Source organism: Aegilops tauschii, chromosome 5 (genome assembly GCF_002575655.3).
Source record: "Aegilops tauschii subsp. strangulata cultivar AL8/78 chromosome 5, Aet v6.0, whole genome shotgun sequence".
Taxonomy (NCBI): Eukaryota; Viridiplantae; Streptophyta; class Magnoliopsida; order Poales; family Poaceae; genus Aegilops; species Aegilops tauschii.
Genome location: NC_053039.3, coordinates 510,606,086 through 510,674,964, shown reverse-complemented (window position 1 = coordinate 510,674,964; position 68,879 = coordinate 510,606,086). Strand labels below are relative to the sequence as shown.

General features: G+C 46.8%; 4 protein-coding genes and 15 non-coding genes across 20 annotated transcripts; 18 read left to right on the top strand and 1 right to left on the bottom strand.

Moving 5' to 3' along the window:
* The first annotated feature begins 38,032 nt into the window (after nt 1–38,032).
* On the top strand, nt 38,033–40,621 carry LOC141022169 (G-type lectin S-receptor-like serine/threonine-protein kinase At2g19130). The gene is made up of 2 exons (XM_073498311.1): nt 38,033–39,401; nt 39,492–40,621. Exons 1-2 carry the CDS (start codon nt 39,057–39,059, stop codon nt 39,939–39,941), a joined length of 795 nt encoding a protein of 264 aa, XP_073354412.1. The 5' UTR covers nt 38,033–39,056; the 3' UTR covers nt 39,942–40,621.
* A 589-nt stretch (nt 40,622–41,210) lies between these two features.
* On the top strand, nt 41,211–42,882 carry LOC109768723 (small ribosomal subunit protein uS13z/uS13y/uS13x). Its single transcript, XM_020327459.4, has 4 exons — nt 41,211–41,347; nt 41,443–41,603; nt 41,696–41,884; nt 42,588–42,882. Exons 1-4 carry the CDS (start codon nt 41,345–41,347, stop codon nt 42,691–42,693), a joined length of 459 nt encoding a protein of 152 aa, XP_020183048.1. The 5' UTR covers nt 41,211–41,344; the 3' UTR covers nt 42,694–42,882.
* A 391-nt stretch (nt 42,883–43,273) lies between these two features.
* Nucleotides 43,274–43,366, top strand: LOC120965613 (small nucleolar RNA SNORD96 family). The gene has a single exon (XR_005758657.1). It is a non-coding gene; the product is annotated as a small nucleolar RNA SNORD96 family (small nucleolar RNA).
* Nucleotides 43,367–43,584: 218 nt separating this feature from the next.
* LOC120965661 (small nucleolar RNA R66) lies at nt 43,585–43,656 on the top strand. The gene has a single exon (XR_005758697.1). It is a non-coding gene; the product is annotated as a small nucleolar RNA R66 (small nucleolar RNA).
* A 448-nt stretch (nt 43,657–44,104) lies between these two features.
* LOC120965646 (small nucleolar RNA Z159/U59) lies at nt 44,105–44,200 on the top strand. The gene has a single exon (XR_005758688.1). It is a non-coding gene; the product is annotated as a small nucleolar RNA Z159/U59 (small nucleolar RNA).
* Nucleotides 44,201–44,251: 51 nt separating this feature from the next.
* Nucleotides 44,252–44,385, top strand: LOC120965747 (small nucleolar RNA snoR80). The gene has a single exon (XR_005758771.1). It is a non-coding gene; the product is annotated as a small nucleolar RNA snoR80 (small nucleolar RNA).
* Nucleotides 44,386–44,618: 233 nt separating this feature from the next.
* Nucleotides 44,619–44,700, top strand: LOC120965664 (small nucleolar RNA R12). Its single transcript, XR_005758700.1, has one exon. It is a non-coding gene; the product is annotated as a small nucleolar RNA R12 (small nucleolar RNA).
* A 78-nt stretch (nt 44,701–44,778) lies between these two features.
* Nucleotides 44,779–44,864, top strand: LOC120965617 (small nucleolar RNA SNORD24). Its single transcript, XR_005758661.1, has one exon. It is a non-coding gene; the product is annotated as a small nucleolar RNA SNORD24 (small nucleolar RNA).
* A 982-nt stretch (nt 44,865–45,846) lies between these two features.
* LOC120965675 (small nucleolar RNA R38) lies at nt 45,847–45,940 on the top strand. The gene has a single exon (XR_005758703.1). It is a non-coding gene; the product is annotated as a small nucleolar RNA R38 (small nucleolar RNA).
* Nucleotides 45,941–46,228: 288 nt separating this feature from the next.
* On the top strand, nt 46,229–46,311 carry LOC120965742 (small nucleolar RNA snoR77Y). Its single transcript, XR_005758766.1, has one exon. It is a non-coding gene; the product is annotated as a small nucleolar RNA snoR77Y (small nucleolar RNA).
* Nucleotides 46,312–46,549: 238 nt separating this feature from the next.
* LOC120965660 (small nucleolar RNA R66) lies at nt 46,550–46,621 on the top strand. The gene has a single exon (XR_005758696.1). It is a non-coding gene; the product is annotated as a small nucleolar RNA R66 (small nucleolar RNA).
* Nucleotides 46,622–47,234: 613 nt separating this feature from the next.
* On the top strand, nt 47,235–47,330 carry LOC120965644 (small nucleolar RNA Z159/U59). Its single transcript, XR_005758686.1, has one exon. It is a non-coding gene; the product is annotated as a small nucleolar RNA Z159/U59 (small nucleolar RNA).
* Nucleotides 47,331–47,404: 74 nt separating this feature from the next.
* On the top strand, nt 47,405–47,497 carry LOC120965649 (small nucleolar RNA Z159/U59). Its single transcript, XR_005758691.1, has one exon. It is a non-coding gene; the product is annotated as a small nucleolar RNA Z159/U59 (small nucleolar RNA).
* A 72-nt stretch (nt 47,498–47,569) lies between these two features.
* On the top strand, nt 47,570–47,665 carry LOC120965648 (small nucleolar RNA Z159/U59). The gene has a single exon (XR_005758690.1). It is a non-coding gene; the product is annotated as a small nucleolar RNA Z159/U59 (small nucleolar RNA).
* A 60-nt stretch (nt 47,666–47,725) lies between these two features.
* LOC120965768 (small nucleolar RNA snoR137) lies at nt 47,726–47,869 on the top strand. The gene has a single exon (XR_005758791.1). It is a non-coding gene; the product is annotated as a small nucleolar RNA snoR137 (small nucleolar RNA).
* Nucleotides 47,870–48,565: 696 nt separating this feature from the next.
* On the top strand, nt 48,566–48,660 carry LOC120965714 (small nucleolar RNA Z157/R69/R10). The gene has a single exon (XR_005758739.1). It is a non-coding gene; the product is annotated as a small nucleolar RNA Z157/R69/R10 (small nucleolar RNA).
* Nucleotides 48,661–49,251: 591 nt separating this feature from the next.
* On the top strand, nt 49,252–49,344 carry LOC120965673 (small nucleolar RNA R38). Its single transcript, XR_005758701.1, has one exon. It is a non-coding gene; the product is annotated as a small nucleolar RNA R38 (small nucleolar RNA).
* A 3,945-nt stretch (nt 49,345–53,289) lies between these two features.
* Nucleotides 53,290–58,888, top strand: LOC109768721 (glutamate dehydrogenase 1, mitochondrial). Of its 2 annotated transcripts, none has more exons than XM_020327457.4 (9): nt 53,290–53,526; nt 55,638–55,782; nt 56,283–56,396; nt 56,783–57,004; nt 57,113–57,187; nt 57,340–57,456; nt 57,769–58,019; nt 58,192–58,267; nt 58,373–58,888. In XM_020327457.4, exons 2-9 carry the CDS (start codon nt 55,675–55,677, stop codon nt 58,643–58,645), a joined length of 1,236 nt encoding a protein of 411 aa, XP_020183046.1. In that variant the 5' UTR covers nt 53,290–53,526; nt 55,638–55,674; the 3' UTR covers nt 58,646–58,888. The 2 variants fall into 2 exon arrangements, with proteins under 2 accessions (XP_020183046.1, XP_020183045.1); XM_020327456.4 differs by lacking the exon at nt 53,290–53,526 and adding an exon at nt 55,255–55,521.
* On the bottom strand, nt 58,889–60,407 carry LOC109768722 (uncharacterized). Its single transcript, XM_020327458.4, has 2 exons — nt 59,579–60,407; nt 58,889–59,513 (listed from the first exon to the last, which is right to left on the bottom strand). Exons 1-2 carry the CDS (start codon nt 60,110–60,112, stop codon nt 58,944–58,946), a joined length of 1,104 nt encoding a protein of 367 aa, XP_020183047.1. The 5' UTR covers nt 60,113–60,407; the 3' UTR covers nt 58,889–58,943.
* Between the last annotated feature and the right edge of the window lie 8,472 nt (nt 60,408–68,879).

The window sequence follows — 68,879 nt, the reverse complement described above, 5'->3', positions numbered from 1 at the left end:
CTCCAACACACTTGAATGTGTCCTAGTAGTAGGGCCTCTCCTAACTACCAGCTTCTTCCTCTTTTTTGCAGGTTTTTGCATTGGTGCTTCTTCTGTTGCAACAACATTGACCTCATCCACCTTCTCCTGCTCCTCCTCCTCCTCCTCCATCTCAAACAAGTCCTCAACCTCAGTGTCACCCTCATAATGTAATTGTTCCTCTTCTGAATCCTCTTCTGAATCTTCATCTTCAACTTCTTGCTCTGCTAGTTTATTCCCCTCAATTATCTCTGTGTCTTCAATTATCCTGTACTTCTCCATGCAGAAAGGATTGTTATCACTGTCATATGCAGCAGCCTTAGAGTCATCACTGTTATTATGTCCCTCCTCTAGCAGTGCCTCTTCCTCCATTACAGCTTTGAGCTTCCCCTTACTAAAATTTCTGCTCTCTTGTGTGCACTGACTATGAAAAACAACACCTTTTTATCTACAGCAAGAACTGCGGGCTCACTGAGATCATACACTAAAGGTGGTTCATACAATATAGTTGCTAAATTTTCTTCTCTCCTCTGACAGACATTGTTGTAGTTTGATCTCACTAAATCTTCTTCTATCTTACATACAAAAGGTGTTGTTGCCCTCACTAGCAAATTCAGAACTAAACTATGCTCATATTCCTTCTTAAGTTGCTGCAGTTTGATGTTTGTGTCAATTAACTCTAACACATGCTCTCTTTCCTCTCCTCTGCCTAAATTATTCATGTGGTACAGTTCATCAGAGAAGGAATAACCTTGTGTGTGCATCGGTGCATATAAGTTCGGAAATCTCACATCTAAGCTGCATATCTTACTATCCAGATTGTGTTGTGCATCAAAATGAATCCGAACATCCCAAACAGCATCATCCAAACTACAATTGACAGCACAAATTTAGACATGTCATGAGCAACACTAACCCTAGCCCCCTGTTTTGGAATATAGAAAGAAGCAGAGAAGAGAACGACTTACAGCACGCCGCTAGCAGCTCCACTGGTCCACTGATGGCTACTGCTAGGGTTGGCCACCCATATCTCTGCCAGCTTCACCCTGTCCTCCATGGACATCGCGGCCTCCTCCTCCAAATCCTCGTTGTCTGCGCTGGAGTAGTACGAACTGGAGCCGTCGACGTCGTCCAGACCTAAGTGGTCATCGGGGTCGAGGCCAGCACTACAAAAAAAGACACAGCCGTGACATTTTGGGCCGAACGAACTTTTTTCTGTCATACTTATGACACTTCTATGACGATAATTGTGACAAAACCCGGTATCATCATAGATGTGGTGGGGTCCTACTTCTATGACAAAAAATCATGACAGAAAATGGGCTTTTCGTCCTGGGCGGGCCGGAGACGCAGCTGCATGACATTCTTTGGGTCGTCCATGACGGGAAAAATCATGGTAGAAGCGAGGGCGAGGAAAATATCGGGGTGTTCCCGGTTACGGTGGGTGGTCGGGGCCGAGCGATGCGTGTTTCTCTCGTACATGCACGCGCGTGGGTGCGAGGCGTTGGGCTCTAACTGAAGCTGAGCAAGGCGTTGGGCTCTAACTGAACCCGAGCGATTCACTGCATGCTACGCGTTACTGAACCCGAGCGATCGATCGATGGCTGTTAACTGAACCCGATCGAGCGATTCCTTCGCTACTGCTGCTAATGAAGCCGATCGATGCTGCCTCTGGATGAACAGTGAGCGTTGCTGGGGGGTTTGGATGAACAGTTCCCGGTGGGGGTGGATGAACAGGACCCCGTGGCGTTGCCTCTGGATGAACAGGACCCCGATCGTTCGAGCCAGTTGGGGCTGGATGAACAGGACCCCGTGGAGGGCAGGATGAATAGGACCACCCCGTGGAGGGCAGGATAAACAGTAGACGGTGGAGGGCTGGATGAACAGTAGCCCGTGGAGGGGTGGTTGAATAGTAGCCCGTGGAGAGGGCTGGTTGAACAGTAGCCGGTGGAGTAGCGCGCGGTGGAGGCTGGATGAACAGGAGCCCGTGGATGAACGGTCGCAGGTGGAGGCTAGAGGAGGTCGACGGTGGATGAACAGTAGCCCGTGGAGGCTGGAGGGGGTCAATGGTGGAGATGAACAGTATCCCGTGGAGTCCCGTTTTGCGGTACGCCACACCCCTCCCGATGAACAGGGCCCCCGTTTCGACCGTAGCGCTCCAACACAAGTTCGTTTCCTCCGTTTTGCGGTACGCCACACCCCTCCCGATCAACAGGACCCCCGTTTCGACCGTAGGAGGTCCGTTTCCTCCGTTGTGCGGTACGCCAGACCCCTCTCGATGAATAGGATCTCGTTTCAAACGTGGCCGGTCAAACACAAGGCTGTTTCCTCCGTTCTGCGGTACGCCAGGCCTCGTTTCCATCGGCTGTTCCGTCCAAGGCGGTTGGCTCCCACGCGTTCCGTTGCCTCCCGATGAACACGACGCATTCCATTGCCTCCCCATGAACACGACGACGACGCTGTTTCTCCGTTCCGACCCAGCCATGTACACAAGCCCTAGTCGTACGTACGCGCGAGTAGGCGTTCGAGACCCCGCCCATATGTACGTACGTGGCCGTATTTACTTTCTTGCACCCTGGCCGCTGTACGTACGTGTACATGCTACATGTGCGCCTCTACTACTACACCTGCGCGCCTCTACATCGACCAGTATGTACGTGCACGTTCGCGACCAGAATGACAATGCTACGTACGCTTCGACCAGGTGGGTCCCGACTGTCGGGCACTTCCTTGCGTGCAAAGATGTAGCCGGTGGGTCACAGCAGTCAGGGGGGCGAATCAATTTTTTTTTGCCCGGACGCACTTCCTTGCGTGCGAAGATGTAGCTGGTGGGTCCCAGCAGTCAGGGGGAAACTTCTTTTCCGCGAAATACGGTGGCCCGTCCGGCGGGTCCCCGCTGTCAGGTGGAGGAATAATTATTTTGCGCGTAATAAGGAGGCACTTCCTTGCTGCGGCCATGGACCCAGCTGTCAGCCTCTCCACGTACAGTCCACGTCCGATGGAAGCTGTTCCTTGACCACGTTGACCACGCCGCGCCGAGAGCACCAGGGCGGTGGACGACGGCGAGGCCTAGGAAGGGGACGACGCAGAGCCGGGGAAGACGCGGCAGTGGATGCCCACGCGTAGAGGAGTATGAGGGTTCATTGGTTCGCTGCAGTGTGAGGTTGCCATCGCCGTAGAATAACAGGGGCTGTGGGTGAGTAGAGGGATGGCCTTGCCAGCGGTGGGAGTAGTAGGGGGCGGTGAGGCCTCCGCCGCATCGCAGCCGGCCACGGGAGGCAGGAGCACGAGGCATGACCGGCGCTGGTTTGGGCGGCTGGAGCAAGAAGACCAGAGGTTGAAGAAGCACTACGGCCATTGGATGGACATCGTATGGTCACTGGAGCTAGAATCGTGCATATTGACTAAGTTGACAAAGCCCTCCGTCCCCGTCAACTTAGTTGGCCCACAAGTCAGCCTCCCACTATTATGGGTCCCAGCTAGCAGGGGGTATTCATTTTTTTGTGCGTAATAAGGAGGCACTTCCTTGCGTGCGAAGATATAGCTGGTGGGTTCGACCTGTCAGCGGTGGGAACATTTTTCGCGAAATACAGAGGCCCTTCCGGTGGGTCCCAGCTGTCAGGTGGAGGAATCATTATTTTGCGCGTAATAAGGAGGCATTTCCTTGCGTGCGGCCGTGGACCCAGCTGTCAGCCTCTCCACGCACAGTCTACTTCCGATGGTGTCATTCGTTGACCACGTTGACCAGGCCGCGCCGAGCGCATCCAAGGTGGTGGACGACGGCGAGGTCCCGGACAGCAACGAGCCGGAGATGGGGAGACGCGGGAGTAGAGTCGCAGACGGAGAGGTGTACGAGGGTTAACTGGTTCTGGTGCGGTGTGGTTCGGCAGTCAGTGGAGAAGAACAGGAGGTGTGGAGGGGTGGAGGGATGGCCTGGCCAACGGTGGAGTAGCGCTTCACAGCAAAGCGTGCTAAGCAGAGCTGCTAGCAGCAGGAGGCGGGAGCAGGTGGTCCCGGTGGCGCTGGAGGAAGAAGACGAGAGATTGAAGATGGATGCCGGTCGTTGGATGTAAATCCAACGGCTAACGATGTCAGAATCATTTGTTGACTAAGTTGACAACGACATGCATTAGCTTCGACCTATTGGCCCACATTTCAGCCTCCAAAAATGTGGCACGTATTCAACCCATTTTTTCAGAATTTACAGTCTTTTTTTGCTGGGTAGAATTTACAGTCCATTTGATCTCTTTTTTTTTAACTACAGTCCATTAGCTGGGCTGGGTGAACAAATAATGTAGCATCCATGCGGCCCATTTATGTTTTTCCTAAAAAAAATTACAGGCCATTTGCACTTTCTCGAAATACACAATTTTGCTGGGCTTATTCTAGTTATAATGTTGGGGTGGGCGCAGCAATGTTACCAAAAAATAAACAGGGGCTATGCATTTTGTTATATATATATATATATATATATATATATATATATATATATAATAAGTGATTTATTATTACATTGGTCCTTAAATCTTACCAAGCTTTTGTACACAATCACCAGGATTTTCGTTGCCAAAAAAATCCAGGATTTTATTGTTAAGAAATTATTTTTATAAGTTAATAAGATGTGGGATATTGTTTTCTTACATATGTAAGTATCTGTTAAATATATGGTGACAATAACAATAATATATAATAACATATAAAATAATTTAAATATATATAATATAGTTAGTAGGGAAACATAAGTTGGACCAGGCGTTCCTATTCTTATATAGAAATATAGAACAGACCTCTGCGTTTTCTTCAAAAAATACATAAATTGGGCTGCCGATGTTTCAGGAAAAATAAAACCTTGGGTGGGAGGTCCATAAGCCGGTCGATACATGACGACCCTCAAGAAAATACAAACAGGCCTATGGACCTCCCATCCGAGGTCGTGGGTTGCGCATGTTAAAAAAGAAAGCCTATACGGGGCAGCCCAAAACCCAGCTGATACATGCTGCCCCAGTGATAATAAATGATACCTGCCAGCTCCCCGGCTTCGTTGTGAATTTATCTCCTATAGTAACTACGTTGAAGCACCTAAAAAATGTAACTATGTTGACAAACCCATGGGCCCCAACGTCAGTATAGCATTAGGAGGAAGTATTTTTTTCGATGAGGCACTTGCTAACGTACGGCCATAGACCTGGTGGGTCCCGACTGTCCGCCTCTCCACGTACAGTCCTCTCCAGATTCCTCTCGTTTGTTCAGCATGTTCACAACAGCAGACAGCGGCGTCCCTCGTTTTCTCTGTTTTTCGCACACTCGACATTGTGTGGGCATCTTGAAAATAGCATATCTTTTTGACTGTGCATCATATGAAGATGTGCTATGCATGAATGTTGATCAGCATGATGTTAACTGGCTGGTAGTTCCAGTTTCGACCATGAATAAAACTTCCAGCATGATGTTAACACTGTTTGAAAAGGCCGTGTTAATATAAATGCTCTGCCTCTGAAAGTTGCAGTTTCTTATCTGAAACTGAACTTGGAGTTTCTTATCTGAAACTGAAACTTGCAGTTTCTTCTCTGAGAATCACATTGTCTGCACTTTTATACTCCTATGAAACTACATTTTTTAAGTGCTAAAAATAGATCTCTAGAATTCATAAAATACTTCATATGCTCAATACTGCAAATCTGAAATTCAAAAGACATTCATATCTGAAAGTACTCTCAAAATACACAACACAAAACACAATTCACAACCTGCAAATACTAACAACCCTAAGCTCCTCCTGACAATTCACAACCTGCCCGGCTATTGGTCTGGGGGGCAATCCCTCCTATTCCTAGGCGGCAGACAGTCGCCCCGTGAGACGATGTGAACGGCGAGGGAGAGGATGGCGGGGAAGCGTCGTTGGGCAAACTATTTTTCTCCTCTTGCAGTTGGGTTCGGTCGACGAAGACTCCACCGGCTCGCTCTGGCACGACACCCTCACAAACGGCACCCTGCAGATGCTTGATCCTTCAATCTCTGGTGGATACTCCATCTGGGATCGATACTCCCACCACCGCTCCCTGACGATCGGATTCGGTGAATCTGTTTGCTCCATGGCCCAGAGGAGCAGCTCTATGTACACCCGCGCGACTCCCTCCGGGAGTATCACCGCCTTTTCGCTCTGTTGCAGATATTTGGCCATGGATGTCGCCGTCGCCGCTAGTTGGTCCTTGTTGTCAAACCAAGACTGTATCTCCAACATCCTAGCTAGCTTCACAGGGTCGCCGTATGTGATCCTCACGTATCGGTTGTACTCCTCCGTCGATCTACTTCTCCACAGCACCTTCACTCGCCGGCGGTGGATTTTTAATGGAAGAGGAGAGGAGCAGCGCTGGTTTTGGTTTAGAACGGGAGAGGAGCGACGCTGGTTTTGGATTGGAACAGGAGAGGAGGGGCGGTGGTTTTGAAATGGAAGAGGAGAGGAGCGGCGCTGGATTTAGATTGGAACAGGAGAGGAGCGGCGGTGGTTTAAGAGGAGAAGAGCGGAAGAGCGGCGCTGGTCTTGGAAGTACTTTTTTTGTTTTGCGTATTTTGGGTCAAAGTTTGACCACGTACTGTATTTGACAAGCAAAATGTGAATGCATGTCACCAAAAATTGTATCGTTTGGTTCGTATCTAAATGTACTTTCAAATTATATTATTTTTGCAACGTATAACATATATTTTATTTGCGAAAATCATGGTCAATTATGACCCAGAATAAAAGGGAGACTATGTAATGTGGGGTCGCTTTCTTAATTGAAGGGTAAATTGATTTTGATTTTTATCCAGTCACAGCGCGCCGGCCCTCTCGTCCAATCCTAAATCGCTGTCGCACGCTCCTCTCCCTCTTCTCCATTGCAAAACCACCTTCTCTCCTCTCCATCATCTCCATTCCAAAACCACTGTCTCGCCTCTCCCTCTTCTCCATTGCAAAACCACCTCCTCTCTCCTCAGACGAGGATCCCCTGACGTATCCCATCCTGCCATTGAGACACTAACACATGGGTCCCACCAAGCGCGGGGCCCACCTGTCAGCGACCGAAAGGCAGGGGAACCTCTCCTCTCCATCATCTCCATTCCAAAACCACCGTCTCGCCTCTCCCTCTTCTCCATTTCAAAACCACCCCCTCTCCTCTCCATCATCTCCATTCCAAAACCACCGTCTCGCCTCTCCCTCTTCTCTATTGCAAGACCACCGTCTCTCCTCCCATCTTCCAAAGCTAGCACCAGACCACTCAGAAGGACATCTATGGAGGGGATGCAGCAGCGAATCAGGCAGATCGCCGGCGGCGACCAGGCAAAGTTAGCCAGGTTGAAGGAGATCCTTACTTGGTTTGACAATGAGTGGGAGATTTCGAGGACGGTGAGGGCCATGTGGCAATGTATGCGAAAGAGCGAGACGACGGTGATGAGGGCGGTGATGTACTCCTCGGCGGCAGTCACGCCGCAGTCCTTCGAGTTCATCGAGTATCTCCTCTGGGCGATGGAGCAGACAGATTCGCCCGAGGCGAAAGTCAGGCGGAGGTGGTGGGTGTACAGGTCGAAGGTCGAGCACCCAGAGGATAACGAATCGATCGAGTACGGTGTGCCGTTCGTGAGGGTGCAGAGCCAGCCGGAGCCATAGGAGTATTCGTTCTCCCACCGCAAGAGGAGGCCAGATGGCGCGACGTCGCTTCCCCGCCGTTCTCCATGGTTCCCTAGACGCTCACCTTGTTTCAACGGCGTCGGTAGGGTTTAAGGTAAGCTTCGCACTAACCTAATCTTCCATCTGCTCATGCTTACAATCAGTGTGACAACTAATAAAAATCATGCTTACAATCAGTCTCCGAGTACTACGCCAATCACCCTAAAATAGCTCTGGACCTTTGGGTCAAAGTTGCGACACTGTGTACAAATAAAGAAAAATAGATTGGTGCTTCTTTCAGAAAAGAGTACACCCCTAGAAAACTGCCAATATAAGCTACTAGTATTTTTTTTAAGTCTAAGCTACTAGTATTTGGTTAGAGGATTTGCTGCCGAGAAAGATCCGTCCACAGTGAGCGCCACACATCCCACTGATGGTGGTGGACGCCAATGCTTAGATGGAGCAGGGTTGGTGTCGGTAATTTTTACTTGGCACCTCGCACTCTGCATATATGTCGGTTCCATCCGTACATTTGTGCAGTTCCACCAAAATGCAGCTGAATAAACCTGTTTGCACAGATAATGAAAAGGCGTGATTACATTATAGTGGCACTAGTTGATGAAACATACACTAATAAACAGAAGAAAATATTACATCATACTGGAAATCGACCCAAGTCTCCCCGATACACCTTCTGCCAGTGATGAACATTAGTGTACAACGGTAGTACAAGGAGGGGCCTTGAGACATTCAAATCTCTATTTTTGTGCAGATCAACTAAAATTAAGCACCCCAGTTTGCATAAACGCTTAAACATTAACAATGGGACTAGTTGATGAAACATACATTAACAAAGAGAAGCACTTTCTTTATCTACATTGGAAATGAAATGATAGAGAGGACACTCGCTCTATTTTAAATGTATTATTACTTCATTTTATCAGTGACACTAGGGTCGAGCAGGTGGCAAACAAGGTGTACCGTGCGTTGCAAGGATGAAGGCCGGGGGTGCTTAGACTGGGATGCTGAAGCTGGCTCTTTCAGTCCCTATCTTCCCCCTGATGTTTCTGTGGTAGCATTTGGGTTGTAATCCAAACTTGGTCGAGCTGGTGCTGCGTCCCCCTACCTGCCTAGCTTATGTGGCGAACTTGTCTCCTGCTAGTACTCAGTCCGTTCTAGTAGTAGTTGCATAACTGCCCGTTTACACTGAGATGTTGTCGGATAATGGTTCTCTACGGTTGGGTTTCTTTAATGAAATCGGAAGGAACCCCCTCTTTCGATATATATAAAAAACAGTGGCACTAGCGGTGCTCAAATTAATAGTGCCACTAGATTAAGGTGCAAAATAATAACATTATTGCTTTATCATGGCAGTGCCAAAACAGTAGCACAAGAGCAGGATCAACATGCAGGATCTTTGGCAAACGGTCAGACCAAAAAGGAACATACCTCGTGATGGGAACCATATCTGCAGTCAACGTCATCGTAGAAGGGATGACACCAGTCACCAACATGGATGATTCAATTCATGGGACCTTTTGGTGCAGTTCACCTAAAATGAAGCAATGTCCCATGAGCTAGCAGCTTCTTCTTCTTCTTTTTTTAAGAAAAGGGCTCCAGTCCCGGTTCCATTTCCATCAGAAAATGAAACCCACAGAGCTTCTTCTTCATTAGTTGCAATAAAATTGAGCAACATCAAGGTTGGTCGTGAAGCTCCTAGAGAGTAGGCGGACCAGGACAGTTGCATCTCTAAGGAAAAGAAGCAACTTATCTTAATGGGAAATTTAGCAGGACATGAAACAAAGTGCCATTGATTCATATTACTGGAGGCATTACATTGAAAACAACATTGGTTTAATGTGTCCTTACTTTTAACAGTGCGACTGCTACATTTTACCAGTGGCATTACAAAAGAGTGGCTCGGGGCAACAAACATCAGAAGAGGATATCTGGGTTGGTCCCATTTTTGTTCGGTATATAGCCACCTTATACTGTGTGAGGCTAGCAAATCTAGTGCTGGACTTACTCTATTGACTTGTCCCCCAGTCCCCACTTTCTTTCCTTTTTCAACCAATAGACCGGGTTTATATTGAGTTTGTACTGCGTTCCCTTTATTTCCCTATTAGACCTAGAGACCAGTTGGATAGCCAGTCTCTACTACTTTTTGCCCCCATTATTTCCTCTTTCGACCAAGTCCTAGATTCAGGTAACAAATCTTCCCCCACCCCCACCCCCTTTCTTACTTGTTTGAACCAAGTACTACTAGATTCGAGTGCATGAACTAGTTTTACCTCTTAACAGTAAAAAAATTAGGTGGTTTTTGAACAGCCGATCGATCCTATCTACACGAGGGGGCCTGAGAAATAGTAAAAGATACAAATGCAGCGACGTCAGGAGCTCGGGAAGTAGAGCAAGGCCGGTTTTGAAGGAAGTTATACCTGAGGGTCGCCGGGATGTCGCTAGGTGGGCGGCGGGAGGCCGGATCTGCCCACACTACGGCATCGAGGAAGAAGGGGTGGGAGGCTCTCCCTCGCCAGCGATGCTTGGGAGAGAACAGCAAGGCACGCTGATCGGGACGCGCCGGCAGTGGGTAAAAGCCGTCGCCGAGGACGACCGCGTGAACGTTGCACCTTCTCACCTTCCCCGGCGGAGAGGATCCGGCTAGATTTGTGACCAGCGGTGAGTAGAGAGAGAGAGTGTGGCCACCGCTGTCGTGTTTAGATCTGGAGAGGACGAGACAGTGTGAAGAGAGCAACACTAGCAAGCAAGCGCAGAGGCTCCTGCCTATATAGTGGAGTACTAGTTTTCTTTTGTCTACCGGCCGGAGCCGGCTTGACCTCGGCAATGACTGTCGAGAAGTCTTCATGCACGTGCCCCGGAGGCACAGTTGTCATCATTTTGATCTGAAGCACCGGATTATAACATATAACACGAAAAAATGCCACATGACAAGAAATCATAACCTCACTGCCCAAAGGAGACAAGATGAATCCCGACGGACAAACTATACGAGGATCAAAGCTCAAATTAAAGATAAACTCGTAGAAAAGGGGTCCGTCGATAGATGTCGTAATTAACATAGCCGGCTTGACCTAGATGGCAGCCGAGTAGTCTTCGTGCATGTGCCCCCAATGACTAGCCCAACTCAGTTGTCGTTGTTTAACCCTCGCAGTGATCCGAAGCACATGACACCTAATTTTGCGAGATGACAAGAAACCTTTTTTTAGATTTCTCACCAGAACTACAGCCCTGTACAACACAACCTGCACGATATGTAGACGATAGCCAATCCAAGCGTGTCTGCTGGAGTCTGGTCACATGCATGGATGAACTGATCTTCCGTGTCTTGCAGGGATCGTCCAGGTACCAACGTATGTACTCCTACAACACTTCTCTAGTAATACTATCGCTCGTCTCTCTCTTCTATTAACTCACCCAACTTGTGGGGCCGGGGAGTGTGCCTATGGTCGGTTCTCAATTGCGGTCCCACATGTGTGTGCAAACGCAATATGACGCGCGTTCCATTCGGAGAGCGGCGTGCCAGACCGACCGACCGTCTGGGGTGCGACGCGAACGCGACGGGCGTGTTGTATACTCCGTACATGTGTGCCGTCATTTTATTGAGGCTTTGCTCCATGGTGCAATCCATGGATACAAAATTAGTATAATGTACTATTTAAAAGTCGAGGGCGGGGCTTTTCCCGCGCGGTAGGTGGGGCAGTTCCGCCTAGTCGGTTCGACAGAGACGCGAGAAGATGAGGGAGTAGGCTGCTGCAAACGTAGGGTTGTGTGATTTGACAGCGAGTTACTTCTGGACAGGTGGGGCCCGGTGATTTGACTTGCCATTATCATTTTAACTGCGGCGCTACGACCGGCGTGAGTCTCCCGATTCCTGACCACCTCCATACAAGTGCCTCTCCCGATGCTCCACCATGTAGAGGTTGGCTCTTGCTTGAGAGCCCACTCCTCCACTTTTTCCTTGCCTCTTTCCCCCACATATGCAAAAATGCCATGCAAAGCGGGCTTATAGCCCACTATTGTACTTGATCCTACATGTGCCAATCCTGCCACATAGGCATAAAGTCTGATGTGGCAAGTTAATTAAGAAGAGATAGACTAGTTTGGTGACCCCGGGAAGAAACGGTGATAAGCGCGTGTACCTAGATGAAGCAAACTTAGCAACAAAAAACTAAGCACCTATGCATTGGGGACTTGAGTTGCTAAGCCATTTAATGCCCATAGCACCTCATCTAAGCACTATTTCATTGGAAGAGGTCACTCCTTGGCAAATATAATAAATACTACGAAGAAAGAGATAGAGAGAAGTAAACAAAAATTACTCTTATAGCCAACCTTATAGCTAACCTTGTTGTATGAGTGACTAAGTGATGACTATGTATGATATGCCAACATCAGATAGCCTAACACACCGTGTTAAATCTCCAAGGGCGCGACCGTGCGAGCGAGGCGACGGTCGTGGTAGGCGCGACCATGATACGGGCTGCTGGCAGCCCTTGGATCTGAGGTCGAACGGTCGCATGCTAAGTTGCTGAAAATTTGCAGAATAAGCCTCCAGGATAGGATATTCACCCATAGGTCTAGAATCACGCCATGCAACCGTTCGATCTCAGATCCAAGGGCTCTCGGAAGCCCGTATCATGGGAGAATGGAAAGCTTCGTATCACCTGTAATTTTCCCGACGCTTGACATGAAATCGAAAGCCATTTAATTGGGCATCGAGTAAACATGACATCTAATTGGGCCCCCATAGTACTGTGCATGAATCCATTTATCCACCAGGCAAGCCACTACACTGCCATTCGCACCCCCCCCCCACTCGACATTTTTACAATCGATAAACTGCTCCTAGTCGTCCCGTCCTTTCACATTACGGCAGTTTCCCTAATCCTGACCCTCCTCCCAAATCCATGGCGTCCCAAATCTCCATGATCGGTGGTGAGTACAAGGTTAGAACCATCACTGGTGATGAGTTCGACGTCATCTACACCCGTTCTTCCGCAACGGTGAAAGAATGCCTTGCTTGCTTCAAACGCATGTTCGAAAACTCAAATGATGAGTGGGTCGCTGGGCTAGATGTTGAGTACACCACAGTCCTGGGAAGCGAGAAGAAACTAAAGGAGGCAGAGAAGAAGAAGCCCGCCGTGATCCAGGTTTGCGTGCATGACTTATGCTTGGTCTACCACATATGCCATGCCGACGTTGAGTGCGAGGAATTTAAGAAGTTCCTCAAGGGCGGCCGAGTCAAAGTCGTTACTGTAGACTTTAGGAACGATAAGGAAATCCTGGGTCGGATAGGCCTCGTTGTAGGCGACCCCTTCGACCTCCAGAAGGAAGGGCTGGTGCCCTCCCTTGATCAGCCTTCAATGCTGACCCTGGTAGGAGCCATGGTTCATCCTTCGTACGGTAAACTAGAGAAACCTCCGTACACGTTTCATCGTCATGCATGGCATTGGAATGTACTAGATATGGACCACATCCACTACGCTGCAATGGATGGCTACCTTTGTTTCCATATCTACAAGGGTTGGATGAAGAGCAAGAGCCAAGTGTGTGGTTCAAGCAAAGAAGTATCGCCCAAGAGGAAGAGGGACAAGGACGAAGTCGAGGACTCTGAGTAAGGTGGCAGTGTCATTGCTCATGGTGGTTCTAATGCGGTGTCTACCGGATTAGTTGCTTAGTTTAATTTCTGGTGTGCTTAGTTTTATTTGAGGGGTGTGTTGTGCTGAGCCCCCAGTAGAACTATGTTATGTTTCTTCTCGTTATATTTCGTACATTTCATCTTTTAGTTGGTATAGTAATACCACTCGTTTCTTAACATTATATACGTACAATACATATGGCCAACATCATATAGCCGGCAGTTTAGTTGTCAAAGAATTTTAGGGTGCTTAGTTTTGTTAAAGAATTCCAGGGTGCTTAGTTTTATTTGAGGGGTGTGTTGTGCTGGACACCATTAACTTATCATTGTGAGAATCGGCTTTTTTTTCATGTAACATGGTCAACGGGTTTGACGTGAAAATAACAATGTCTAATGGCATTTCTGAGCAAACATCTAACTTAACGATGGCATTTTTTAGATATCTAATTGCATTTTTGAGCAGGCATCTCACGGATCGATGGCATTTTTTGAGTAGTTGTAACTTCTAATGGCAAAACTAAGTAGTGATACACAACTAGTGGCATAAATAATAAGAACCAAAGAATTAAATAGGTATGCTAATTTCTTTATTTCTTTATTTCTTTATACCTTTGTGTGCGAAACAATATACGCGGCCTCCCCCCAGATTTTCTTTAAAGAGGCAACATGGAACTATATGAGTGCCCTGTTAAATTTTGGAATTATTCCGGATTCGTTTGGCCTTTTTTATACATTAATTGAGTTTCTGGTCATTTAATGTGCATAATTCAAATTTGAACTACAAGCACATGCTCCCGTGCACCAAAGTTGACTGAAAAATCACATGTGTGTCCTCGGGTGAATTTCTAGGTCCCATGCAAGAAATGGGAATGAAATTCAAACATCTGGGCATCGTGGTTCAGCCGAGAACATTGAGAAGCTTGGTTTTAAAATTCTTGTAAATCCAAACCACGCCTGAAAATCATGAAACTTGGCATGCTGTCATGTCATGGTACTACCATGTTGTGGTAAAAAAATTGCAGAATAGGAACAAGTTTTGGTATAAGCTTTTTGCAAACCAGAGCTTCTCTCAAGAAGGCTCGTGGTTCTGAGAGGGACGTGTCACCTTTGTGTGCATAATTCAAATTTTAAATACAGGCACATGCTCCAGTGCACCAAAGCTGGTTGAAAAATCACATGTGTGTTCTCGGGTAAATTTCTAGGTCCCATGCCAGAAATGGGAATGAAATTCAAACATTTGGGCGTCATGGCTCGGCTGGAACTTGGTTTTTTAATTCCTGTAAATCCGAAACACGCATGAAAATCATGAAACTTGGCTTGGTGTCATGACATGGCACCAACATGCTGTGGTAATTTTGCTGTCCGATTTGCGAAGGCGCACACATTAACAATCAACAAAGTCATTTTGGAACAAGTGTTGTCACGTTACAATCGAAAACAGAAGTATTATTGAAACCGTGGGCGTTCTATTTACCATTTACGTGCCGCCACGCGTCCCCTTTTTTTATTAGCTAGGAGGCGCCGTGCAGGGTAGCTATTTGAGTACGGGAGGCGTGCGATCAGACCCCTGCGCGTGCTTATCGGGAGGAGAGCCCTTTGGCTTCCATCTGCCGTCCACCTCTCTCCCAAGGTCTCCATTAATGGCGCCCGAGCCTCTGTTTAATGGCGTGGCAATGTCTCACTCGACTAAGATTTAAGAGAGAAAAAAGAAAATCTTAAAAGAAAATTTTGCACGGATCTTGATGTAAGATCCGACGGACCTATATAGCATCTACTGCGAATTATAGCAAGACTGATGAATATATATAAGGACGACGAGAGTGGATAATAATTGTCTTACATAATTAGGAAGATAATTAAAAAAGCCACATGCGGCTACGCCCGAAATACACAAGGGCAAAAGAAGAAGGAAGACGCATACAACGATCTGGCTCGCTGATCTCTACTTTCTTTATGCGCTGCAGGTCGCGGAGACTAGTTCCCGCGGCGGGCGATGATCTCTTTCATGAGTTTCATGTCCTTAATACGCTGCTTGGCAGCATCCACGGATTCCTCCACCAGCCTGTTGCGCTCGATGCGGAGCATGGCATTCTCGTCCATAAGTTTCTTGATGATGACGCCCGTCCTCCGCAACAAGGCAGCGGTCTCCTCCATCTGCTTCGCCCTTCCGGCGATCTTCGCCCTCAGCAGGTCACGCTCGCCCCGGAGCTTCGCATTGCCCTCCCCTAGTTGCCGGATGACGCCGGTAGCCTCGTCCTGCAACCTCGCCCAGCGGAGATCTGATCCATCTGGCTATGGACCATCGCGCGCATGCGCCTGTAAGAGTCCTCGCCTGCCCGCGAGAAATTTTCCCAGGCCGCCGCGGCGCGGCGAGACCTCCGTGCTGCTTCGGCGGCACGGCGGGACATCTCTGCTGCTTCCGCGGCATGGCCGGACCAGTCTGCTACATCGACGGTGCGGCGGGACCTCCGTGCTGCTTCGGCGGCGCGGCGGGACCTCTGTGTTGCTACTGCTGCGCAGCTGGACATGTCAGCTGCTTTCGCGGCGAGGCGGGACATCTCTCGTGCTTCCTCTTCCATGCTCACCTCTCCCTGGTGGAAATCTCTCGACCCAGAACTCACGCTGGCCATGGCTTGATTGACTTGATTGTTTTTTGTGGATGAGGAGTTGAGGAGGAATGTGCAGTCATCTTAGCATAGTAGTATTTATAACCGAGTACTACTAGTACGCTCCTAAGTGGGAAACCGTTTAGGTTGTGATCGGTGTGAACAGGTTTGCAATTAAATATAGCGTGGTAGTAGTAGTAATTTGGAATGTGACGAGACGCGCTCAAAATTTATTGATGGTTCCAGTTTCGAAGTGCGGCACTATTCCCGGATGGTGTAACGTCGGCACGTTTTCTCGGCCGTGGTGTAGCATATGCCATGGTACTAGTTCTTTTTATACTGCTGTGTACGTGCAAAAACTGGCACCGTCGGATACATATCTTACGCTTGGCGTTCGACAGGAATAGCCTCGTGGCGAGCTATAGACTAGTCTTTTTTCAGACGCATTACACCTATCTCTTGGGACTTCTCGCATGCACCATGACTGCTCCCTAGGTCGATGCCACCCACATACACTTGTACTCTGAGAAGAGGTGCACGCACGCACTCATCCTCTCTCTCTCACACGCATCTGTAGCTACGAATTGTAGTGTTCTCAACCATCCGATTGGCTCTATCATAGGTTTCACGTTGCTCCTTGGCCTTGAGATTGAGAAGTTTAAAACGCGGAGGCTAAGATGGAGGCGCGAGGTTTTGGTTAATGTGCGGGCCGCACACGGCACCAACACGATACGAGCTTCATCTGCCTGGTGCGCATGCAATCGGGTGAGTTGTCCAAGTATAGACACAACCAGGCCCTCGTTGGTATCCGCGCCTCGACTTTGGCTGGTCATAGTGGAGAGTAGCATAGACTAGTTACTAGTCGGAGTATGTTACTAGTACCTTCATAGTGGGTAGTGTCATATAGTATATGCATAATTTGGCGACGAGCACTCTCTATATGTACCACCTTTTTTCTTTTATTACATCTTGTTAGTTGTGCTCCATGGCGTAATCCATCGATACTACTACTGTACAAATGTATACATTTTTAAAGGCTAGAGGGCGGGGTAGACTAGCTTGGTCCTTTTCACGAGAGGCGAGGGCCTTTGTGATTTGACGGCTCATTACTGCTGGAAGGCGGGGCCTTGTGATTTGACTGCTCGTATAAATGTGCCGACGACCTGAGGAGGAGCAAAGAACCGTGCGGTATACTCAAGTTTTCCACTGGAGTACGACGGAGGAGCACGAAACACGGCAGCCCAGTGCCATATCCTCTACTCTCTACTCTTATTATATATTACAAGCAAGAGGCATTGTTCTATTGGCGATAAAGAATGATCTAATTTGCTAGTCATCTCATTTTTAGCATTGTTCTATTCATGCCTCGCAGAGAAGGTGACACATGCGGCGAAACACCCGAAGCAAAATAAGAAACACAGGAGCAAAAGAAGAAGGAGGATTATCACCCCAAAAAAAGAAGGAAGACGCACACACAAGTCTGGGGCGATGCTCTCACTACATGAAGGGTTGCTGGCCGCAGAGTCGTAACTGCTTCTTCATCGCCTCCACGACCTCCATCTCCTTGCGCGTCTCCTCTGCCATCTTCATCATTGTGTCCATGACGCGGGATTTCTTGATGCGAGCCTTCATCATCTGTTCCACGGCCGCATTACGTACCTTCACAGCAGTCGGGTGCTCGATGCGGAGCTTCGCCAACTCCTCCTTCTGTTCCATGACGAGGGCCTGCAACATCTTCATCGAGGAACTACTATTCTCATGCAGCTTCTTCCAGCCGGCGTTCTCCTCCTTCAGCAGGTCGAGCTCGTGGCAGAGCTTCGCCTTGTCCTCCTGAAGTTGCAGGATTTCGCCGGTCGCCTTCTTCTCCGAGGCAATGCTCTTCTTCAGCAGCATCACCAAGCCGGCGGTCAACTCCCCCTGCTCATTGAGCTCAGCGGGCATGTCGTCGAGGCTCTCCTTCAGCAGCTCCACCAAGCCATGGATGAACTCCTTCTGCTTATTGAGGTGCTTATTGAGCTGATCGGGCATGCTGTCGAGGGATAACGACTCCAGCGCCGCCAGCTCGGCATGTTCGCCTCCGCGTCTAGGGCGCTCCTGGGATCCATCGCCTGCCCGTGAGAGATCTTTCGAGGTCTCTGCGTGGCGGCGAACCCTCTCTTTTTTTCCGCAGCCTTGGTTGCCCCTCCCTTGTTACGAGTAGTTCTCGACCTAGAGCTCTGCACACCGGCCATGGCAAGGACGGACGAAGAAGGAGGACTTATGAGGAGGAAGGTAGAGTAATTTTCGGTTAGGTAGTTCCCCTTTTTATAACCTAAGTACTAGCACTAGTACTAAAACCTGCATAGTGGGAACACGTTCAGGTTTGGTACGTACTGGTAGGTGTGAGCAGGCTTGCACTTAATTGTAGCACTAGTACTTTCGAATGTGATGGGAACAAGGTAAAGATTAATTGATAGTTTTGTTGGGGATCGTAGCAGAATTTAAAAATTTTCTACGCATCACCAAGATCCATCTATGGAGTATACTAGCAACGAGGGGAAAGGAGTGCATCTACATACCCTTGTAGATCGCGAGCGGAAGCGTTCCAATGAACGGGGTTGATGGAGTCGTACTCGCCGTGATCCAAATCACCGATGACCGAGTGCCGAACGGACGGCACCTCCGCGTTCAACACACGTACGGAGCAGCGACGTCTCCTCCTTCTTGATCCAGCAAGGGGGAAGGAGAGGTTGATGGAGATCCAGCAGCACGACGGCGTGGTGGTGGATGTAGCGGGATCTCGGCAGGGCTTCGCCAAGCTTCTGCGAGAGGGAGAGGTGTTGCAGGGGAGGAGGAAGGCGCCAAGCGCTGTGGTCCTGCTGCCCTCCCTCCCCCCCACTATTTATAGGACCCCTGGAGGGGGGGCGCCGGCCCTGGAACCCATCTGCATGGGGGGCGGCGGCCAGGGGGGAGACTTGCCCCCCAAGGCAAGTGGGGCGCCCCCCCACCCTAGGGTTTCCAACCCTAGGCGCAGGGGGAGGCCCATGGGGTTGCCCCAGCCCACTAAGGGCTGGTTCCCTTCCCACTTCAGCCCATGGGGCCCTCCGGGATAGGTGGCCCCACCCGGTGGACCCCCGGGACCCTTTCGGTGGTCCCGGTACAATACCGGTGACCCCCGAAACTTTCCCGGTGGCCGAAACTTGACTTCCTATATATAATTCTTCACCTCCGGACCATTCCGGAACTCCTCGTGATGTCCGGGATCTCATCTGGGACTCCGAACAACTATCGGGTTTCCGCATACTCATATCTCTACAACCCTAGCGTCACCGAACCTTAAGTGTGTAGACCCTACGGGTTCGGGAGACATGCAGACATGACCGAGACGCCTCTCCAGTCAATAACCAACAGCGGGATCTGGATACCCATGTTGGCTCCCACATGTTCCATGATGATCTCATCGGATGAACCACGATGTCGAGGATTCAATCAATCCCGTATACAATTCCCTTTGTCAATCGGTACGTTCATTGTTCTGATACATGGATTCTATCTCGGATTTCATGGTTTCTAACCATTTGTCGGAATATGGTCCCACCATCGCTTCTCCATAGCTTGTAGGTTCATTGTTGTCTAACAACATGATATCTAAGACAGGATTACCGTACCACTCAGGAGTAGTACATATCCTTGTCGACCTACGAGGTGTGGTAGTGACTTGATCCGAAGTTTCATGATCACTATCATAAGCTTCCACTTCAATTGGTGTAGGTGCCACAGGAACAACTTCCTGTGCCCTGCTACACACTAGTTGAAGTTATGGTTCAATAACCTCATCAAGTCTCCACCATCCTCCCACTCAATTCTTTCAAGAGAAACTTTTCCTCGAGAAAGGACTCGTTTCTAGAAGCAATTACTTTTGCTCCCAGATCTGAAATAGGAGGTATACCCAACTGTTTTGGGTTTTCTATGAAGATGCATTTATCCGCTTTGGGTTCGAGCTTATCAGCTTGAAACTCTTTCACATAAGCATCGCAGCCCCAATCTTTCAAGAAACGACAACTTAGGTTTCTCTAAACGGTGTCGTCTCAACGGAATTGCGTGGTGCCCCTTTTAAAGTGAATGCGGTTATCTCTAATGCCTAACCCATAAACGATAGTTGTAATTTGATAAGAGACATCATGGTATGCACCATATCCAATAGGGTGCAGTTATGATGTTCGGACACACCATCACACTGTGGTGTTCCAGGCGGTATTAATCGTGAAACACTTTCCACAATGTCTTAATTGTGTGCCAAACTCGTAACTCAGATATCTCTATGATCATATCATGGACATTTTATCCTCTTGTCACGACGATCTTCAACTTCACTCTGAAATTACTTGAACCCTTCAATAATTCAGACTTGTGTTTCATCAAGTAAATACACTCAGCATCTACTCAAATCATCTGTGAAGTAAGAACATAACGATATCCACTGCATGCCTCAGCACTCATTGGACTGCATACATCAAAATGTATTACTTCCAATAAGTTGCTCTCTTGTTCCATCTTACTGAAAACGAGGCCTTTCAGTCATCTTGCCCATGTGGTATGATTTGCATGTCTCAAGTGATTCAAAATCAAGTGAGTACAAACGATCCATTTGCATGGAGTTTCTTCATGCATATATACCAATAGACATGGTTCGCATGTCTCAATCTTTTCAAAAACGAGTGAGTCCAAAGATCCATCTACATGGAGCTTCTTCATGCGTTCTATACCAATATGACTCAAATGGCAGTGCCACAAGTATGTGGAACTATCATTACTATTTTATATCTTTTGGCACGAACATGTGTATCACTACGATCGAGATTCATTTTAGGTGCAAGACCATTGAAGGTATTATTCAAATAAACAGAGTAACCATTATTCTCCTTAAATGAATAACCGTATTGCGATAAACATAATCCAATCATGCTCAACGCAAACACCAAATCTCGATGGTAGAGGGAGCATGCGATGCTTGATCACATCAACCTTGGAAACACTTCCAACACATATCGTCATCTCACCTTTAGCTAGTCTTCGTTTATTCCGCAGCTTTTATTTCGAGTTACTAACACTTAGCAACCGAACTGGTATCTAATACCCTGGTGCTGCTAGGAGTACTAGTAAAGTACACGTTCATTTAATGTATATCCAATATACTTCTGTCGACCTTGCCTGCCTTCTCATCTACCAAGTATCTAGGGTAGTTCTGCTTCAGTGACCGTTCCCCTCATTACAGGAGCACTTAGTCTCGGGTTTGGGTTTAACTTTGGGATTCTTCGCTAGAGCAGCAAATGATTTGCTGTTTCATGAAGTATCCCTTCTTGCCCTTGCCCTTCTAGAAACTAGTGGTTTTACTAACCATCAACAATTGATGCTCCTTCTTGATTTCTACTTTTGCGGTGTCAAACATCGTGAGTTGCTCAAGGATCATCATATCTATCCCTGATATGTTATAGTTCATCACGAAGCTCTAATAGCTTGGTGGCAGTGACTATGGAGAACCATCACTATCTCATCTGGAAGATTAACTCCCACTCGATTCAAGCGATTGTGGTACTCAGACAATCTGAGCACATGCTCAATGATTGAGCTTTTCTCCCTCAGTTTGCAGGCTTAAGAAACTTGTCAGAGGTCTCATACCTCTTGACGTGGGCACTAGTCCGAAATCCCAATTTCAGTCTTCGGAACATCTCATATGTTCTGCGACGTTTCAAAAACCGTCTTTGGTGCCACAATTCTAAACCGTTAGCATTACGCACTGAACTATCACGTAGTCATCAAAACGTGTATGTCAGATGTTTCGCAACATCTACAGACGACGTTGAGGTTTAGCACACCGAGCGGTGCATTAAGGACATAAGCCTTCTGTGCAGCAATGAGGACAATCCTCAGTTTACGGACCCAGTCCGCATAATTGCTACTACCAACTTTCAACTAAATTTTCTCTAGGAACATATCTTAAACAGTAGAGCTTAAGCGTAAGCTATGACATAATTTGCAAAGACTTTTTGACTATGTTCATGATAATGAAGTTCATCTGATTATTTAATGAACTCCCACTCAGATAGACATCCCTCTAGTCATCTAAGTGATACATGATCCGAGTCAAACTAGGCCGTGTCCGATCATCACGTGAGACGGACTAGTCATCATCGGTGAACATCTCCATGTTGATCGTATCTTCTATACGACTCATGCTCGACCTTTCGGTCCTCCGTGTTCCAAGGCCATGTCTGTACATGCTAGGCTCGTCAAGTCAACCTAAGTGTATTGCGTGTGTTCCGAGGCCATGTCTGTACATGCTAGGCTCGTCAACACCCATTGTATGCGAACGTTAGAATCTATCACACCCGATCATCACGTGGTGCTTCGAAACAACGAACCTTCGCAACGCTGCACAGTTAGGGGGAAGACGTCTCTTGAAATTTTAGTGAGGGATCATCTTATTTATGCTACCGTCGTTCTAAGCAAATAAGATGTAAACATGATAAACATCACATGCAAATCATAAAGTGACGTGATATGGCCAATATCATCTTGCGCCTTTGATCTCCATCTTTGAGGCGCGGCATGATCACCTTCGTTACCGGCATGACACCATGATCTCCATCATTGTGTCTTCATGAAGTTGTCTCGCCAACTATTACTTCTACTACTATGGCTAACGGTTAGCAATAAAGTAAAGTAATTACATGGCGTTTTCATTGACACGCAGGTCATACAATAAATTAAGACAACTCCTATGGCTCCTGCCGGTTGTCATTCTCATCGACATGCAAGTCGTGATTCCTATTACAAGAACATGATCAATCTCATACATCACATATATCATTCATCACATCCTTTTTTGGCCATATCACATCACATAGCATACCCTGCAAAAACAAGTTAGACGTCCTCTAATTGTTGTTGCATGTTTTACGTGGCTGCTATGGGTTTCTAGCAAGAACGTTTCTTACCTACGCAAAAGCCACAACGTGATATGCCAATTTCTATTTACCCTTCATAAGGACCCTTTTCATCGAATCCGATCCGACGAAAGTGGGAGAGACAGACACCCGCTAGCCACCTTATGCAACTAGTGCATGTCAGTCGGTGGAACCTGTCTCACGTAAGATTACGTGTAAGGTCGGTCCGGGCCGCTTCATCCCATGATGCCGCCGAATCAAGATAAGACTAGTAATGGCAAGAAGAATTGGCAACATCAACGCCCACAACTGCTTTGTGTTCTACTCGTGCATAGTAACTACGCATAGGCCTGGCTCATGATGCCACTGTTGGGGATCGTGGCAGAATTTAAAATTTTTCTACGCATCACCAAGATCCATCTATGGAGTATACTAGCAATGAGGGGAAAGGAGTGCATCTACATACCCTTGTAGATCGCGATCGGAAGCGTTCCAATGAACGGGGTTGATGGAGTCGTACTCGTCGTGATCCAAATCACCGATGACCGAGTGCCGAACGGACGGCACCTCCGCGTTCAACACACGTACGGAGCAGCGACGTCTCCTCCTTCTTGATCCAGCAAGGGGGAAGGAGAGGTTGATGGAGATCCAGCAGCACGACGGCGTGGTGGTGGATGTAGCGGGATCTCGGCAGGGCTTCGCCAAGCTTCTGAGAGAGGGAGAGGTGTTGCAGGGGAGGAGGGAGGCGCCAAGGGCTGTGGTCCTGCTGCCCTCCCTCCCCCCCCCACTATTTATAGGACCCCTGGAGGGGGGGGCGCCGGCCCTGGAATCCATCTGCATGGGGGGGCGGCGGCCAGGGGGGAGACTTGCCCCCCAAGGCAAGTGGGGCGCCCCCCCCCCACCCTAGGGTTTCCAACCCTAGGCGCAGGGGGAGGCCCATGGGGTTGCCCCAGCCCACTAAGGGCTGGTTCCCTTCCCACTTCAGCCCATGGGGCCCTTCGGGATAGGTGGCCCCACCCGGTGGACCCCCGGGACCCTTCCGGTGGTCCCGGTACAATACCGGTGACCCCCAAAACTTTCCCGGTGGCCGAAACTTGACTTCCTATATATAATTCTTCACCTCCGGACCATTCCGGAACTCCTCGTGACATCCGGGATCTCATCCGGGACTCCAAACAACTTTCGGGTTTCCGCATACTCATATCTCTACAACCCTAGCGTCACCGAACCTTAAGTGTGTAGACCCTACGGGTTCGGGAGACATGCAGACATGACCGAGACGCCTCTCCGGTCAATAACCAACAGCGGGATCTGGATACCCATGTTGGCTCCCACATGTTCCACGATGATCTCATCGGATGAACCACGATGTCGAGGATTCAATCAATCCCGTATACAATTCCCTTTGTCAATCGGTACGTTACTTGCCCGAGATTCGATCGTCGGTATCCCAATACCTTGTTCAATCTCGTTACCGGCAAGTCACTTTACTCGTACCGTAATGCATGATCCCGTGGCTAACTCCTTAGTCACATTGAGCTCATTATGATGATGCATTACCGAGTGGGCCCAGAGATACCTCTCCGTCATACGGAGTGACAAATCCTAGTCTCGATCCGTGCCAACCCAACAGACACTTTCGGAGATACCCGTAGTGCACCTTTATAGTCACCCAGTTACGTTGTGACGTTTGGCACACCCAAAGCACTCCTACGGTATCCGGGAGTTGCACGATCTCATGGTCTAAGGAAATGATACTTGACATTGGAAAAGCTCTAGCAAACGAACTACACGATCTTTTATGCTATGCTTAGGATTGGGTCTTGTCCATCACATCATTCTCCTAATGATGTGATCCCGTTATCAACGACATCCAATGTCCATGGTCAGGAAACCGTAACCATCTATTGATCAACGAGCTAGTCAACTAGAGGCTTACTAGGGACATGGTGTTGTTTATGTATCCACACATGTATCTGAGTTTCCTATCAATACAATTCTAGCATGGATAATAAACGATTATCATGAACAAGGAAATATAATAATAACCAATTTATTATTGCCTCTAGGGCATATTTCCAACAAGTTTTTGGTTTCGAGGCCCAAAACGGCCCCCGATGAGTTTAGTGGAACATAAATTTCAAGTAGACTACACTGCTCAGATGCGTAAATATTATGTTACTATCAAAAATTGGCACAAAATACGAAGGAGACCAATGGAAGTACTACTAGCAACCCATGATTTAACTACTCGCATGTGCGCAGTGGAGTAGTAATGTCTTTCTTCCGCCCTCACGTCCACTCAATTTGCATGCTCCATATTAATTGACCATCAATGAAGTGAAGGACTTTACACGCGTCAAATTATCACATGGGGTGGATCTTGGTACAAAATTGTGTCCGCCTGTGTACCCGCGTGTGCGTGCGAGGGAATGAGTGCGTGCATGGCGTGCGTGCACATCTTCGCTTCGTGCATGTATCGCCAGTGCGGCTCAGGGAGGATGAGTACATTCTTCTGGAACCAGCAGCATGTCACTGTGATCAATCCACACAAGGATTAGCGACAACGCCTCCGCATGTGCCACGTGGCTTCATGAACTGTAAGAGAGACACTGTGTAGCGTGCCATTGTGTTTTGCACATACTCGAAGTACTAGTAAGGTACACGTGCATTGCACGCGTCAGATTTTGCAACCAAATTATGAATAAATACCACACTGTAGCATGTAAGCTCTGAGTCATATATGCCTGATGTAGACCTTCGCTTAATTCTTATAGTTCATCTCATTCAAAATCAATTAGTTTTTATAAAAAACCTAGGGCCTCTTTGATTCGTAGGATTTCCAAAACGCGGGAATAGGAAGAACATGGGATTAGAGTGGAATGTCGTCTTGAATCCTACAGGATGGTACAAGTGTTTGATTGTGCATAGAAAAAACGCAGAATTCTTTCAAAGAGGTTTGAGTGGATGGGATGTTTCCTATGAAATCTAGTGCAAATGAATCATATGGAAAAATTCCTATGGTTTACAATCCTACGAATCAAACAACCAAGTAGGAAAAATTCCTAAGGATTAGAATCCTCCAAAATTCCTTCGAGAATCCTTTGAATCAAAGAAGCCCTTAATCTATTTTATGATTCATCTAATTGTGCGTTGTAAAGCATAAAGTAAAAACAAATAATGGCAATTCAACTAGAAAAAAAGTTTGGGCGGTTATGATACGGAAGATTCTAGAACAAAGGAGAACCACTGTTGTTTTGAGATTTGTGAATTATGCTTAAGTTCAACCATGGAGTCTGCTAACATGTGGCAAAATCCGGTGGGGGGCTAGAAGATGGTGCGAGGGGCCGAGTGGAGGGAGACTATGAAGGAGTGCACAACTGCGAGATCGATATTTAGAGAGGGGGGGCGAGAACGTGCGCTGTTGCGCGCAGTGGCTGAGCCATGAAAAATGTCCCATGAGCTAGGGGGCCAAGCATTGCTAATCCTTTACGAGGAGGGCCAATTCATCAACTTAAACCATTTTTACCAGCAATTGTCTAATGATCACATTCATATTAGCCTCGATATATAGTGATGTTAGGGGGGGCAAGGCCCTTGCTGCCCCCTGTCTTCGCCATTGTGCGCGCGTCTGAGAGATGAAGCGGAAGGCATGGATGATGAGAGGGGGCGTTGGATATATAATTAATGTGGGTGTATTAGCTATATATGTAATCCTATATAGAGGTATAGATTGATCGATGTGGACGTGGGAAAGAGGGTGAGACCTCACTAGATATATAGATTGATCGGTTTATGTGGAAAACTATGAAAGACCTAGCTATATACACACACACACATAGAACATCGATCGTTGCGCATGCACGTGAGAGATAAAGAATGCCCGATATGATGGAGAGGGGGATGTGTGTGTGTACCTTCATGGGAGACCGACCTGAAGAAAAAGATTGCATGTGTGCGATGGATAATGCCGACTGGTAGTGTGTGTGCATGCGTGCACGAGAGAAAGTTAGTGGTACAATTATAAAGAGAAGACCAATGTGTGGGTGTAAAAGACTAGGTGAGGTCATAATCAATGTAAAGTTGAATTCAAATATTTGAATAAGAGATCATGATGTTTGAAACCCATGCATGCATGAATATAACGGAGATCTGCGGGTGTGGTTTGGAAATGAGCATGTTGTAATGTATACACATTGAACAAGGTCAGACTGGTTTGAATTTGAGATACCGATGGCAGACATCGTTTGGCCACATTGCATCCGTGCATGGACACACTACTCTAATTGGAGATGATGGGTGGCTTTCACATCACATATCTATATCTATACCCATATATATATATATATATTATATTTTTTATATAGTGTGCGGATAACTTTAACTTTGAAAGATGGTCGTTGGATGAGGCCAATCCGATGGTGCAGAGCTGGCAAATTTGAGCACTACTGGCCGTTGGATATCATCTAGATTCCACCAGATTTTGCCACATGTACAATCTAGAAGACTCTATGGTTGAACTTAAGCATAATGCACAAACCTCAAAACACAAGCACTTCTTCTTTGTTCTAGAATCTTCCGTATGAGAATTGCCCAAATGTTTTTCTACATGATTTGTTTTTACTTTATGCCTTACAACACACAATTCCATGAATCTTAAAATAGATTAGCTTTCTTATAAAAACTAGATGATTTTGAATGAAATGAACTATAAGAATTAAACGAACATCTACATCATGCATATATGACTCAAAGCTTACATACTATAATGTGGTATTTATTCATAATTTGGTTGCCAAATCTCATGCGTGTAATGCACGTGTACCTTACTAAGTCTAAATGGTGTCTGTGTGTGTGTTGTGCGTGTTAAACACATTGTACATAGTATATCATACTAGTCTAAATTGTCTTTTTTTCTTTTGGGTACACGTTAAGCTTGTTCTCCCGAAATTTCAAGCCGCGCCTTGTTATGCTGAAATTTCAAGCTAGCGTCTCTGTCTATCGTGCCGCGAAACTCCCGCCTCTTCAACCCGCGCCTTGTTAGCCCGAAATATTTAAGATATATCTTTGTCTCGTTGTGCTCCGACAACTCCCTCCATCTCAAGTTCTCAACCCGCGCCTTGCTATTCCAAAATTACAACGCGCGCGAAAACTCCCACCTCCTGTGAAATCCCGACAAGCGAAATGCCCGTGATACCCCTGAACCGAAAGAACCGCCTCAAATCAGTAGGGGTACTTTCGTAACTTACCCCACATTTCGGACAAGCGCGTCCCTAAGCCATGGTTCCCCACTCCCATCCCATCCGCCCACCCATTCGTACACCGAGGCCGGGAAAACTCGTGAAGCCCCACACCCTCCTCCGTCCGCCACCCAGCCGGAGCCTCTTCCCTGACGACGTCGTCCACAGCAACACCTCGACGTCCCTCATCCACCGTACCGGATGAGGATCCGTCGTCGATCTGGTCGTCCCGTCGGTTCAGCCACCCCATCCTCCACCTCCAAGGAGTTGCCTCAACGTTCACCTCGTCTTTCACGCCACCTCCATTCCCACACCGCCGTCTTCACCTGCACCACCGAAAGAGCATCAGCATCACCGTTTCCTCGGATGAAGTTGTGGCCTAATTGGCGCCACCAAAGAGGTTTTACACTAATCGCCGCATTTTCTTCTTGATTCGATCTCACGGTGCTGCCAGCGCTCGGTCCCGAGCCGACACGACGCGGCTCCATCCACCGCGGCGTCGCCGGCCACTTCCTCCACGGCGTCGCTCCCTCGGCGGCGACGTCCACATCAGTAGGAGCTGCTGCTGCTTTAGCTCTCGCTCGCGCTGCTGCTCTGCTCTTGCTCTCGGTCCCCTGCCTGGTCTGCTCTTGCTCTTGCTCGCGCTGCTGCTCTCACTCTTGCTCTTGCTTGCGATGCTGCTCCGATTTACCTACACTTCAGTCGACTGAATCGACTTTTGGGTCAGTCGATTTTCAGGGGGTGGGGGGCTCGCCGGAGTGAAGGAAGAACCAGCCGCAGCGGGGAGGGAAGCTCGCCGGAGAAGTACCCCACTATCTATCTTAGGGTTCAGGGTGGGGGCGGTGGTCGCCGGCGGTGGTGGGGCGGTGGCGTGGGGATCGCCGGAGAAAAAGCTCGGCGGGGGGGGGGGGGGGGGGGGGGCTAGAGGGATGGCCGGGGCGGCGGCGGACCGGCGGTGGGAAGTGTTTTCGGGGCGGGCGGGGCGGCGCACCGCCGGCCGCGGGCGGTGGGGGCGACTATTTGGCCGGTGGTGGCTGGCGGCTCAGGGGGGTGGAGGTTGAAGATGAACTGCAGGCCCTTGATTTCGTATCCAACGGCTGCAAAATCGACTGACCAGAGATGAAAAAGTCAGTCGACTGACGTGTAGCCTCACCTCTAGTGCGTTCAGTTTCGACAGTAAAATTCAGTTTCGACAGCAAAATTCAGTTTTGACAGCAAAATTCAGTTTTGACAGTTAAGTTCAGTTTCGACAGTTAAATTCAGTTTCGACAGTTAAGTTCCGAGATGAGCGGCTGATGTACACATCTAGCACTTTGTGGTTATGTATTATGTATTTTACGTCATCTATTGGAGATGCTATTAGAATTCCACTCAGGTTAACGTTGTCTCTCTTGTCCTGCTTCAGCCTCGGCTTCGTACAACTCACCGGAGCTGCTCCAATGACGAAACCCTCCATCACAGCGGAGCAGTACCTCGGGCTCCATCTCCAGACGCCTAAGATCTTCTTCCCCTCCTCCGACAGCCAAGTCAGCCGGAGCATCCTCACCGGCCAACCCAATCACGTTGAGATTGACATGGCTTCGCCAAATAGGTTGTACACTTCTTGTGGTTTGACTTAATCTCACCATGCTTCTTTGCATCCTGTGATCTTCCAATTCTTGTGAACCAAACACCCAGATTGGCAGAAATCCTGTGTTTTTAAATTCTCTGTTTTGCACGTGCATTCCTATCATATTCCTGTCTATTTCCTATCCCTGCATTGTTAGAATCCTCAAATTCAAACAAGCCCTTACACAATTACTTCTGTTACAGATATGTGTCAAAGAAAACCTTGTGTGGTTTGTCCTGCTCCTGCGGTGCTGTGTTCCACCCCAGCTCAGCTGCTCCAACGATGGAAGGGTTCACCACAGCAGGGATCCGCTCTCCAGACTGTCTTTCGCCGCCTTAGATCTTCTTGCCCGCCGCCGGCAGCCACGAAAACTGCATTACCATCATCAACTGAGCAGATGACCTTGAGGACTACACGAGTCCGCAAGAGAGGTCGTACTCTTCCGTGTCTGCTTACGTTATGCATCGCTTAATATGATGACATGCTACTTTATCGTCGTGTTCACCTATTAGACTCCGAGTCAGGTCCAAACTTATGCTGAAACTTGAGTTTTTAAATGGTTGTGGGGTACATATTGGGGCAGCAATCAGTACTATCTGTCTACTATCTGGTTAATCTCGGGTGTCTACTATGAGTTTCATGTTGGGTGCAAACAAACATTAAAGGAGCCATTATCTGTATTTTTTAACTAAAGCTATTATCTGCCTGCTATCATTGGTTTTGGGTCTATCCACAGTTTGCTACCATCACTCTGGATTTGTGCATGCACTCCTTACATAATCTCACTATGTTTTATTCCTATGCATGTCAGTTATTGTACACAATGGAACTGAACATGTAGAGCAAAAGAGACGAGCCTTGCGTGGCAATAAAATTTCATGCAGACGTCGCTCCATGGTGGGCGCAAAGGCAACCCCCCCTCCACCCATTTCGGATCGTAATCAAGAGGAAGATAACTGTTCTGAGGGGGATTCAGAAGCAGAAGACCACTCCTATTTACCCCATGAGGTCTTCGCTCTAACTTGGCATGCTGATGTTGGTTATATCATGCATATGGTGCCTTGCATTGCTTACTTTATACATCAAATATGTCAACTGCTTAGTTTAGACATGCTTTGTGTGAATGCCATCTATTTAGTTTATTCATCGTTTATGTGAATTATGCAATGCCATCTTGTTTAGCCAGGCATCATATATGTGAATTTTGCAATGCCATCCCGCTTAGCCAGTCATCTTATATGTGAATTATATCAGGCCATCCTTTTTTTCGTTACGTATTACATTTGTCAACAATGTTAGTACATTCAACTACTCTTCGTGTGCATCAGCCATTTGACACGGTGATGGAAAATTCTGGAGTGAAAACAAGGTCTTCAGAGCATACTATGCTATCTGACGAAGCGAGCGCATATCTCGCTGGTTACGGATAGCTCCTTAGAGGAGGATTCAGAGACAGATGACCAGTCCTATTTCCCCCCGAGGTGTATGCTCTAATTAACTTGGCAGGGTTATGTTGCTCATATCGTGCGTATGGTGTCTTGCATTGCGATGTCATTTGATTAGTTTAAACATGCTTTGTGTGAATGCCACCGGTTTAGTGTCTAATTACCATATATGTGAATTATGCATTGCCATCTTGTTGCAAGACATTATATATGTGAATTATGCAATGCTATCTTGTTGCAAAGGCATTATATATGTGAATTATGCAATGCCATGCTGTTGAGCCAATCATCATGTATGTGAATTATATCATGCTATCATTTTTTTTGTATTACGTGTTCCATTTGTCGACAACGTTTGTATATTCAACTACTCTTCCTATGCATCAGCCATTTGAAGCGGTGATGGAAGTATCTGGAGTGAAAACAAGGTATTCAGAGCAGACAATGCTACCTGCTGAAGCAGACATCTTGCTGGATACACAGAGCTCCTCAGAGGAGGATTCAGAGACTAATGACCAGTCCTATTTCCCCCCTGAGGTCTATGCTCAAACTTGGCAGGGTTATATTACCCATGTCATGCATGTTGTCTTGCATTGCTTAGTTTTTACATCATATATGGATTGCCATCTGCTTACTTGCTTACTATATAAATCATATATTTGAATTATATCATGCCATCATGTTTACATACACAACATCTATCTGAATTATGGCATGGCAACCCATTTAATAAATACATCATATAGTTATATCATCTCATCCTGTTTAGTGTTTACAATCATCATATTTTGAATTATGTCATTCTATCCGGGAATTATATCATGCTATCATGTTTCCATAGGCAGCATGTATGTGAATTATGGCATGCCAATCTATTTAATAAACACATTATATAGTTATATCATGTCATCCTGTTTACATAGTCATCATATTTTGAACTATGTCTTTCCATCTTTTTTAGTTAGCCATCATAATGTGAAATTGTATCATGCTATCCTGTTTAGTTAGCCATCATATATGTGAAATTGTGTCATGCTATCCTGTTTGGTTAGACAACATAAATGTGAATTATTTCATGCCCTCTTTTATTCCCCACTATCCATTGCACCTGTCTATCATACAATGTCTGTACATTCAATTACTTTTCTTGTTTCTCAGCCATTTGAATTGGAGAGGGTGATGGCAGTATCTAAGGGAGTAACAACACGGTCTTCAGAAAAGATAGTGCTACCAGTTGATGCAGATAGAACCACGGTTGTACTTGCCCAAGAACCAGCCCCACCACACATAACCCAGACTCTCGTAGATTGTACCCCTACCCAGTTGGACAGAGAACCAGCTACACCCCTTCTAACCCCAACCCCAGCAGATAGTAACCCAGTTCCAGTTGACACAGCACCGTCTCCACCACAGAGCACCCAAACACGAGCAGTTAGTAAGGGAACTGCAGTGCCCAAAGCACGAGGACCACCACTCCGAATCCCAACTCAACGCTTAAAGGAGAAGAAGAATTGTTCTTAGGTCAGTTTCTGTAGCTATGGTTCATACTCCTTTGCTCTTGCATCACTGCATTTACTCAGACCAACTATTTTCAAATTTGAAGGATGGAATTGAAACTCCAATGGCGCAACATGTATGTTTTAAGCTTGTTTCTTTAACTGGTTTCTTGTTGTAACTTGCTCTATATTGATTTCAGTTTCAATTGAATAAACAGTTATGTTCTCATGTCATGCACATTACAAGTGTCTCTATAGTTTCTCACACTTATATTCTGTCTATTCTGCTTTGTCTTGAACAAATATTATTTGAACTGTGTCTCTATCTTGATTTGGCAACAAAAACTAGAATGATATAGACCATAAAGTGACCATGGTACATAGATATATGTTTGTTTCATGCTGTTATCCTGTGCACTTTACTACTGAACTGATTTACCAAAATGAGTTTCATATACAACATAGTGAACCTGTGATGTGTCTGCTTGTTTCTCTTTTAGAATGCGGACAAAATATTGGAGAATAGTACCCCATTATGCAATGGTGAAGGAAGTAATGCAGATAAGGTTTAAGATAGTGAGACATCCCTGTTGGTCTCCAAGAAAGCTGATAAAAACTACCTTGACGATAGTGAGAGAACCCAGAAGTCATGTCTTGATGTAGTGTTCGAGTTACTGGCCACTACTACTGGCACAAGCTCTTCGAACTCGCTGCCTGAATCAGTTCGTCTTCTTGAGTCTCAGCTTCAAGTTGAAAGACATCGATCAGATGTGTTGCGACAAGAAGCTGAAGGACTGAGGAAGTCCCTGCAGAATTCAGATGCATACTTTCTGGTGCAACAACAAGCGCTGGAGGATTTAAGCGCCAAACAAGAGAAAGTTAATAAGCTTGCTAAGCATCTTGCCAGCATTATGGGTACCCAGGATATTGTTTCTTGAGATCTTCTGAAGTGGTTTCAGTTCTGGACATGTTTTGCTGCGGCGTTTATTTGCACTGGTCGCCAACTTTGACAACCAGTGTATATGATATGCTGCTTTGTTCCCTATATTTGCACTGGTGACGAACTTTGATGCCCAGTGGATGTAATATGTGTAATAGCCGTGATATCCTAGTGTAAGTTGCTTGCTTAATTATTTCCTTGTTGTCTTGTTTATTTATTTGCTTGTAGTCAGTGCTGTTCTTTTTCCATGGTTTGCTAGTGGCCGCAATAACCTTTTTTTAAACTAGGCCACAATAACCATGGGCTACATATTTAGTAGTGACACTGGGCCTTCTACGAGCCGTAGAAACAATGGGCCTTCTACGGGCCGTATCATCAATGGGCCTTCTACGGGCCCTATTATCAATGGGCCTTCTACGGGCCATATGATCGATTGCCCAAACATGGGCCAATAACATACCGCTTTATGACCGTAAACGGGCTAGAGTTGGAATCGTCCGTTCATGGGCCGACCATAATGGGCCGTATTTGATGACGCTATGAAAACGGCCCAACGTATTAACGGGCCACAAACGGGCCAACTATAAGCACGAGCTGAATTTGGCCCACAAGCAGAAAATGACAGTAATGGGCCGTAAGTAACCGAATGCTGGAACTGAGCCCAAGAATAAATGGGCCCTGAGAAGGCCGAAAGATAACATGGGCTGGAAACGGCCCACCGGAATAATAGGCCGTTAATGGGTATAAAGTGATACACTGTTCATTACGGGCCAGTTTCACCACGGGCCGTTAATGGGTATAAAGTGATACACTGTTCATTACGGGCCAGTTTTACCACGGGCCGTTAATGGGCCGAGAGTAATAAGGGCCTCATATGGGCCGAAAGACGTCATGGGCCATACATGGCCCGGAAGTTAAAACGGGCTGGAATTATATTGGACGGCCCAGATGACGCTACTGGGCCTAATTCGGTTAGGCCGTAAACGGGCCCTGGGTTAGCAGGCTGTAAATGGGCTATATGCGAACAGGTCGTTAACAGGCTTGCCGTGGGCCGGCCCGCCATCTTTTGACCAAGTCAAACGGGCCGGCCTTTTCACAGGAATGGGACTCTGTTGGGCCGTGCCACGTGTCGACGTATCATAGGCGCTTTGGGTCCAATGAGTGGATGACATCTGTTCCAACGGTGAGCCGACACGTGTTTCCTCCAGCCAATGATGATTTTACACGTGGAAAATCCCCATTGGTCGTGGTTGTTAACGGGTTATCGGATCCAAAACCGGACCCGATAGCTTAACGGCTTTCCGTTACGGTGAATGCCACGCGTCGGTCACCCTTGACGAAAGCACTTCTGTGACGCGCGATTTATCGTCATGGAAGTGGACACTTCCGTGATGATAATTTTAGTAATGTCATGGAACACTTCTACACAACACAGGTATGACTATCTTGATTCTGTCATAAATTTGTCATGGATGTACATGCATGACAAAAAACGCGACCTACTGTGACAAACACGTATCATCACGGAAGTGTATTTTTTTGTAGTGCAGGAAGGTCTCCGTACCCGCCCGCGCCGTCGGCGCCACCGGGAGTCGCCGCCGCCATCGCCTGAGAGGGGAGAGGGAGACGAGGGAGGTGGGAGAGGAAACTAGGGTTCGTCGCGTACGGGTTCGACCCGACCCAGCTACTTGTGTGACCGAGCCGGCTGGGACGAGTGACCGCGCGGGTGCGAGCGGGTGCGCGCGGGTAAGCCACCGTGGCACCTGACACGTGGGCCCGGTAGGCCAGATACGTGGTCAATACGCGCTTATACGACTGTCAGACCGTTTTGCAACACTTAGGCTTAGAGTTGATACTGCATGGCAAAAAAAGTGACTAGTGGTTCCTTGCAATTAACTCATATAACTTTGTACTAAAGCTGCGCCAATTAATATGGATCCGAGAGAGTGCTGGAATAGACTAGACAAGGCAGAAGAGAGAAACACAAACAAAGGATCTGAATCTGTTTCTCACAACTCTAAAATGTAATAAGGTGTACGGAATGTATAGCAAAATGCGTACTATTATAACCCGTTAAGTGTTAACATGTATGGAATATGTACAATTAGATGACGATTAACTAACAAATTTCAGTCAAACAGCGCGGGGCATTTCGTCGTATTGAAATCATCAATAATTGTATCTGTCAACAATCACATTGCAATCTCTTTCTCGATGTAGATCAACAAGTAATCTCTTAGAAATATGTCTCCATGAGCACTGCATTGCTCCTCCTCGTTTCAAACAAACTCGTTGCCCCTCCCGGGTCGCTCGCGCGAGCGACTCCGGAGGACCCCCAACCCTAGAGCAGAGGCGCCAGATCTGCCCCCTCCTCGGTCGCTGCCGCCGCCAGCGCCGGCGGTGGCGGCCGCGCCCCGGCCGTCAAAGGCGGCGGGCGAGGCGGCGCGTCCTGGATGGCTCTCCTTCGCGCGGAGGCGGGCTGTCCGATGGGCTGCGCAGGGGCTGGCGCGGGCGGCAACGCGGTTCTTCGTCGGCGCGCGACGGGGGACGTGGAGGAGCGGTGTGGTGGTGGTGGTTGGGCATGGGCAGCGGTGTGTTGGTGGAGGACATGTGCGGCGGTGTGGTCACGAGGTGGCGGCGCGAGCACAGGCCAGGTCCATGGCGGCGCAGAGAGGCTCGGCCAGGAGGTCCCTGGCGAGCAGCGTGCGGCCGGCCATAGATGGGTGGTCTGGCGAGTGGCGTTCTTCTCCTGGCGACGCAGGCGTGGAGGCGCGATCCGCGGTGGGGCGGGTCAGATCTGGGCCTGCCCGGCTCCAATCTGGAGCGTGGGTGTCGTTGGCATCGCAAGGCCGTCCCTTGTGCGAGTGACGGTCGTTGCTGGCGACCCTTGCCCTGCCGGTGGCGTTGGTTGGCTGTTGTCCTTCCGTCGGGGTGGAGGTGTGGTTGGTATCACTTTCCCCTCGGCCATGGTGGTGGGATGGTTGGCGGCGCATTTTGCGGAGGTGGCCGCTGGTGCACGGCAGGGAGCGCGGAGGTGCAGCGGATCCAGGCGAGGTGCGCAACAGGGTAGTGGAGGAGGGTGGTGTGCCGGCTCTGACGATGGTGGCGGCGTGAGCTCAGCCATGGAGGCGGCGTCGCTGGGGAGGCCCTGCCAGGAAGGAGATCCTGGTTGGCAGCGGGCGGTCGGCCACCTCCGCGTGAGGGGCGAGCGGTGATGCCTCGAAGGAGTTGGCGCCGGAGTGGTCGGAGGTGTGGGTCAGAACCATTCCTGTGGCAGTCCCCTGGTGTGGGTGAAGGCCGACGTGGTGGCTCTGGCACTTGCACGACATGGCTGGATGTTGGTGCTCCTGGGCTATGGTTGGTGGATTGGGCCGCGTTCTGCCTGCAGTGCGGGTGGGGAGGACCACGGCTGTGCGGCTTCGACGGCAATTTGCTGCGGTGACGGCGGTGCGAGGCATCTTGGTCAATGCTGCCCGTAACCTTGGAGGTGTGAAGATGCGCGGCATTACGGATGAAAACCCTGTCCGGTTCTGACCGGGCCGGCGGTGATGGCACCCGTGGGTGTCGTTCTCCTCCTCAGAGGCGTCGTCGAGTGTGTCGCCATCCCTCTCGCATGCTTGGGATTGGCAGCTGTCTCCGGGCGAAAGCCTTGATTCTGTTCTGGATCGACACGATGGCGGCGTCTGCGACGTCGTCCCTCTGTTGGGAGCATCGTGCCAAGAGACTTGATGATCCTATGTTGCGCTCCTCCGGTGCTTGCCGTTGCCCTGATCGTTCTGCTTCGGCACAATGTATGGTCGTCGCTGGTGATTCAAAGACGGTGCCTTCTTCGGGAGCTACTGTTCTTCGGTGGTGACTGACGTCGGTCAAGACGCGGCGAGGCTCTCGGTTTTGTGCAGGCAATGTTGCGTTGTAGTTGTGTTGTCGTGTGTGGATGTCCGTGGCTAGCCAGATGTGGAGTTGTGCTACGCTCGTTGTTCGCAGCGAGTGGTAGTTGTCTTGTATCCGATATTCTCTTCTTCTATAAAGCTATGGTACGCAATTTGCGTACTTTCGAAAAAAAAAATGTCTCCATTTTATTACGGAGTCTTGTTTTAACAAGCTTTATTGTTGAAAATGCACACTCTGTTGTTGCGGCTGATACCAGTAAAATAAGAACAACTCGAATTAATCTACATTTCTTTTATGTTGCTATAATTTCCATATATTCAGTAAAAACCAGACCCACAAATGAATACTGCAAATTAGGGGATCAGAGTGAACGATCTTTCATCTTGAACATGTGTGACTGTATGTGTTGGCTTCCTGATATGCTCCAAACCGAAGAAGAGAAAATTAAAGTTCTTGATGTGCCTCGTACAGTCGTTCTAGATCATGGTCTTGTAAGAACAGAATATTTAGAAGAGAAGCTCCAAGAATGAGAAAGAAGCAAAGAGGGGCCAGGAATGGCTCCCTCCATAGCTGAAGGAGAGCAGGTCAAAGGGCTTCTCACTTGTTAGTGGGATCTTCTGTGAGTAGCACATGTGCTTATATTATTTTGCTAAAATGCTTTTCGGGAGAAACACATACAAGAGGCCACATAGCTTTTTACATAAATAATCGGGGGCCTTCAGAAAAATTCATACAGAAATAATCGTGGGTCTTCAGAATAAGTTGGGCGGCTGGTGGTAAGCTAATCTAGTGCGGCTGCCAACCGAGAACGACACTCTAGGTCAAGTTTCACAGTCCAAGGAGTGGCTGAAGTTGACCTAGAATGAATTGAATAGGCAGAATAATATTATCAAGGAAAGGACAGCCCCCATAGTTAACCCCCTTCTAATTTTCAGCACAGTAGTGACTAGATTGCATTCTGTTAACTGATCCATGATTCGGCACCATAATGTTGTTGGGTGTGTCTACCTTTCAATCAGCCTTAGCTAGTGTACTAGATCAAAGAAGGGTCCTTGCTAGTATTTTGAGGTGAAGTCATTCACCAACCTAAAAAACCTCTGTACTGAGCCATCAACATTCACCAGGAGTGCCTGGATATTCAGTATTCATGGAATACCCCATCCATGGCTCCTCTGGCCTCCCCCTCCTTCTACTCAGCCAAATCCATAAACTTCTTTCAATTTAATGCACTGGGATGCAAAACATTTACGTTTTCTTGGAAAAAAAAACAATTACGAAGCATGCACAAAGTATATAGTAATCGCAGGATGAGAGACAAGTCTTGCTACAATATCTGCAAAACTTAATCAGGGAAGGGAAAACCAGAGCCTGCTGTACCAGGTCAATGGAATCTTCCTATTGAATTAGTCCATGATATACTAGATGACAAATTTTTGACCTCACATTCTTCAACAATGACACTGAATACTCACCAACCTAAAAACCTCTACATCCAAGCACCACCACGAGTTAGGCAAAAAGTTCAAACTCCCATGCTCCTGCCAGCTTTGGGTAGTTGGGCATTCTTCCAAGCTCCCATCCATGGCTCCTCTCATCTTCCTCCTCCTACTCAGCCAAATCCTTGTCTGCATAGCCGTTGATATCATCAACTCCACCTCACTGTTGTCTGGGACGACACAGAGGATTGTATCCCAGGGCAAGAAATTCACCTTGGGATTCTATTCCCCGACACAAGGTAACACCACCTCCTCTTCCAGCTCCAACAGCTACTACATAGCCATATGGTACAGCGACATACTGTCGGTGACGACGGCGACCTCCGACTTGCCGGTTTCCGACCCGGCCAGAGCTGCCTTGGCCATGGGCAGCGATGGTAACCTTGTCCTCTTTGACCACTCCAGGAACATGGAGCTATGGTCGACCAACGTGAGTGTAACCTCCAACTCCACCATGGCCATCATCAGGGACACCGGTAGCCTCGACCTCACCGACGCGTCGAATTCATCGATAATTTAGTGGCGGAGCATAGACCATCCAACAAACACCTGGCTTCCAGGGGGAAAGCTCGGGCTGAACAAGATCACCGGCGTGAGCCAGAGGCTTGTTCCTTGGAAGAACATGGCAGATCCGTCTCCAGGGCTGTTCACGCTGGAGCTGGACCCAAACGGCACGCCACAGTTTTTCATCCGGTGGAATCTGTCCATAACCTACTGGTCCAGTGGCCCTTGGAACGGCCATAACTTTACCCTTGCACCGGAGATGACAATCGGTCTCACATTCGACATCCCATTCATCAACAACGACACTGAAGGCTACCTCTTCTACTCGCTGAGCGACGTGGGCGGGCAGATCAAGCATCTGTCATGGATGGATTCCTCGCAGCAGTGGATGTTAGTCTGGGCCCAGCCACCGATCCAGTGCGAGGTCTATGCGCTCTGTGGGGCAGCTGCAACCTCAATGCCCTGACGCACTGCAGCTTTTTTTTAGAATCTGATGCACTGCAGCTGTGTCAAGGGGTTCAGCCAGAAGGTCGAAATCAAGTACTCGTCGCAAAAAACACTCCACCTTTACAGGTCACGACAAGTGGCGCACATGCAGCGCGCCACTTGTCGCAACCTGGGAGTTTTCTTTTTTTCGTAGATCCATTTATTCAAGACGTTTTATCTCTTAAACTGTGCGTCCAAATCTCAAACCGTTTTTACTATTGAATTCCTCGCGTCGAGATCTTCAAAACTAGATCCCATGTTGATAGGTTTTGACGATATTTTTTTTCACGAAAAAAAACGGACAAAAAACCAAACCGGGAGCACGGTTTTTTCCCTTTCCGAAAGAGGCATGCCCGTGCCTCTCGCGAAATTACAACCGTGCCTCTCGTGGAAGCAAAACCGTGACTCTCGTGGAAGGAAAAAAACAGAAAACACGTTTTTTCCCTTTCCGAAAGAGGCACGCCCGTGACTCTCGCGAAAGCACAACCGTGCCTCTGGCGAAAGCAAAACCGTGACTCTCGCGAAAGAAAAAAAAACAGAAAACGCGTATTTTTTTCTCTTTCCGAGTCTCACGGCCGTGACTCTCGTGAAAGCACAACCGTGCCTCTCGCGGAAGCAAAACCGTGACTCTCGCGAAAGAAAAAAAAACAGAAAATGTGTTTTGTTTTTTCCTTTTCGAGAGGCACGGCGGTGACTCTCGCGAAAGCACAACCGTGCCTCTCGTGGAAATAAAACCGTGACTCTTGCGAAAGAAAAAAAAGGCACGGCCGTGACTCTCGCTAAAGCACAACCGTGCCTCTCGCGGAAGAAAAACCGTGACTTTTCGCGAAAAAAAAAAAAGAAAACACGTTTTTTCGCACAAATTTTTTTTTTCGAATTTTTTTGATCGAAAAGCTAAGGAAGACCGGCGGAAAACCAAAACGTCGAAAAAAACTGAAAAAAAAACTTTTAAAAGCCGAAAACGCGTGCGGAAAAAAAACAAAATCCGAAGGGAGCGTCCAGAGCGCGACACGTGGCGAATGACTGAGTGCGCGCCAAGTACCGCTGATTGTTGCGAGACTTCCGAAGGAGCGCTCGTTAACTAGTTGCTCTCACCCAGAAGGTTCACAGTGACCGGGACCTCCAGGATTACAGCGGCGGGTGCAAGAGGCCACCAAAGCCCAAGGAACTCCAGATAAAGGCCCGTTGAGAAAAGAGCCCAACAAAGCCGCCCACTTACAGAGCCCGCGCAGATCACAGCCGTCCGATGAAGCACTAGGGTTTCACCCCGGGTATATAATTCATCCCCACGACCCCTCCTCCAAAACCTTAGACGCGAACGCCCACCTCCTCCCCTCCTGCCCCCGAGCGCCGCCGCCGCCGCCGCCGCCGCCGACTGCAGCCATGGTAAGCGTCTACCCCCTCCGATCTCCGCCCTCCTCCTCCTCCTCTCGCGGATCCCGCCTCGTATGCTGACGTTCGTGATCCTTCTCTGGCCGCAGTCGCTGATCGCGGGTGAGGAGTTCCAGCACATCCTGCGTGTGCTCAACACCAACGTCGACGGTAAGCAGAAGATCATGTTCGCGCTGACCTCCATCAAGGGTGTGGGCCGCCGCTTCTCCAACATCGTCTGCAAGAAGGCCGACATCGACATGAACAAGAGGTGAGGAAACCAACCGCCCCCCTTTCTCGCCAGATCTCGTCGCTGTCGGTGTGGTGCTGAGCCGTGCGCTGTGTTCTGTGGTGGGCGTGCAGGGCCGGAGAGCTTTCCTCGGAGGAGATGGACCGCCTGATGGCGGTGGTGCACAACCCGCGCCAGTTCAAGGTGCCGGACTGGTTCCTCAACAGGAAGAAGGACTACAAGGACGGCAGGTTCTCCCAGGTCGTGTCCAACGCCGTGGACATGAAGCTCAGGGATGACCTTGAGAGGCTCAAGAAGATCAGGTATAAACTCCTCCCCCTCTTGTTTGTTTTTGCTTCTCTCATACTGTTTGGTGGTTGATCGATGATTATGCGCTATGTTCAACTGGTTATGATGCTGTTAACTAACATCTTGCACATGCTTTAGTAGCTGCAGTAGTTGATATCTCATCCAGTACTTTACAGTCTAGTCTGGAGTTTGACATAGTGGGTTTCTGTAAGCAGATCTTCGGACATTAGAATGCCTGAAATGCGTTTATTCTGTTGTTCTTGATGTGCATAGTGTTGTTCTGGTAGCATGTGCTGACTTCATCTGCTTCATTCTGTAGTGGTTTATCCTGTGAAATAGGCCTAACCTAGTCCAGCGTTAGCTTGTGTAGATCGGAATTAATGTTTCTTTTCTGCAAAAATACAATGTCATATGTCTGTATTTACTCTTATTAACGAGAAGCCCTGCTCTCAAGTTATAAAGGCAAGTAGCAGTTTTGGTTACAAAAGTTCAGTTTGGTCAATCTGTTAGGACTAGCCTGTCTATTACTTGTACATATTCATCTGTATCCTTCTGGTGTACCTTGTATGTGACCCAGTAGTTCTGTATAGCAATGCTTTGTTTCCAAGAGATGTATGGTGATGCCTGATTCCTTTAGACTATACTGTTGCAGTAGCCTTGTCCTAGTGCATAGATGCGTGAGTAATCACTTATGCTTGAAACCCTCCTCTTTTCCAGGAACCATCGTGGTCTGCGTCACTACTGGGGCGTGCGTGTCCGTGGTCAGCACACCAAGACTACCGGCAGGAGAGGAAAGACTGTTGGTGTCTCCAAGAAGCGATAAGCTGCTTCACAACCATCCCCCATAGCTTTGCTACTACTGTGTTGGTCCATTTCCAGAATCTTAAGGAGTGTTCTTGTTTAGACGATTACCTTGGATGATGTTTTGCCCTAGATAATGTCTTTGTTCTGGAACCTTTAATATATTGTATCTTGAATTCCTTCTTGAACTCTTTGAGAGTTTGTTTTGCCATGGGCTTCGAGTCATTTCAATGGTTGGCAGGAGCTCGTCTATTCTATGCATTTATGTTCTTTACAGGTTTGTTGGCTAATCGAATCCTGTTTTTTTTGGGTGTGCCCGGTCTATTGCCGTGAATGATCGATGACTTACAGGTTTGTTGGTGTAATTCGTTCACTGAACTGTTAACATAGGTTGGCCTAATTAGGTGTCGTTGCTTATCTGCTTAACTAATGAAAGGCTTAGATTTTTGCATTTTTGTTTATGAATACAACATTTCCGTCATTATTATTGTCACGATGTTGAGTCTGATTGGTGCGCACTTGTTTGCCATGTTGTCAAATATGCAATTCTGACTTCCAACCCTAAAATAATTTAGGTTCGACCTATGCAGACCTTGTTTATGGTTCCGGTGATGAAAAACCTGTTAAATCATACCATCTTTCGGGACTGATTGGTCGCTATGCGTCCATGCTGTCATTCTGCAATTCTGAGGACAAATTATGTTGAAGACTCCCTTTATTAGTTGGTCCTTTTGTTTTATGTATCTGTGGGGCTTGATTTTTCCCAGGGGCTAGACTTTATGGGAATCTTGAGTCGCTTCCCCTACTTCTAATTGTGAGGGGCAGCGAATAACATTCTCCAAAATTGCTCCTGCTTATCATTATATGTTTATGACTTTTAGTTGGTCCTTTTTTATTCAGTTAAGTTCCCGAGTCCAGTGATGCCACATCTTTGAGACCTGACTTTTCTTCCTTGATGAAAATCATAAGCATAATCCCTGAGGTCTACTGATTCAACCTTCTGTTATTCCTTGATCCTCTTTCTTCACTCTTGATTGACTATTCTTTTGCTTGATGGAGGTGCATTTGCTTCTTACAGTTCAACAATCAATCTCCATTCTACTTAACTACTTGGAATCTTGAGTAAGGAAGAGCTGAGGATACCGCAGTTTAATTTTTCTTTCCTAGTCTGTTTGTGGATTGCAGATTGTTGTTCATGCATCGTGATCTGATTCATGTGTGATGAGATATTATCACCTAGAGGGAAGCAACGATATACCTGATATTGTTTGTTTGTGTTTATTTTTTGTTATTTTGTCCTTGTTTTGGGCTCCTGATGACTGTATATGATGTTGAAAACTGTCTGAACATGATCGAACTAAATACTTTTGTTCTTGTTCCCGCCCTGAAACAATTGATTTTGTTGTTTATCTCATGTTTTCTGATGTTGAAAACTGTCCGATGATGATCAATTTAAATACTTCCGTTCTTCTGATGCGCTATTTTGTGGTGTGGTGCGGAATCAATTTGGAGACCTGAACTGAGGAAATACTTCATTATATCTTCCCTCCCAAAACAACATTTTTGGGTGCGCGTTCATTACCAATTCCTGAGGATGATTTTTGTTCCTCGTGGTAATTAGTCTCGGACGCTACATGCGATTCTCTGATGTGTGGTATATCCTGATTGGTGGCGTCCTCTGTGCCAGCTTATCCTGGAAACGCCACATACATTCACATGCCGTCCTCTATTTTTTTTCTTTTCTTTGTTTTTCTGGATCTAAATGTGCCGGCCATGATAGATTGTACGAGCATTTGATTTTTATTGTTTTTTCGAACTGATTAATATGGATGTGGATGATGAGATCACAAGTAAAAATACACTTACTTCCTCGGAAGGGTGCTGAGAATACTTCTAATCTGACACGATTACTTCCAGCATCTTGTGCAGCATGATTTGGCTTGGATTGCGAGTATGAAGAAGAAAATCATTCGGATTCCCGGTGATTTGTAATAAACATGAGATCTTCAACCAGCTACTTCTGACTCGTCATACAATCTGCCATCAGGCGGCTTTAGTCGTTTGATTCCTATTTGTTTTAGCGGTGTTTGTTTGTGTTTTTCCTTGGAGCCAGTGATGTTATCAAAATATTTGCTACTCTTGATGGGGCAACCACCCCATTTGATGATCACAACCACCAAGATCTCTGAGGCCCTCGAAATCATCCTTTTTTACCTTTTTAATGTTTAGCTCCACATGAGAAGTCTTATGCGCACCAATTCAGAACAAGATTCAAGTGGTAGGCGTGCTGCCCCTAAACGATGCTAACTCAGGCACCTGTTGCTGCCCCATGCCTTGGATTGACCTTCCCCATGTTAGACATCCTGTGGGACAATATCACTGTTTGTGCTTCAGATTCGGTTGAAGAAATACGAGGATGGTCTTTATTTCAGTGCAACGTGCTAGTGTTTTTTAACAGCTTTGCTTTGACAATAAAACAACATTATGTGTGGAGGAAATAAGAAGGCAAAGAAAAGCCAAATTAGTGAGATGCGATTTGGACAGATGGTATCAGTTTAAGGCAGTGGTTATTTTACAGTTTTCAGTCTAACAGAAGCATTATTGTAGAAGACTTAATTTTTTCATTTTGAGAAAAAAAACTCAAAAGCTGATATTCAGAATATCTGGTATTGATAAAGAGAACTGTACAAAAGAAGGATAAAAGGTACAAATTAATCTTACATTCTTAAGAAGTTGGTTCCAATTCCCACTAAAGCAAGTCTTCTCTAAGTCATGCAATATCTGGGCAATTCCCATCGCCGCAACCCTCCGTGGCGTCGCATGCTGCAATGCTACAGTTTCAGGTCGTCAGTTGCAGGCAGCTCGGTCCTGGCATCAGTGCGAGGATGCGAGGTCAAATGACGACGAGCTTTGTTAGTTACTCCCTCCGTCTTAAAATGTAAGATGTTTTTTCCTTACATTTTGGGACGGAGGGAGTAGATGACAGCTGCTGCTACAGCAACATGATGCGTACGAGGGTAGTTGCGCTGCATATATTCACAAGCAGTCCTCTGTTATTTTTTCTACTTTTTGTATCTAATTCTTGGTGATCATGTCAGCAATCGATATATGAAGATCTGATAGGTTCTACAAATTGTACCTTTATAAATATTTTTCAACTCAAACTGATTAGTATCTATGTGGATGATGAAATCACAAGTAAAAAATGCAGTTATCCCTGTCTTGCTTCCTCGGAAGGGTGCTGAGAATACTTTGAATCTGACACAGATTACTCCTAGTATGTACATATGCTGAGAATACTTTGAATCTCTGTGCACTGTTATTTTTCTAGTAGTACCTGTGTAGAAGATTTTGGCCGGTGATGCAATGCATTTTTTGCTGAACAAACACATTGAATTGTCACGAACAGTTTTGTGAGAGGAGACTGATGAGCAGCTTTGACCTAGTCTTTCGGATCAGTCTAGTTGCCTTCAGTTCTCCAATGCCCTCGGTACTCCTAGTTAAGTGAAGATTTCAGCCTCCAGCCAAGAGAAGCCCAACTGGATAAGTACAGGGTTATGCCCATGATGATTAGCTACATGTTGGAATTACTGTCAGATTTTTAAGTGGCGAAAATTTATGCAGTTTTCTGAGGTTTTAACAGATGAAAGCATTGTTCTCTTAGCTACAAGTATGATTTCACTGTTTGTTTCATCAGAAACAATCTGGGACGGAAGGATTCCAACCTCCGAGTAACGGGACCAAAACCAGCTGCCTTACCACTTGGCCACGCCCCATTTTGGGTTTTAGACTTTTGGGGATAGTTGCTTCCCCAGCGAACATTCTCCAAAATTGCCTGATTTTAATTTGTCCTTTTCTATTCGGTTCAGTTCTGTGAGTCCAGTGATGGCACATCTTTGAGACCTGAGTTTTCTCTGTTGATGAAAAACATAAGCATATTACCTGAGGGATACTGATTTGATCTTCTATTATTCCTTTATCCTCTTTCTTCACTTCTGCTTGACTATTCTTTTGCTTGATTGAGTGCGTTTGCCCAGAAAGCATTGTCTGACAGCTCAACCATCAATCACAATGGTACGTTCCTTGTTCCGAAAATCTTGAATATGGAAGAGTTGGTGACCTGAACTGAGGATACTGCAGTTTGATTCCTCTTTCCTAGTCTGTTTCTGGACCGCAGATTGTTGTTCTTGGATCCTGGTGAGTGGTGCTCACCTGTGTTCGTAAAAATATAGTTGTCTGATTCATGTGTTGATGAGATATATATTATCACCTAGAGCGATCAGAAGCAATGACATACCTCATATTGTTATTTATTTGTTTTCTAGTTGCCATTTTGTTCCTGTTTTTGCCTCCTGATGGCTGGACAAATATCCTAAGAAAAATACTGTGATACAATTATGCAAATGTTCTGAGGGTGCCCTCAGAAAGTTACTTCTTATTATTGTCATGGCACAGTGTGGAAGCAATTTGGAGATATGAACTGAGGAAACACTTAATTCTATCTTCTTCCCGGCCCAAAACAATGGTTTTTGTTGTTTATCTGATTTTTTCTGATGTTGAAAACTGTCTGATGATGATCAAACTAAATACTTTCGTTCTTCTGATGCGCTATCTCATGACGCGGTGCGGAAGCAATTTGGAGACCTGAACTGAGGAAATACTTAAATTTAAATTCTTCCTGCCCCAAATCAATGGTTTTTTGTTGTTTATCTTGTGTTTTCTGATGTTGAATACTGTCTGATGATGAAACCAATTACTTTCGTTCTTCTGATGTGCTATCTCATGGTACAGTGCGGAAGCAATTTTCAGACCTGAACTGAGGAAGTACTTCATTTTATCTTCTTCCCGCCCCAAATAATGGTTTTTGTTGTTTATCTCATGTTTTCTGATGTTGAAAACTGTCCAATGATGATCAAACTAAATACTTTCGTTCCTCTGATGCGCTACCTCATGGCGTGGTGTGGAAGCAATTTGGAGACCTAAACTGAGGAAATACTTAGTTATATCTTATCCCTGCCCAAAAACAATGCTTCAATGGAAAATGTTATGTGTTTGTTGCTTCACAACTGGAAGAATGGCCTATTAACAGTTTGGTCATCCTGTAGAGGGAAGCATAGATTAATCGGAAACACCGGCCAGCATTAAACAGCACGACGCATTACCAAACTGCGTCGTGTTACCTGTCTTCTGGCACATTTATTAATGTAAGAAAATGTGCATATCTTCCCCTAGGCTATGTTTTTCTTTCTTGAGGTTTTGGTTTTGCTTCTGATTTTGTTGCCTACTCCTACATTCATTTGGTGGATGAAAGCAACCATTAAACAGAACTTTCAGATTCAGAGCATTGGCGCTGGCGTAGATGTTGCAGCAGAAACTCTGTTAATCATTGCATAGCTTTTAACAGAACTCTCCTTCATCTTTTTGGGTCTCAGGGAAGGCATATTTGGTTAGGCAATCTGCATGATACGCTCATAATACCTGTAACATTCTTGATGTTCAATAAGGCCTGCTACCTTTGCTAAAAAATCTCACTATAAGCGAGATATAGCTCCCTACGGATGCGCTGCTAAAGGTGGCAAATAGGAAATAAAGTGCGTCTTGTGGCCTTGTCTGCCTCTCACGCAGGTGGATGCGTCGGCCTACCCCATCTGCACCCGCAAAGAGGAGAGGAAAACCCTAGAAAAATCCCCACCTTCAATTTTTTTATATAAATCCCCACCAATGCCGCCTACAAATTCCAAACAGCAATGTGATGTCATTTTTTCTTTCCAAACAGCAATAGCTTATCCGGCCACCCCCCCCCCCCCCCCCCCCCCCCTAAACATCGCTCTTTTGATTCTTGATGAATCTCGATTTGGTTTGTTTCTTATTTTTAGTTTTTGATGGTCCATGATGTTGTAGTGGTGATGACAAATTTGTGGACTAGAGTTTCTGATGCCTCCTCTTCAGTGGCATCTGCGGACGACCCCTTGGCTGTCTGAGCTCCCATATCTCATCCCATCAATCGATATGTTCTTCGGTTCCATCTTGTTTTTTTTTTATGTTTGCTAGTTAAGGAGTTTGAGCGGTGATGACACCTACGTGGACTAGAGTTTCTGATGCTACCTCTTCAGTAGTACTTCCTCCGCCCCAAAATAAGTGTCTCAACTTTGTACTACTCTAGTACAAAGTTGTACTAAGGTTGAGACACTTATTTTTGGACGGAGGTAGTATTTTTTAAGACAAACCCTTGGCTGTCTGAGCTCCCCCAAATTGATGATTTATCTGTGGAGTAGTCTGTATGTTTCTTACTGTTTGTTTCTTGGTTTGATGCGGGTTCGTTACCAATTCCTGAGGATGACTTGTGTTCCTCGCAGTAATTAGTCTCGGACGCTACAGCTATTCTCTTACGTGTGGTATGTCCTGATTGGTGGCGTTCTTTGTGCCAGCTTATATCCTGGAAACGTGTCCTTTATGTTATTTTTTCTTTCTGTTTTATAGATCTAATTCTTGGCGACCATGGCAGTTCTTTCTTGTTTGATATATGAATCTGATAGGTTTGACAAATTTTACTTTTTTTGAAACTCAAACTGATTAGTATGTATGTGGATGATGAGATCACAAGTAAAGATACAGTTATCCCTGTCTTACTTCCTTTGAAGGGTGCTGAGAAAACTTGGAATCTGACACAGATTACTTTCATTGGACCTGGCTGGTGATTAATATGTATGTGGATGATTAGTATCTACTATGTGGTTTGTCTCGGTGCACTGTTCTTTTCCTGGTAGTAGCACCTTTTTGTAGTGTATAGAAGATCTTGGCCGGTGATGCAATGTATTGGTTGCTAAACAAACACATTGATTGCTTGGACCTGGACTCTGTTGATATGTCACATTGAATTGTCATGAACAGTTTTGTGAGAAGAGACTAATGGGCAGCTTCAAACTAGTCTTTCAGATCAATCTAGGTGCCCTCCGTTCTCTAATGCCCCTTGGTACTCCTAGCCTAGGTGAAGATTTCAGCCTTCAGTAAAGAAAAGCTCAAAAGCTCAACTGGGCTCACAGTCACAGGCGTATACTCTGTTTTAGAGCAGATTAAATTCTCTAAAAAGGATGCCTTTTTTTTGAGAGTATGCAAAATACGTACCGTAGCTTTATAGAAGATAGAAAGAGTATTTACAAGAACTTGAGGCCTCAAAGCCACAGGTCGGCTAAGGCAAAATGACACTCTACTCCTACTCCTACTACCTCACGCTCGCTACTCACACCACACGCTGACTCCTCTTCCTCCTGCTAGGGTCCACAACTGTAGCTCCTCAAAGATCTTTGTGACTAGGTCCGTAGCATTCATCCAACTAGAAGTATTGCAAAACACACGGTTGTTTCTTTGTATCTCTCATCCCATCTACCAGTAAAATCTACGAGCACCAGGCCGGCGACCTTGTGCTCTGCCTGATTCAGAAGGAGAGGATGCACAAGCTCTCACCACCCTTGGGAAGATCCCTTTGCCATCCACAAAGTGCTGACTTCCGGAGCCTACAGACTGAAGAACCTGTAGAATGTAAGATAGTGGATAATTCCTAGAACATGGCCTGGCTGCATCGTTTTTACACTTGACTAAATACTTTTTGAATTTACAATTCAACTAGTTCGCTCCATGATGAACATAAATCACAACAATTCTTTCATATTGTGGTTGTTTGGCATGCCTTGCACCTCTATTGAGTAATGCCTGAGCGTAACATTTGGCATAACTTGGGCTCCTAGAATATGGTGCTCCTGGGACAACCTATTTGATGGCAGGGTTTTGTTCGAAAGCAAAGATTCGTTTGCGTCTGTTTCTATTCTATTTTATTTTATGATCTTGCTATCTATGCGAAAATACTACTGCGGATTTATAGTCGGCATGCTGCAGCCACCACACAATGGCCAACACTCCTACCCCGTTTGATTCAAGTGTTGTGTGCATATCAGTCAGGAAACGTAGTGTGTTTGGTTTCCCAATTCTTTTGAGAACCCTTAGGGCTAAGGGCATCTCGAAAGCATGTGCCCTCAAAACTCTCGTAAATATCCGGATTATGGTGTCTGGACCAATTTTGTTCACTTTTGTCATCAAATGGGGACCCGTATATGTCCACAAACCAATCTAGATGTCTGAATTCTAGTATCATGGCAGCAAACAAATAATTGATTTACGGTTGTCCAGGCAGCATGTAGAGGTCCGCTTGACCCACTGTCAGTTGGACCATACGTCCTCACGATCCATGTGCTTTGTCGTCCAGGTCCGCCTATTCGGATATGATGCTTATTTGAGGGACAAAGTTGAATGACCGGCTCCCGTGTCCTGTCCGTGGATCCATCCGTATGTGATCCACGAACGGGCCCTGGATGAATAGTGTGTTGGCTTTAGCGAATAGCGTTGGAGATGCCCTAACTCAAACCAACCCACTGCCTTAACATCTTCATCTTTGTGCTTATTGCGTACTCGAGAGGTCACGCGCCCTTGCAAACTCGAGGTGTCACATTCTCTTCTTCAACTTTGACTATCATTTCGGCCTCTTTGCTGTAGCTCAAGTGGGCTGTCTTAAGTTTTAAATTAAAATTAGCACCACTAACACGATGACTCGAAAATAGATCTAACAGAACGGTGCTATGGTCAGGATTTATTTTTTTCTTGTAAGTGGTAGTCCTAATCAACATTCAGATTGGGAAATGACTGTCTGCCTTTTCCCTTTACACCGAATGGTAGGCATTGACTCCAGCACGCAAGTCCATCCACCCTATTGTGCATGAAGTTGAGGTCTTCTCTGGGTCTCAGAAAAATGAAAATCAATGAACTGCACAAGAATAACAGGTGCAGTTTTATGTAAATAACTGCAAACAAAGTAGTTAATCCCAAAAGATGTTCCATGAGGAATTTGCAGTAATTCGCACAGGGAAAAACAGCCACATGATATTTCTCAAAAAAAAAAATCCATATAACATTTAACAGTTTTGCTAAAGCACATCTAGATGTGCCATAAGTATTGCACATCTAAGTCTTACGTCATTGATCTTACACGGAGATTCGTATGGGTATTTATTTTTATCTTTTCTTTTTTCTTTCTATACTTGATTGTGTCACTTAGATGTGCAATAACTATGACACATCTAAATGTGTCCTAGACAAACCCAACATTTAAATATCTTTCTCTGAAATGTCTTTAGAAAAAGAAGGATCACCCCGCCTCTGCATCATTACGATGCACACAACTATATTAAAGTTTAAAAGTATCAGTCTCCAATATGAAAATATCTTTCTATAATGATGTTAGAACTAATTTGAATCTCGATTTAATCCCCGGTTGACACGTGGGAACATTTCCCTCTTCCTACGGGGAACGAAACGATCTCCGAAATTCTCCTCTTCCAAAGAAATCATCATTCCTTTCTTGCAACATGTACAAGGAATTTTATTGTTCTCTCAAATTCCTTTGAAATCCAGAAATCCCTAGATAGCTTCCTTCCCAGTTAGCACTCCCCAAAACAATGCTTTTAAAATATTCTCGAAAAAAAACATGAACCCTGAAAGGAGACTTATGAGTGACACTGAAGACTCATCACAAGTTGGCATACAAAGGCTGGAATCTCCACACACGAAACACATACACTTTTCTGCTGAGAGAACCTCCCTTTTGGGCGTGCTTTTTTGGCCTAATGCAGCATGATGCTACATCCATGACACGGCAGTAAAGGTCTAGTAGTAATCTATGCATTGTCCACGAAACAAACACAAGTCATCCATCCATCCATCTACGAGGAAAGAATTCTAAAGCAATTGGGAAGAGGGGGTGGCCATGTCGCTGGACTCCAATTGCGCCAATTTGCGCGGCGCATCCTGCGATTGGTTCCATATTCCGCGGTTTTCCACCGGTGATGCAAGAGGATGCGTCTCTCGTCATAATTCATGACATGGAGCTTTCGGTTGCTCTGCATTTGATGATCTGCTCTCTCTCCCTGAGGATATCTTCTGGACCAGATTTGTCATAATCATCGCTTGACGCATTATTGTGAAGGCAAGGTGGATGAGGTGCGTCTGAAATACGCTTATTTCCGAAGAACTTACTACAGATTCTCTCTCTCTTTCACACACACAGTCTTTCTATGGAAATACAAATGCTCACACACAAGTGCACTCCCCAAAAAGGCATGCGCACACACTTTGACCCTACAAGCATGTCTGAGTCGGCAAATCTCATCATAGGCACCTCGTACTCGAGGTGCACAACGTATCCCACTAAGGAATTGCGCCGAAAATTACAAAATAAATTCATGAAAATACGAGCACTCATCTCCAAGAGACCAAACCGGTAAATCTCATCATAGGCACCTCATAGTCAAGGCGCAAGACGTCTTCCACTAGAAAATAGCGAAAAAAATTGTGGAATAAATTCAGAAAAATACGAGCACTCGTCTGAGAGTGCAAGTATATGACTTAAATCCAGATGGGTGTATTCTAGCACAGGATACCTAACCAACCGAGCATAGTTACCAGTTTGCGAACATAATCTCTGTAGCTCCATTCTGACTAGACTGAGAATTCGGGGCGTGGACCCTCTGCCCATTTGGCCCTCGAATAGCAATGAAATGGAATTCGATGCAATGCAACCCGGCCAACTCAACCCAAGCACATGGAATCGTCCAAAGTCCTTGGAGAAATATACGATCCTCGTTTATTCCCCCATATCTCCGAACTAATTCCGTGTATCATTCCCAGCCGGTTTCTCCCTATAAAACCCCTTGTAACCCTCTGCCAGAATGCCACAACAGAGCGGGCAGCACGGGTGAAATCCCTCAGCCGCTAGGATTCACTCATCCTGATCAGGTGCTGCAACAAAGTAATACCCTCTCTCCCTTTGTGTTTCCTGCATGGTAGTGTGCTAGTGTTAGCAGTGATCACATGGCCAGAGAAAGATCAATGAGTTACTGATGGTTTATCCAGGTTCTGAACTCTGTACTAGTACTAGTATTCTGCAGCTTTGATTGGGCTTGTTCATCTACGGCTACCTAATCCGGGATCTGATTATGAGAATATTTGCCTTCATTATCCTCTGATTTGAGAATATTTGCCTTCATCATCCTCTGATCTGAAAGCATCACCTTAATTATCATTATCTGCACTGATAGTGGGGCGATTGTTTTGTCGTTCATTTTGGGGCATTAAAAAAGAGATAGCATAAAACAGGACAAATAATGCAGGCCTTGCATAATCTGGAATCCATGCATCTAAAAGCAGCTAAACCACTTTTCGATCCCTATTGCTTCTTCTTCTTCTCCACATGATTTTGCTGCCCGTTCTGGGATTGTCCTGCTCCCCCAATCTGCCCCCACTTTTCGGCGAATGCATCTTCCTGGAACTTATGCCCTCTTATCCTGAGCCAAAGTTGGCATTAGCCATACTAATAGGTTCGTTTAATTATCATACCAGCCCTGTCCATGACATATGATATATTTCTTGTCACCATATGACACAAACAAAATATGGCATATGTGTTGTCAATCAAATAAATAAATAACATACGGCATATGGCATATGCTTCACACATCCTAGGCAGACCATCAGCTAGCCTTAATCCGAGTTTGCCAACAACCCCCTGACCCATGGGATACACGTGTCTTTGTGTCCAATTATTTAGATTGCGCTATGCAAAACAGTGCAAGACTGCATGGTTAGCCAAATAATTCCACGGAGCATCGCAGCTGAGTCAGCCATGTGCTTTTTCGCCAAGTAGCTTCTGAAATTTCCATCTCTTACAGGCGGCCAAAGTACAGACAACTGATTTCTACAGTAGTAGTATCACTCAACTGCTAGACCAAGTTGTTGAGCTCTAACTGTAGCTGTAATTAAGTACTACTCCCTCCATTTCTAAATATAAGCTTTTTAGAGATTTTGGTACAGACTACATACTGAGTAAAATGAGTGAATCTACACTCCAAAACATGTCTATATACATCTGTATATAGTCTCTATTATAAAATCTCTAAGAAGCCTTATATTTAGTACGTACTCCTTCTGTAAACTAATATAAGAGCGTTTAGATCACTAAAATAGTGATCTAAATACTCTTATATTAGTTTACGGAGGGAATACTTGACTGTTTGACAGACATGTATTGTAAGCATGAAGTGTCAGGGATCACATGTTACACGTGCATGGATGCTCAGCACCGTCAGCGTATCAGCAGTTTGCCTGGCGCAAGCTGTACAAGCCCGTACATGCACACCTCAGTACAGTGCATACATACAACCGATTTGAGCAATCTGAAATTGCCACATGCAGAGGCTTCCTTGAACACCCCTTCCACTGGCTTGCGGCTCAAATTCTGGGCATTTTCTCAGCAAAACAAGCGCAGCTGTCGGCAGTCTGAATCTTCATTCAGATGTTGGCCCTAGAACAGTGTTATTTTTGTACTGTAGATGTTAGTAAGCTCCTACTAGCACGTATAGATAGCACCTCTAAACTAAATAAAAGTGTAGATGGTCGATTCCATGGCATAGATTGATGCTCTTCAATCTGGTACTAGTAGGCTAGGAATAGTTAATTACGGTATTGATTACAGACAGGGCTCGGGTTTCCAGGGAAATTAATTGCAGGCAGGCCGAGAACCAGATCTTGTTCTTATCCTGGTAGAGACAAAAAAAACAAAAACAAATTAAAATTAAAAAGAAAAAAAAAAATCTCCTCTGCTTTTTGAACGGAACCCAAATCCACCGAGGGGTTCAGTGTGCCTACATATGCATACGGCCTACCTGAAACTCCTCCATAGTCTTTGTGCCGCTGCCTCCCCCCTGCTCTCGCCACTAACAACACTTCGCCGCTACTCTGCTCGTCGGTAATATAAAAGCAGATTATCCTCTGGTTCCTCGCGCAGAGTTTAATCTTTTTGTCTCGTGTGATTTGGTTTCTCGGATTTTACTGATGATGTTGGGTTCTCGATCTCTTTTTCAGGCGCGGCGGCTCCGGAGGGGGAATTTCGTCGAGCAGGATGAACGCATTGGCGGCCACCAGCCGGAACTTCAAGCAGGCGGCCAAGCTGCTGGGCCTCGACTCCAAGCTCGAGAAGAGCCTGCTCATCCCCTTCAGGGAGATCAAGGTGATTATTCCTTGATCCCGGATTATACATATTTTGCTGTGAATGAGTGAATCTGGATAGCGATTTACGCTCTTTGTTCTATGGAGTTCAGTGGTTATTGAGAAGTAGTACCACCTTGGTCCTTGGGGACTTATGGTAGTTGACCTGCGATTATTTCTTATCTGGTCTGTAAATTTATGAGTTTCTGGTTAGGCTACCAGATTATCTTCGGATTTGACATTTTCCAACCTACTACTTCACTTGAATTTTTTTTTTTTGCGAGAGACTTCACTTGATTTTCTTTCACACTCTCTTGCTTGCCGTAGCCCGTATCCATGTTAATTTATTCTGTTTTTCCTGCTGAATATGGCAAAAAAGTTGTTGAACTGGCCTCTTGGCCACTTACTCTGTAAGGTTAAACTGTGTCCAGGACCCTTCTAATTTATGAGCATGTGTCCTGTCTATGTGAGGTGAACTGTTTGTTCCATTATTCAGTATAACAATGAAGCTTGTGGTTGCAGGTTGAGTGCACAATTCCGAAAGATGATGGGACATTAGCATCCTATGTTGGGTTTAGGGTGCAGCATGACAATGCCAGGGGCCCTATGAAGGGTGGAATCAGATACCACCATGAGGTGAGCAACTGAGCACACATAAGTATATATATTCCTGGGTTCTTCTGTTCATCATGACACAACCAGCCATTAAGCACTTGATTCTTGCCGCACTGTCGCCGACTTGAAATGGTCCTTCAGCATAAATTCGATCTCCTTCAGGAACCTGTCAGATAGTTGAATGACTTATTGTTCAGCCCATACCTAGCTATGCAATTGCAATGTCTACTTGCAGTAAAGCAGAACAAAGCTATTTTGGAAATTAGTCACATCTCACTAAAGCTACTACACTGGATCACATTCTGACTTGGTTTCCATAAAAATCGATCATGTGCATGCAAGTTCAAGACACTGGCAACCATGATCGTAGTAAGTTCTTGCACTGACAAGCTATGATAAAAATTCAGGTTGATCCTGACGAGGTCAATGCCTTGGCGCAACTGATGACATGGAAAACAGCCGTGGCCAATATTCCGTATGGAGGCGCTAAAGGTGGCATCGGATGCAGTCCTGGAGACCTGAGCATATCGGAGCTCGAGCGGCTTACCCGAGTTTTCACCCAGAAAATTCACGACTTAATTGGCATCCACACCGATGTTCCAGCTCCCGATATGGGCACCAACGCACAGGTATTTATTGTCCATTGCATATTTATTATTTCTCTGCAGAGTGTTGTGAGAATTATTCATCTGTATTCTGATGTGGATTCTTTTGCTTGTTTCATTCATGGCTTTCAGACAATGGCATGGATACTGGATGAGTACTCAAAGTTCCATGGCTACTCACCTGCTGTGGTGACAGGAAAGCCTGTGGTAAGTATTCATCCTGAAACTCTATCATGTAATGTGCAACGGAAATGTTGTTTGCAGATGAAAAGTGGGAGCACCAGGATTTGAATGTCCAGAGAAATCTGGTTTCTAGTTATCCCTCTTCGCATGTTCCTGAACTTTTTTGCTCAACGCAGGACCTTGGAGGATCACTGGGAAGAGATGCAGCTACTGGAAGGGGAGTTCTGTTTGCCACTGAAGCCCTACTTGCAGAGCATGGCAAAGGCATTGCAGGCCAGCGTTTTGTAATCCAGGTAATTAAATAATGTGTAGGCTAATGAGTTAAGCTCTTTGAATTTAAAATGATGAAAAGTAATTGAACTGAGGATTCAGTGTGGTGTGAGTCATGAAGCCTCAATCTATTATTACAAACATAGATTTAAGAAATATGTACTAGTTAAAAAGTGGCCGTCAGTGGATCGCACAATACGCACTTTTGTACTTTATGGTTACAAAAGGGAGTAAGACCAGAACTTTTCTTACTAAAAAGAAAGTAAGATCAGAACTATGTTTCTTCACCTACATTTTGCAGAGATAAGCAATTATTGGCCGCTTGCCTTTTTCAGGGGTTTGGTAATGTTGGCTCCTGGGCTGCTCAACTGATCACTGAAGCTGGAGGCAAGGTGATCGCCATCAGCGATGTCACAGGGGCCGTCAAGAACTCCAATGGCATTGACATAGCCAAGCTGATGAAGCACTCGGCGGAGAACCGCGGGATCAAGGGCTTTGACGGAGGAGACGCCGTCGACCCAACCTCGCTGCTCACGGAAGAGTGCGACGTCCTCATCCCGGCAGCACTGGGAGGAGTCATAAACAAGTAATCTTCTCCTTTCTCCTCGTCCCAGCTCACTTCATCCTACCTTCTATCAGATTACTCCTCCGAAGTTCAGTTATACTAGTATCCTCCTGGCTGTTATTTTTTTCAGTATCTGAAAACATTTTTGTTAACAAAAAGGCTGTTCTTGACCATGATTTTCTTCTTCTCCTAGGGACAATGCTGATGCCATCAAAGCAAAGTACATCATCGAGGCTGCGAACCACCCGACAGACCCCGAGGCCGACGAGGCAAGAACACCCAAAATTTTGCCACAAAACAAAGCTCGCATTTGTTGACATAATTCAGTTCACACACTGACTGACAGTGGAGAAATGCACATGTTCGTGGTGCAGATTCTGGCGAAGAAGGGGGTGCTGATCCTGCCGGACATCCTGGCCAACTCCGGCGGGGTGACGGTGAGCTACTTCGAGTGGGTGCAGAACATCCAGGGGTTCATGTGGGACGAGGAGAAGGTGAACCGGGAGCTCAAGACGTACATGACCCGCGCCTTCCGGGACACCAAGGAGATGTGCCGCTCCCACCACTGCGACCTCCGCATGGGCGCCTTCACCCTCGGCGTCAACCGCGTCGCCCGCGCCACCGTCCTCCGCGGCTGGGAGGCCTGATCGCTCGCCGGCCGGCATCCTGCAATGCCCGTGCTCTCTCGCCGTCTCCATGGGGATCCCGTCGAAGTCGCAACTCAACAAAAAAGTTCAATAATCGAGCCCGTGTGTTCTCTCATACATAAGCTCCGATCTCTTGGAGACTGACAGAACAGTAGCAGCACCACCTTCTTGTAATCCGCGGCTGAGAGTGAAACACAGCAATGTAATTCGGTTTCTTTTCTTGGTAACATTTGATCGTGTTGATGATGCGTGAGTCAATTTTATTAGCATCGCATGGCAAGGCAACAAGCCAACGACGTCATGAACTGCGTAAGCCGATGAGTGGGTCGTCGTCTGTGGAGATGAGGCTGTAGACGACCACGTCCTTGGCGTCGCGGTGGCTCCGCAGCACGGCCTCGCGGCGGAACCCGGCGTCCTCCACCGCGCGCCGGGACGCGGCGTCGTCCGCGTCCACCAGCGCCTCCACGCGCTCCACGCCCTCCAGGTCCCCCAACGCCGCGGTCGCCGCGCGCCTCAGGGCCGCCGCGGCCACGCCCGTGCCCCGGTGCGCGCGCGCCAGCGCGGTTCCGACCTCCGCGCGGCACCGGTCCTCTGTGCGCGACACGGTCACCGCGCCCACGATGGCGCCGCCGAGGCAGACTGCGCGGATCCAGGTGTGCGGAGGGTCGGTGCCCCGGAGGAACGCGAGCAGGGCGTCGCGGGGCGGGGAGAAGTAGACCCCCGACGCCATGGAGGCCGTAGGCGGTACCAGTACGGGGTGTTCCGCCCACGCCGTCATGGCGTCGGCGAGGTCGAACGGCCGGAGGGTCACCTCGTCCGCGCGCTCCGGCGTCCGGGCTGCCGCTTCTCGCTCCATCGATCTCCGAGCCTAGTTCGTTGGACAGAGTGAGACGCTGGACGCACGAGGCCAAGGCGAGTGAGTGGCTTACATACCTCATCCTCATGTGATGGGGGCAAGGGGTCGCCGGAGACGAAGCCGTAGACGACGAGATCCCTGACGCGGCCCTTGTGCCAGTAGTGGCGCCGCAGGACGCCCTCGCGGCGGAACCCGGCCTTCTCCGCCACGCGCTGCGACGCCGCGTTGTCCACGTCCACCAGCGCCTCCACGCGCGCCAGCCCCTCCACCTCGCCGAACACCGCGGCGAGCGCGGCCCTCACGGCGGCGGTGGCCACGCCCCTGCCCCAGTGCGCGCGGGCCACCACGTAGCCGAGCTCCCCGCGGCACGGGTCAGCCGTGGGCTCCAGGGACACCGAGCCGACGGGGCGAGCGTCGCCGGCGAGGCAGATGGCGCGGTACCACTGGTGCGAGAGCGCGGTGTCCCGGATGTGGGCGAGCAGGGCTTCCGTCTCCGTGGACGCGAAGGGCGCCCAGCGGCAGAAGGCGGCGACCTCGGGGTCGGACGCCCATGCCATCATGGCGTCCACGTCCGAGAGGTCGAAGCGGCGCAGGGTCACCTCCGTCGCCATGGGCACACGCGCGGCGCAGGGGTCGCTGAGCGTGGAGCAGCTACAGTAGTGACGACAGTAGGTAGAGCTTGGACATGGATGTGCAGCTGCCGGTCGTAGCTGAAGGTCCTACCGTACCGCAGTTGCACATCCTCGTCCAAGCTCTAGCTAGGATCGTACGTAAATGAGTTCGTTGCACTGACTGATCTGTGGTGCGCTGTTGCACCTTGCACGTATCGGACCGATCGTATATATAGCCCAAGCTGGCTACCTAAGTAAGTACCTAGCGTGCAGTGGTGGTAAACCAACCATACACGACGAGTATAATTCCACAGGCACCTTTAAAGGTGGGGCAGCACTGGGCGCCGGTGCGGCCGAAAGTTTCGGCCGGTCTGCCCCAGCCGCCCGATCTGGCTGCACGAGACCATCAGATCGCAGCTTCTTATTCTATTTTTTCCTTACCTTATCCTCGTCTCCAGCGTCTCCAGCAAACAGAGAGAGGAGCGAGCCAGTCAAGGCCGCCATGGATGCGCGACCACGAAGCCCGCGCTTGCCGCCTTGGCACCGCCCGTGCTCGTCGCCCTCGCCGCCGGTGGCGCTCGTCGCCCCGGCCATGGCGCCGCCTGCGCTCGTCGCCCCGGCCGCCCGCTGCATCGCTCGTCGCCCTGGCAAGGGCGCCGCCCGTGCTTCGTCGCACCGGCCATGGCGCCGCCCCGCGCTCGTCGCCCCGGCCGTCCGTGCTCGCCGTTCTGGCTGCCCGCACTCGCCGGAGATCCCCGAGCTGACCCGTGGTAGGAAATCTACTAGTGTTTTCTGGCTAACCGATGCTAAAGCTGGTTCCAGCAAAAAATCATGCGAGTTGTAGCTTTTTTTGTCATGGATGCAGCTCCGCCTCATCAATGATTGACTCGTTCCAGCAAAAAACAGAGATGCCCGTTGTAGCATTTTCCCGTGTCGGTCGTAGCAAATGAAGACAACGGTTGCAGGAAAAAATCCTCAACACCGCCGTCGAGCTTGCAGCTCCACGAGGAAAAAAGGGGATGTAGCAAAATTCCTCGATGGGTGTAGCAAAAACTACAACGGTTGCAGCAAGAAAAGGCGATGTCATCCCGGAACTCAGCTCGGCCATGAATGAATGTAGAAAAACATGAAACGGGTGTAGCAAAACAAATCGCCTGTTGCAGCAAAAATATATACCGGTTGCAACAAAAAAAAACACCGGTTGTAGCAAATGTTTCAACGCCGGGGGGTGGGTTGTAGCAAAATGAGAGGCTGATTGTAGCACAAACGCAACGTGGTTGTAGCAAAAAAAAATGCCGATGGTAGCCAAAAAAAACATCTTCGTCGCCGTCTCAACCCAGTCGCATCTCTGGCATGAATGGATGTAGCAAAATTTCTCGCCGGTCGTAACAAAAACTGATGACGATTGCAGCAAAAACTGGTCTCCGCCGTCGCGGATTGTAGCTCCGCCATGAATGCATGTAGCAAAAAATGGTGCTGGTTCCAGCATGCGGCCGCCATAGTCGCAGCTCGCCGGTGGTGATTCTCCCGCGGATGCATCTTCGCTGGGCTCACGTTGCAGCTCCTTTTCCCATCCCCCCACGTCGGAGCTTTTCAACGAGTGGTTGTGGAGAAGGAGCTTGAAGACGACCACGCGAGGAAGAAGATAACCGGTATATATTGTTGAAACAATCACGCGAGGAGACGACCACGCGAGGGCAGAGTACGACGCACCAGATAGGATGAGAGAAAAATAAAACAGTCGTGGTGGGCCTAGGGCACGTGGGTGGGCCGAGGAAAGGAAAAACAAACAACGAAAAACGTGGATCGGGAGACATCCTAGCGCTAGATCCCTTCGCGATCGAGCGGCGCGCGAGCGACCGGCGGAAGCTTCGGCCGATCCGCCGGTACACAACGTTTCCCTTTAGGCTAGCCTGTATGTATGCGACGCGTGCTGCGTGACAACAGATGTCGCGTCGCACATGCACGCTCCCTACTGGGCAAACCCATGGAAGACGCAAAGCACCGTGGCAAACCCACGCACTGTAGCGAGCCGGTTCACTATACCGGACTGGACACTGTACCAAGCCGATCCATAGTAGCGAATCGGCCACTGTAGCATCCCTTGTCACTTTTATAAATTTCAAACATTTCTTGAAGGCTACTCCCTCCGTCCTAGTATAATATAAGAGCGTTTTTTACACCAGTGTAGTGTCAAAAAACGCTCTTACATTGTGAGACGGAGGTAGTACAAACTTTTAAACAAGCAAACACTTTTATAAAAAATCCAAAATGTTTTCTTAGATCGTCAACTTTTTTCAAAATTCTGTTTTTTAAATGAAAGCGTAAACCCTTTTCAAAAATTACACAATTTTTTTAATTTGTCAACATAGTTTGGAAAATTATACAATTTTTTTTGAAAATTCAGAATATTTTTTGGAAAAACAAACATCTTTCGAATTTCTGATTTTTGGTAAACATGATTTTTTTGAAATATTGTATAATTTTCTAAAACACAAACATTTACAAAAAATTATGAATTTTTGAATAATATTTAAAACTGATTTTTTATTATATTCCAAACAATATTAAAAAATGCAAACATTATTTCAAATTTCCCAAAGTTTTATAAAAACATGAACATTTTTAAATTCCAAACAGTTCTTGAAAATTACTGAACAGTTTTTTGAAATGGAACTTTCTTCTAAAAAGAAAAGGAGGAAAAAGAAGAAAAATATGAAAGATGAAGAAAAACCCAATAAAAGGAACCACAGGAAGAGTAAAAAAAGAAAAAGGAAAAACCATGCCTGAAACGGCTAGGATCCTTCTGGAAGTTCCCAAAACAGTCAGTTCTATGCAGGGCTTTCCAACGGACTCATTCCATGAGTAAACGATTGAATGGGATTCACTTGGGGCAACGAAATCAAGTCCTTGTCGCCTTGCGAGAGGGGAAAGAAAAAAGAGCTCAAGGTATGGCAGCTGCCGAAGCATGCCAGATTGCTCGTTTCGCCATTGATTGTATCGTGTAAGATATGTGATGTTGATCCTATGGTGACCAGTTAACTCTCCATCTGGACTTCCTTCTCCATTTTCTTTTCTTATTGTTGAATAATGCCAAATCAAATAAAAATCCAAAAGTAAAAAAGGAAATGAATTAGTTAATTCAATAATAGAGAAAAGGGGTCCAAGACTTGATTTTGTTGCCCAAGCGAATCCCATTCAATCGTTTACTCATGGAATGAGTCCATTGGAAAGTTCAATCGATCTTTTTCTCATATACATTTTGCCTTTTGTGGAGGATTTGTGCCTACTCTACTTTCCTATCTAGGACTTCAATATACAAAATATATACTATTCTGAAGCATATATTGCTGTCAACAAAGAAATTTATTAGTGTTTAGTTAGGTATTTGCATTCAAAATAAGAAAAGAGAACTATTAAGAACTTCTAAAATACATCAAGACATGCATGCTTACCTGTAGTAATATAGCTTCACACGTCTGCATGTCAAGCTTGTATAATACTGCCAACATAATAGCACAGCGCATAGGGTAGCCTCTGCGCGGCATGTGTCGATGGTCTGGCGGCCAGTATGTGGTATTACCATGGTATCAACGGGAAAAGGTCCATACTCGAATTAGCCCATGTTCAATGAATCTCGTTAACAAATCCTGGTATCGTGTTTAGTGTAATTGTTCGATTCTCGATAGATTGATATGCCCCTTGGATTATTCTAACAAATGATATCATGAGTCAGGTTGTTTGAAGGTCACAGATTGTTTATCTAGAGGGGAAAAGCCCAACATGGATTGGCTTAGTTAACACGAGAGAGGTCATGGTAATGCGGGAGGTGTAGGTGGGAGCGATTGGAGATGTTGTAAATGGAGCGATTGGAGACGTCGTAACAGTTCATGGGCGCAATCGAAGCATATGCGTAGAAGCAACACCGGTGTTCGAGAACTTGACGATGACCGTCTCGGCGAGATCAAACCAGATCGATCCGAGGGCATCGTCAATGCATAGCCTCATGGTGATGCCCCGTGTGCCATGTAGAATTGGATGTCAGGGAAAGTAGATTCGGATAGGGAAGCTGGATCCTATGCAAGAGGCGGGTGCTTGGGGAGAAAATATGTGGTCCGATGTAAAAAGCTGAAAAAGTTGTAGTGGAGATTAGAGATGCATATGTATTAAAGTTTTTATTTTCTATTTCTTGATGAGGCCCACTAGTAGTAGCTTGCGTTGGGGAGAAAAAAATCAATGTAGTTGCCTCAAGCTTCTTTTTCTGATGGGGCATCTGTACCCATATGCCACCACTGTTCATGCCCTCAGGAGCGTGTGACGGCAGGCTCGCGACGCTAGCGAGGCAGTAGGTATGCGTATTAGCGCATGCATGCGGTGGTAGTGGAGCCCCTATTTCGCAACCTATGCGCCCACTATCGAGCAAGCACTCACCCTCCGATCCACCGCCCACCCTTTTGGGCCGGCCCATGTGCGGGGCGGGACGCCATGGCAACTCCTTATAGCCGGCTATTAGAAAAAAATAGCCAGCCCAAGTTGCAATACATCATTTCATGCAAATCCAAAGTATTTATAGGAAAAATACATATAAATCCAAATTATTTATATTTCATATTATTTGAATTAATTTTATTTTTTGGCATTTAATAAACCCTATTTGCGGATTTATTAACAAACATAGTTGGATTATTTGCAAATTAATCAAAAAGTTGACAACAACTGAACAAAGGCAACAAAGACTCCAATTTGAAAATTGGTAAGTACCCCCTCTGTTTACAAATATAAGATGTCTTTGATATTTCAACATGAACCATAAAACACACTTGTCCATAATTCCATATACATCTAGGGCTGCAAGAAAAGCTCGAGGCTCGTGAGCCGCTCGAGATCGACTCGAAAGAAATGAGCTGAGTTTGAACACTTTATGTAGATCGATCGAGAAACAAGCCAATCTTGAGCCAATGTTGGCTCGCTCAATTTTAGCTCGATAGCTCGACAGAATATCATTATGTTAAATGATCATGCCATATATTAAAGGATTGTGCTAACGACCAGTCGACTGATCGTTAGCGACAGATCCGCACGACTAGTTCCTACGTGATCGCTATCTTCCCACGCTCGCTTTCCACTGATTTTTTCCTTCTCTCAAAAACCGTGGTAAATCGCTAGTGTTTTTTTCTGGTTTTTCACCGCATAATATGAAAATAAAATAAAAGTGCTTGAAAGAGGATTCGAACCTAGGTCTATGCAATACCTATTGAGCCTAATAACCAACTAAGCCACCTTTTGTTGTTGTCTATTGTAGATAAACAATATTATTTGAACCTTTCTTATTTCTGCCATGTCAGAAAAAAATAAAGTTTGTCTTGGTAACTTTGGCATGACCAGCATGATAACTATGGTATGAGCAACATGATAACTATACCATGATAAGAATGATAACTACAGCACGAGAAGGTTAAGGCATGAGGAAGTATGGTAATTTAACACATAAATTACCGATGAAAATGTTTTAAAAACTTTTTTCCCTTGGATGAAAGATACCATGGTGTTTAAAACGTAAGATATTAGTTAACAAATCTGTGATGTATACATCATCATGCTTTTTACATAGAAATTACCGGTTGTATATTTTTCAACAAAAAAATAAAAAATTATAATGGCGTTTATATGTGAGTTATCAGCTTAGTATGTGTCTATTAATAAGCTATTTACATATAAATTACCGGGGTTGCCCCACCCCACCCCTCGCCACAATCGCCACATTTACTAGGGTCGGGTACATAAATTATCAAGTCTGCGATGTGTGAGTTATCATGTTATTTGCATAAGAGTTATCGTGGTATGATTCAACAACTCCTCCCACCCTACCCCCGCCGATAAAGTTATCAGGATTGGGTACATAATTTATCATTTCTACGATGTGTGACTTATCATGTTATTTGCATAGAAGTTACCGTGGTATGTTTCAATGACTCCCCCCAACCCCAATCCCACCGACAAAGTTACCAGGACTGGGTACATAATTTAATGTCTATGATGTGTGAGTTATCATATTATTTGCATAGAAGTTATCGTGGTATGTTTCAACGACACCCCACCCCGACCCCTCCTACAAAGTTATCAGGTCTACCATGTTGGAAATATGCCCTAGAGGCAATAATAAAATGGTTATTATTGTATTTCCTTGTTCATGATAATTGTCTATTGTTCATGCTATAATTGTATTAACTGGAAACCGTAATACATGTGTGAATACATAGACCACAACATGTCCCTATAAGCCTCTAGTTGACTAGCTCGTTGATAAATAGATGGTTATGGTTTCCTGACCATGGACATTGGATGTCATTGATAACGGGATCACATCATTAGGAGAATGATGTGATGGACAAGACCCAATCCTAAGCATAGCACAAGATCATGTAGTTCGTTTGCTAAGAGCTTTTCTAATGTCAAGTAGCGTTTCCTTAGACCATGAGATTGTGCAACTCCCGGATACCGTAGGAATGCTATGGGTGTACCAAACGTCACAACGTAACTGGGTGGCTATAAAGGTGCACTACAGGTATCTCCGAAAGTGTCTGTTGGGTTGGCACGAATCGAGACTGGGATTTGTCACTCCGTATGACGGAGAGGTATCTCTGGGCCCACTCGGTAATGCATCATCATAATGAGCTCAATGTGACTAATGAGTTAGCCACGGGATCATGCGTTACGGAACGAGTAAAGAGACTTGCCGGTAACGAGATTGAACGAGGTATTGGGATACCGACGTGTTGGAAATATGCCCTCGAGGTAATAATAAATGGTTATTATTATATTTCCTTGTTCATGATAATTGTCTATTGTTCATGCTATAATTGTGTTATCCGGAAATCGTAATACATGTGTGAATAGATAGACCACAACGTGTCCCTAGTAAGCCTCTAGTTGACTAGCTCGTTGATCAACAGATAGTCATGGTTTCCTGACTATGGACATTGGATGTCATTGATAACGAGATCACATCATTAGGAGAATGATGTGATGGACAAGACCCAATCCTAAGCATAGCACTAAATATCGTGTAGTTCGTTTGCTAGAGCTTTTCCAATGTCAAGTATCATTTCCTTAGACCATGAGATCGTGCAACTCCCGGATACCGTAGGAGTGCTTTGGGTGTACCAAACGTCACAATGTAACTGGGTGACTATAAAGGTGCACTACGGGTATCTCCGAAAGTGTCTGTTGGGTTGGCACGGATCGAGACTGGGATTTGTCACTCCGTATGACGGAGAGGTATCTCTGGGCCCACTCGGTAATGCATCATCATAATGAGCTCAATGTGACTAATGAGTTAGCCACAGGATCATGCGTTATGGAACGAGTAAAGAGACTTGCCGGTAACGAGATTGAACGAGGTATTGGGATACCGACGATCGAATCTCGGGCAAGTAACATACCGATAGACAAAGGGAATTGTATACGGGATTGATTGAATCCCCGACATCGTGGTTCGTCCGATGAGATCATCGTGGAACATGTGGGAGCCAATATGGGTATCCAGATCCCGCTGTTGGTTATTGACTGGAGAGGCGTCTCGGTCATGTCTGCATGTCTCCCGAACCCGTAGGGTCTACACACTTAAGGTTCGGTGACGCTAGGGTTGTAGGGATATTAGTATGCGGAAACCCGAAAGTTGTTCGGAGTCCCGGATGAGATCCCGGACATCACGAGGAGTTCCGGAATGGTCCGGAGGTGAAGAATTATATATAGGAAGTCCAGTTTCGGCCACCGGGAAAGTTTCGGGGGTTATCGGTATTGTACTAGGACCACCGGAAGGGTCCCGGGGGCCCACCGGGTGGGGCCACCTATCCCGGAGGGCCCCATGGGCTGAAGTGGGAAGGGAACCAGCTATTAGTGGGCTGGGGCGCCCCCCCTTGGGCCTCCCCCTGCGCCTAGGGTTGGAAACCCTAGGGGTGGGGGGCGCCCCACTTGCCTTGGGGGGCAAGCCACCCCCTTGGCCGCCGCCCCCCCCTCAGATGGGATCTCCAGGGTGGCCGGCGCCCCCCAGGACCCCTATAAATAGTGGGGGGGAGGGAGGGCAGCAGCACCACAGCCCCTGGCGCCTCCCTCTCTCCCTGCAACACCTCTCCTCCCCGCTTGCGCTTGGTGAAGCCCTGCCGAGATCCCCGCTACTTCCACCACCACGCCGTCGTGCTGCTGGATCTCCATCAACCTCTCCTTCCCCCTTGCTGGATCAAGAAGGAGGAGACGTCGCTGCTCCGTACGTGTGTTGAACGCGGAGGTGCCGTCCGTTCGGCACTCGGTCATCGGTGATTTGGATCACGGCGAGTACGACTCCATCAACCCCGTTCACTTGAACGCTTCCGCTCGCGATCTACAAGGGTATGTAGATGCACTCCTTTCCCCTCGTTGCTAGTATACTCCATAGATGGATCTTGGTGATGCGTAGAAAATTTTAAAATTCTGCTACGATCCCCAACAGTGGCATCATGAGCCAGGCCTATGCGTAGTTACTATGCACGAGTAGAACACAAAGCAGTTGTGGGCGTAGATGTTGTCAATTTTTCTTGCCACTACTAGTCTTATCTTGTTTCGGCGGTATTGTGGGATGAAGCGGCCCGGACCGACCTTACACGTACGCTTACGTGAGACAGGTTCCACCGACTGACATGCACTAGTTGCATAAGGTGGCTAGCGGGTGTCTGTCTCTCCCACTTTAGTCGGAACGGATTCGATGAAAAGGGTCCTTATGAAGGGTAAA

What these genes read in the sequence shown, in the direction of transcription:
- LOC141022169 (XM_073498311.1), top strand. Translation starts at nt 39,057, where the DNA reads ATGGCTCCTCTCATCTTCCTCCTCCTACTCAGCCAAATCCTTGTCTGC. An exon ending in TGGAGCTATGGTCGACCAAC is followed by an intron (nt 39,402 to 39,491) that starts GTGAGTGTAACC and finishes TCGATAATTTAG; the next exon opens with TGGCGGAGCATAGACCATCC.
- LOC109768723 (XM_020327459.4), top strand. An exon ending in GACATCGACATGAACAAGAG is followed by an intron (nt 41,604 to 41,695) that starts GTGAGGAAACCA and finishes GTGGGCGTGCAG; the next exon opens with GGCCGGAGAGCTTTCCTCGG. An exon ending in GAGAGGCTCAAGAAGATCAG is followed by an intron (nt 41,885 to 42,587) that starts GTATAAACTCCT and finishes CCTCTTTTCCAG; the next exon opens with GAACCATCGTGGTCTGCGTC.
- LOC109768721 (XM_020327456.4), top strand. Translation starts at nt 55,424, where the DNA reads ATGCATACGGCCTACCTGAAACTCCTCCATAGTCTTTGTGCCGCTGCC. An exon ending in TCCCCTTCAGGGAGATCAAG is followed by an intron (nt 55,783 to 56,282) that starts GTGATTATTCCT and finishes TTGTGGTTGCAG; the next exon opens with GTTGAGTGCACAATTCCGAA. An exon ending in GCCAGCGTTTTGTAATCCAG is followed by an intron (nt 57,457 to 57,768) that starts GTAATTAAATAA and finishes TGCCTTTTTCAG; the next exon opens with GGGTTTGGTAATGTTGGCTC.
- LOC109768722 (XM_020327458.4), bottom strand. Translation starts at nt 60,112, where the DNA reads ATGGCGACGGAGGTGACCCTGCGCCGCTTCGACCTCTCGGACGTGGAC. An exon ending in CCCCATCACATGAGGATGAG is followed by an intron (nt 59,514 to 59,578) that starts GTATGTAAGCCA and finishes CCAACGAACTAG; the next exon opens with GCTCGGAGATCGATGGAGCG.